Consider the following 72,089-nt stretch of genomic DNA (forward strand, 5'->3'; position numbering starts at 1 on the left):
AGTGTATGAAGTTAATAGTTAAAGCTAGGGTTGGTAGTCTCGGAAAACCAGCATGAATTTGAATGTAGCTTTTCCTCATGACTCCGTCTAACCCCTCCCCTCCTCCCTCGGAGCTCCTCCAAAACGACGCCCCCCCCCCCCGCTCACATGCACGAGCGCCGCTGATTCTCGACCATATGATCGTGACTGATTCAAAACCGGTCCTCACCAAAACATTATCATAGTGAAAGTTAAAAACACAAACAAACATGGCTGCTGTTAGTACTCACAACTGTCATGCTAGCATTATCCAGTTGTACTGGTGACACGATATCAGGAGAAAAGTTATAACACATATATAATACTGTAACAGCTCTACTGTTTGTTAAACGTGTTCAGTGTAGATGTTCTTAATTCCTACAGTGTTGACAGTCAGTGAAGGCATCAGGAGAGGTATAGAGTGTGTGAGCTGGAGAGAGGAGAGACAAGAGGAGAAGTTCTTCATTCATTCAAACTTTGATTGTTGTTTTGTTGGTTGGTGTGATCACGGCCGACAGTGACCGGTTATTAAAACTCAACGTGTTCACGAATCGGCTCGTCATCACTACAGCGTCCGGACGGACGCTACAATAAATCTATATTTTCTGTAGGACTTACTGAACGTCATTAATTATTCTGCTTGTTGGTGAGAGCTTTTTAGACTCTGATCCGGACTACAGTCCTGAGCAAAGCACCTCATCAGGTCAGAGGGGACAGGCCCGAGGACGAGCGAGAGGGGCAGTCAGTAGAGTCATGGGAAGTAGAGGCAGGAGACGGGGACTCAGAGTGCACGCCGGGGAAATGTACGCGCAGGAGGAGGGCAGAACGGCTGGACAGGATTTGATTGGTTTAAAATTTGGGGAGCCAAAAAACGGTGATTGGTTGGTGTTTTCCCAGGTTTACTCCGGCTGTAGATAGCAGCTTTTTTTCACTCTTTTTTTAAGAACACATTATGTATTGATTACCATCAGGACATATAGATCATTTTAACCAGTATGACAAAAAGTGTATCTAAATCTAATTACCAACCCCAGCTTTAAAGCAGAGTCAACTCAGTGTCCCTCTCTCAGCTGTGTTTACATTCTGCTCCTAATGTCTTTAAGCCCTGCACCCCTCTCACCCCACAACATGATTGGCTGTTCAATGCCTCTTCTTCTTCTGTTAAATGTTGGGCGGCAACTAGAGTTTAAGGCTCATTAGTACCCCCTCCGTTTTAAGTGGCCGGGGGGTGTAATTACATGTTTATTTATATCATTTTTTTATCAAAAATGTTTTAAGATAAGATAAGATAAGAGATAAGAGGTTCCTTTACTCGTCCCACAACAATTATATTTATATCAAGAAAAATTATATTGCGTTAATTATCATTATCAAATTATCGCCCAGTCCTAGTCTAGAGATGCAGGTAAGTCCCTCTGTTGTGATGTACTTAAGGGAAAAAAACCTCTTGCATTCGGGTCATTACATTAAGAGTGGTGTGATGCTATCACTCAGGCTTGTCCAGGAAGTTTCTACAGGCTGGCTGTTTCTCAATGCGTTCAGTCTTTCTGACTGTTTGTCGGTCTGTTCCTCTCAGGTCTAAAGCCCTGTACTCAATGGACAGATTTGAGTCTGGTTATGATCTGTTGAGCTAACAATAGGCCATGATGTGAGTGCATGGTTTTATTTTCCCCCAAATGACCTCGTAGATCTTCACACGGTGCATAAAAACAACGGCGATAGCCATCAGTGCACAACTCGTGGTTTTAATAAAAGTACAAGCCACATCAAATGTTTCAGCACATATAAAGAAAACAGCTTTGCACACAAATGGGGGGTAATAAAGACATTAATGCCATATTTTATACATAAAAGAAGGTGATGGGTAAAATAATATAACATTACATCACACAGAAAAGAAAGAGAAAAAGGGATTTGCTCTCAGAAGTCTATATGTCATGTGAGAGTGTGCCCTGACACCTCAAGGAAGCTGGTGTTTCTTAGTATTTGATGATGAAGAAAGCTCTTCCATTGCCTATCTTCCTACATGACACATGGAAAGGCTTTTCAACCACAGCTACTACTGCTAACCTGCATCATTTTCCTGTTGACCTCTCAGAAGCATGACTCGCTTTCAAGCATTTCTATTAGCTCTGTGTGGTGTGTGTGTGTTTGTAAGCGTGTTCTCAGAAACGAAAGCAGCTTCACACAAAACATTTAAAGGAAGTGGGCATGAATAGAGAAATGTGTGGCATGAGAAGTACACGTGAGAATGGTCTGTAAAGCACAGCTTTGGGGTGAAGTGAACAGTTTCTAAATTATGTGAGGGAGGTTTTCTGAAATGTCTTTTGTACTTTTTGGAGTTTTGCACGGTGCTCTCTAACCTCTGGCAGGGTCACAGCTCATATTAGAATCTGCTCACTGAGTCTGAAAGCTGCACTGTCTCACAGAAATAACCTCCTTACACAGTGAACACATTTTGTGTGCAATGACAAACAGAATAACTGCTTTTTGTCACGTTTTATAGAAATTGTATCTGTCCTGTAAAAGAGACCCGGGGGTTTGATGCATGAATGTTTACTGTGTATATGGTATAACAGGAAATTGCATCACAAAAACAATGCTTGGAAACAACAACAGCATAAAACCCTTTTACACAACACCTCCCACAACACACACACTCTTTAGGCGTTTTGCTTGTACCAAAGAGTGTGTGTCATAAAGAGCTCGATGTTGAGCAGGATTAAGTTAGAGCTAAACATTTTCGGTCCATCATAAGGTGTTTTTTTGACCGCAGGATCTTTAACCCTGAACTACATGCGTTTCGACCAGTGGACCCAGGGTCTAAATTTAGTTCAGGGGTAGATAATCTCCCCCCTAAAAAGCCCCTGCTAGGGGGGTAGTACTTTTCAAAGGTCCCGGGACTTTCGGGGGGCGGGGCCCGCAATGCTGAACGTGTCTGATTGGTAGATTAACCTCAGTGTTTTTATTCCTCCCTCCGTCCACAATAACATCACACACATCTGTGATTCACTTGATTTCTCTTTCTTTCATTAGTTTTGATTTGTTCTATCTTTTTTGTATGTGTGTGTACTTTTCAAAAGAAGAAGCTGTGATTCTCTTGATTTAGCAGCTTGTAACAGTAGTCTTCTCTCAGCCCACCGTGAATGCGTCTCTCCCGGTGTTACGGTTTTAAAAGTGACCCTGTAAACTGGAGACCTTCAGCTGAACGTGTCAGTGTTTGTGGAGTTTACACAGCTGTTGAAACACAGAGGGAGTTCCTGGGAATGCAAACTAGTTTAGTTTTTATTAAGATTTCAAAATATCCTCATCAGATATTTAATGATCGTCTAAGGACGTTCCTGAGGGATGCATCCGGCTGAAAGTCCCCAGTTAACAGGGTCGCTGTTTAAACCAAAACACCGGTCGATCTCTGCCACAGTTTTTTGAGTTTAAAAGGATTTTAAAGCCGTGTTGAAACGTCTTTGCTACTCGCGCTCTCACGTGTTGATTCAGTGAATCCATCTGTGATGAAATATAGCACCATCTAAAACAGCGCCGGTTGAAACGCAGACAACAATGGGGACACAGGAACCTTTTAGTTCAGGGGAAAGTAGTTCTGGGGGCTAAAAGACCCTGGAACTCATGGAAGAAATGCACCTCTTGGTTATTATGACAGTCTAGCTTTTCAAAGCACACTCACACACTGAAAATAACTGTAATTTGTTGTTGAACCTTTCATTGTTTGAGAATTAACAGTGAAACGGTACCAGTCTGAATCAGTAAAGATGAGGCCAAGAGGGGAAGACTTGAGGAGAAGATGCTCAAGGTGTTGAATATTTCAATGCTCTAAGAAATTATATGTGTTTGCATGTCAGTGTAGAACTGTAATGCATCAGATATTTAATGATCGTCTAAGGACGTTCCTGAGGGATGCATCCGGCTGAAAGTCCCCAGTTAACAGGGTCGCTGTTTAAACCAAAACACCGGCCGATCTCTGCCACGGCTTTTTGAGTTCAAAAGGATTTTAAAGGCGTGTTGAAACGTCTTTGCTACTCGCGCTTATCTCCTCTCACATGTTGATTCAGTGAATCTAAAACAGCACCAGCTGAGTCTCTTCATGCTAACAGGCTAACTGTTGTGTTGCTCATAATGATACCTGCCTACTGGTCTGGTGGTATAGTGCATTTACTTTTTACCCCCTCCATACGTCACTGACCTGATTTGCACAATCTACCCAGGACTTCAGCCCACGGTGGAAACCCAGACAACAATGGAAGCACAGGAACCTTTTAGTTCAGGGTGAAGTAGTTCTAGGGGCCAAAAGACTCCAGAACTCTTGGTTCAAATGCACCTTAAATGACCACAGCGTCATCAAATTTTGCACGGTTTAAAATAAAACTAAACAGCAATGACGTGTGCAAACCACGACTCTTCTCTCACCTCAACCACATCATCAAATTAAGCCATCATGTTGAGTCTTTGAAAATACTAAAATTATAACAACAACATGTTTGAAGGTAAGTTTTGTGAGTACTTTCACGTCATGCAAGTCCTTTTTTTCCCATGTCATTCACATTTTCTTGATTCTGAATGTTCCTGCATCCTGAGGCTTTAAGATAATATTTCTACACATTTTTATTTCAGACTGGAAAAATACACCGCTCTGTTGAACATCTGAATAATTCGAATATTTCTCAATTGTTCTTTTGGCATGAGCGTCCTGGTTACAGACAGCACTAATATTCCTCATTCAGGTCTGGGAGAGACTGTTCATTAAATTTAGTCCATCATTAATACAGCCGTGTTCTCTGAGCATGGAGTGATCAATTTCATATTGAATAATACAACTGCACTCCCATTAAAAAATCATATTCAATATGATCAAGAAAGTTCCTCTTGACCACAAAGTTTAAGTTGCCCTTGGCCGCTGAGCCAGAGAATACAAAGTTTCATCTTCATTACTTTCTAATTGATTTAGCTTGGTTTTCCCTGCAGGTTGAGTTTTCTTGGGCAGTTGAGCAACAGAGTAAAGAGAGTCACTTTGTTGATCCGTGCCTCTGCTTTCAGAACAAGCCCCTCTTGAATTGACCCCGGAGCTGGTTGCTACATTTAAAAAAACGGTGTTGGAATAGTTGTCGTCACCCTGAGCTGTTAGCTCGGTGTGCTGGTGGACGGTACAATTAGCGTAGACACTGTCTGGATCTGCAGCGTGGTCATGGGCAGTGAACCTCTCAGGTTGGCTCACTGATTGCCCGTCTTCGTGTCTGATTGCATCGTATTGATCATCCTTGAAAAAGAAAACAGTGAGAAAAACACAGTTAGTTGAAAAAAGTAAGTTAAACAAGCCCAAACATGGTAGGAAGCTCATTAAAGGTTAAACAGTAAGTTAAAGCTCCTGTGAGGGTTTTTTAGCTGGTTATGAAACAGGTTCATCACTAGGTTTATTTTTCATGACTATTAATGCTGCAGCGTAAGTGTCATATAAGGAGATTAACCACACCCATCAAAACAGCCTTTTGAAATAGTTTCACAGCAAATATTAATGATGAGTGATATGTTTAGAAATAGCACTGACATCTGTACAGGACAAGAGCAGAACATAAACTACAGGTGCTGCTTTGTTCACAGGGGGCGCCAAAGCTGATTCAAATTAGGGATTTCAATTTCAAGTATTTTCCGTGATCGATCTTTGGAAATGTTAAAGCTGGGGTTGGTAGTCTCGGAAAACTAGCATGAATTTGAATGTAGCATGTCTTCAGGACTCTGTCTAACCCCTCCCCCCTCCCCTCAGAGCTCCTCCAAAACGACGCCCCGGCTCACATGCATGAGCGCAGCTGATTCATGACCATATGATGGTGACTGATTCAAAACCGGTCATTATCATAGTGAAAGTTAAAAACACAAACAAACATGGCTGCTGTTAGTACTCACAACTGTCATTCTAGCATTATCCAGTTGTACTGGTGACACGATATCAGGAGAAAAGTTATAACATATATAATACTGTAACAGCTCTACTGTTTGTTAAACGTGTTCAGTGTAGATGTTCTTAATTCCTACAGTGTTGATAGTCAGTGAAGGCATCAGGAGACTGAGGTGTAGAGTGTGCGAGTGGGATAGAGGAGAGACAAGAGGAGAAGTTCTTCATTCATTCAAACATTGATTGTCACTTTGTTGGTTGGTGTGGTCACGGCCGACAGTCCGGACTACAGTCCTGAGCAAAGCCCCTCATCGGGTCAGAGGGGACAGGCACGAGGCCGAGCGAGAGGGGCAGTCAGTAGAGTCAGGAGAAGCAGAGGCAGAGGACGGGGACTCGGAGTGCAGGCTGGGGAAATGTACGCGCAGGAGGCGGGCAGAATGGCGGGACGGGATTTGATTGGATTAATATTTTGGGACCCAAAAACGGTGATTGGTTGGTGTTTTCCCAGGTTTACTCCGGCTGTAGATAGCAGTTTTTTTTCACTCTTTTTAAAGAACACATTATGTATTGATCCCCATTGGGACATAAAGATCATTTTAACCAGTATGACAAAAAGTGGATCTAAATCTGACTACCAACCCCTCAAAATGATGCCAAATGCATCTTTTACCCTGAATCAATTTTTCCTTCACGACACAACATGCTGAATATCAACATGAGGAGCAGGCTCATAATCTCTGCGGACATACAGTCATAAAAGTGAAGGCTCAGACTTCAACAAGGGAACTGAACAGAAACATATTTCAGACTCAGTGTCCAGTTTTCTGTCTACTCCTTCTTATTGAGAAGAATAAGCATGTGAACGTGGTCAGGTGTCAGCCGGGAGCGCAACCGGGTCGTAATCAGCCTGGGGGCGGAGGGAAAAAGCGCTCGTGGAGGCCTGTCACTCAGCTGCAGCCCCCAGCTGAGCATCTCCACTGTGAGTAACACCTTCAGTCAGCTGATTCACATCCAAACATGATTTAAACTTAAAACACCTCCCTGATAGCTGAACCAAATATGAGACCACCTGATGTTTGTTCAAGTGATAGAAAATCCAACAAGAAAATGTGTTGGAATAAGTTCTTAACAATCAATTCATCGATACTTGACAGGAGCTTTAAAACTGAACTAACCCTAACCCTGCTAGCTCTAACATTCGAGCAGCTGTGATGATTTAGAGTCATTTAGTGCCGACAGTTGCATGGCACTTAGTGAAAGGTCAGCCAAATGTGTGAATGCTGCTGAAAATAAACAGTACATTGACTGAGAGTGAGAGTGAGGGTGAGAGGGTGGGGTGAGGTGATAACATTGTTCACTCTGAGTGGAGTGCCTCTGCTTTAGTGTCATGTTTTCTATGTTGTGTTCATATTGCAGAGACTTACTTCTGCATCTTGTGGTCACTTTAACTCAAAAACACTCATGTTAAACAAACAGAATATTTTGAGCTGTGCAAGTGTGTCCCACATGCTTGACCTCCTGCTGGGAGGTAAATCTGAGAAAGGTAATTCCTGAAATGTCAGATTCTGAATGTCCTGAAGTTCATGTGTGAATGGGGCTCCTGAAACAGAGGCCTAGCCCAGTACCACTTCTCTGATAGATATATCTGTCATTAAGTCTCGAGATGACTCCATAGCTTCAGAGAACTCACCTCCTGTACATCTTCTTGTGGCGTCTGAGCTCTCGCAGCAGCCTCTGAAGATAAAGTAGCGTTAGTCAACATATCTGCTTGTAGCTTTGCTGATGTTTTTACATTATGCGATGTGTGTGGACCTTACTCTTTTGTTTCTTTGTTTTCTTCCTGAGGAGTTTCAGCAGAACCATCAGCAATGTTATTATAAATATGGCACCGATGATCAGATATGGTACACTTCCTGCAGAGAAAAAGAAAGACGGATGTAGGAAACAGGCTTGTTCACAGTTCACCATTGTGACCACAGCTTCTCATTTCCTCCTCACTTGAACTTCTGTTTATGATTGTGTGACACTTGCTTTAAATGCTGTGTATTGACACTGATACTTTCTGACAGTTACTGGCTCAGAGTATTGATAACAAATGAATGAAACCAGACATCTGATTCAAAGAGGAGAGCCTTGTGATGTTTGAGCACCTATCAGAAAATGTGGTTATTTATTCTTGATTTAAAGCATAACTTTCCTTCTATCTCTGTTCATATATATTAATGTTTTAACTGTACATAGAAATAAAAGTTTCATCATTGTTGTAATTTATACCATATTATCTGTTCTTTTAGCACAGTGCAGCATATTAGAATAATATTATGTATATATTAAGGACATAAAAACAAAACAGTTCTGACATTAAAACCTGAATTTATAGAATTCAGATTTTATAGAATTCTAAGATCAAAATCAGAATTCACCAAAATCAGATTTCTGTAAAATCTGAATTCAATAAAATCTGAATACAATAAAATCAGAATTCACTAAAATCAGAATTCTGACCATATATAAATTGGACTTTAATGACAGAATTTTTATAATCTCAGAATTCAGATTTTAATGCCAGAATAGAATTTTAAAAATAGTCAGAATGTTCTTCTGTCCTAAGCTCATGTTTTTCCAGTTGCTCTAACTCTCTTCTCTAATATACGAACAAAACACTGTATAGAAAGCAATATTTCATTTATACTGATGCACTTCATACCAGCTCCTGTTGTAGGTGATGCATAAGGTGCTGCTGTAAGCAGGGATTGGTTTGTAGACATGTCAGTAAAAACAGTAGAGCCATTTGTAGATGTAGGCGGACTGGTTGTATCAGTAACAAAGACTGGGTTTGGAGTCTTCAGAGGACTAGAAGTTTCAGCTAGAAACAACAGACAGTATAAAATATGAGTTCATCTATCAGCTGTTTGGACACTTACAACATTTAGATACAAAAAGAGAGAATTAAAAAATAAAATAAACTTACCATCCTTGACTTCAACATTCACCTCTATGTATCCATCAGGGCCATATCTCCCCACTCCACAGTAATATTTCCCAGAGTCTGACTTTTGTAGATTAAAGAAGGTCACAAATAAACCTTGTTCACTGTTAGTTAACTCAATCCGATTTTTACGTTTGGTCTTTCCATATTCTGCTTTGACGATGACGTCTTTGTCGTTGCAGGGACTTCGACAGAAGTACTTCATATTGTCTTTCTCATAACCCCAAAGGTTCCAGTCTGAGCATGTGACGGTCAGATTTGACCCAACACGTCCATTTTTGTTGATAGGCTTCATCTCCACCAAAGTTAAGACTACAAGTGAAAAGAACAGGGACAATTATTTCATTATATTTGTCAAAGTGTCAACACATAAATAAACCTGAATACAACTTTTTAAATATCAACACATCCTGTAATATGTGAGACTAAATCCTCTTTAAAACATTAAAAAGTAAATGATGAAAATAATAACAAACAAAAATGACTTATTCAACAGCTGCTGCACTTGAGCTTGAGTTGTGTTCATCATAGCCACAGCATTTCCTCTCACACAGATTCAAACTTCAATTTTAAGACTTAAGTCCAGATTTTCTTATTTCTTCATGTGATTTATAGGATCGTTTTCTGATATGCCTTTTAAATGGATCCTTTAGCACGTTTATCATTTTATCATGCCTATTGATTTTACTATTTTTATTGTTGTATTAGTTTTAGCATATTTTAGTATGTCCAGCACATTAAGTAGTTTGTTCTGTCTTGTCATTCTGTAATGACCTAACATCTCACTGGCTGCAAAACAAGTTTACCTATGGGTACAAATAAAGTAACCTGAACCTGAACTATGACAAATACAAAATATAAGACTCACCAGAGAGAAGACAAGTGTACACATGTATTTTCATCATGCTGAAGACGACCAGCAGTTTGTCTGTCAGCAGGACTTCCTCTTCCTCTTACTTACCCTGTCCAAGGCAGAAGCTCCTCCCTTTCCTTTGAACACACACACACACACACACACACACACACACACACACACACACACACACACACACACACACACACACACACACACCTACACACACACACACACACACACACACACACACACACGCATCACATTTGGTGAAGTCTTATTTAAAGGTACAAAAAAGTGCACATGAAATAGTCAAATATTCCTTTATTGAGAGTTTAAACATGAAATAAATAAAGTAGAATACTTAAAGGACACGCTGTATGTGAATAACTGTGACAGTTCAGACCCTCATCACAGCACAGCACTCATTCTGCTTAACCACAGTGAGGCAGGTTAGTTACAGCAACCACAAAACAGCATCGCCTCTCCTCTGTGTACATTTTCCATGCAAGACGTCCATACACTCAAAATAAGACCCATATGTGTGTGTTCATTTAATTGATCAAGAGGTGCCTACACAATGATGCATGCACAGAGTCTACAACATGCATTTAAAAAGTAGAAACTACAGAAATATATGATTTACTAGTTTAATTTTTCACAAAGAAACAGTGAGTCAAGTTATCTTTATTTATTCATTTTAAATCTCATGTTTCATTTGCTCATTTTGAAGTGATAATAACAACTGGTTCTATAACTGTGGCTCATTATAATCACTGGACAGTTACTTTTAGAGTTGGCACAGTAACAAAAGTTGAACTTTGAAACAACACCAGTAAAAACAGAAGAATATGGATTCCTCTTTTAATGCCACAGCAATAAAACATGAACTCCTGGGCACCTGAACTGGTTTATTTGGTAACTTTTGATCTGTAACCTGACATACTGTTAACAGGAAATTGTGCTGACAGCAGACTGTTCACGTCTGTGATAGGTCATATGTACTCCCCCTCGTTCATGTGAACACTCAGGGTAAGTCTTGGTCAACTCTTCATCATGATAACCAGCTTCGTGGGACCTCTTAGCACGACCACCTTTGTCAAGTTCAGTTGTGGTAGTGTAGGCCTCAGATGACATCTCAGCTCTCTGCTTTGCTTCCTCTCTGCAACAGACAAAAACAAAATGTGTGCATCTTTCTGAGGTGTGAAAGGGACTTACAAGAACATCAGTAATTGCCCCCCTGTGAATGACGAGTGTTAGCAGTGTGGTCAATGTGACAGAGGGTAGAGCAGAGACACACAGCGGTCAGGAAGAAGTGCGACTTCGGCAGAAAACAAACAAAATCCAACACCTTCCTGCTCGTCTGTGCAGAGTTAAGAACATTTACAGAGAAGAAACATCTTAAAACAATAAGATAAAGTGTGATGTTTGTCCTTGACCGCTTTATATTCATCATTGCTGCTTTTTATTGTGTTACTTTATCCTTATGTTATTTATCTCTACTGCTGCTCTCTCTCTCTCTCTCTCTCTCTCTCTCTCTCTCTCTCTCTCTCTCTCTATTTCTGTAAAATAACATAAATTGTATTGTTTGAAAGCATGTGGTGTTGAAAAGTATTTTGACATCCTTAGTGTGGAGTGATTTGTGGGTGATATTCTCAGGGACTCTGTTCGTTTGGTGTCAGGCCACTATAATCTTTCTGTGTGTGTGTTTGTGTGTACATGTTTGCTTGTACCAAAGAGTGTGTGTCATAAAGAGCTCGATGTGGAGCAGGATTAAGTTAGAGCTAAACATTTTCGGTCCATCATAAGGTGTTTTTCGACCGCAGGAACTTTACCCCTGAACTACATGTGTTTCGACCGGTGGACCCAGGGTCTAAATTTAGTTCAGGAGTCCTTAATCTCCCCCCTAAAAAGCCCCTGCTAGGGGGGTAGTACTTTTCAAAGGTCCCAGGACTTTTTGGGGGCGGGGCCTGCAATGCTGAACGTGTCTGATTGGGAGATTAACCGCAGTGTTTTTATTCCACCCTCCGTCCACAATAACATTGCACACATCTGTGATTCACTTGACTTCTCTTTCTTTCATTAGTTTTGATTTGTTCTATCTTTTTTGTATGTGTGTGTACTTTTAAAAAGAAGAAGCTGTGATTCTCTTGATTTAGCAGCTTGTAACAGTAATCTTCTCTCAGCCCACCGTGAATGCATCTCTCCCGGTGTTATGGTTTTAAAAGTGACCCTGTAAACTGGAGACCTTCAGCTGAACGTGTCAGTGTTTGTGGAGTTTACACAGCTGTTGAAACACAGAGGGAGTTCCTGGGAATGCAAACTAGTTTAGTTTTTATTAAGATTTCAAAATATCCTCATCAGATATTTAATGATCGTCTAAAGACGTTTATGAGGGATGCATCCGGCTGAGAGTCTCCAGTTAACAGGGTCGCGGTTTAAACCAAAACACCGGTCGATCTCTGCCACGGCTTTTTGAGTTCAAAAGGATTTTAAAGGCGCGTTGAAACGTCTTTGCTACTCGCGCTTATCTCCTCTCACGTGTTGATTCAGTGAATCCATCTGTGATGAAATATAGCACCATCTAAAACAGACCAGCTGAGTCTCTTCATGCTAACAGGCTAACTGTTGTGTTGCTCATAATGATACCTGCCTGTCCGTCTGCTTCTATGGAGTCATCTGTGATGAATGGCATTCCTCTTTGTTTTACTGCCCTCTACTGGTCTGGTGGTGTAGTGCATTTACTTTTTATTTCCCTCCATACATCACTGGCCTGATTTACACAATCTACCCGGGACTTCAGCCACGGTCGAAACGCAGACAACAATGGGGAGACAGGAACCTTTTAGTTAAGGGGGAAGTAGTTCTGGGGCTAAAAGACCCCGTAACTCTTGGTCCAAATGCACCTATAGACACAGTGTGAGGTGCTTTACCAGTTAGTTGATCCAATAGTGCTGTAGACCTGGTCTGTATCTGCTGTCAATGGATTGAGGGATTGATAGACTCCATCAGGGTCTCCACTCTGTGAGAACATGTGATATATGTTATTACATTAGGACCAGATTACACAGGCTCAAAGGAAACATGACTTTTTGAAGGTTCTGTCAGAAGAGGAAATAAAATATGCTTTGGTTCAACATGTGCATGAAATGTGTACATCTTCATACATGTGTATGGCTTCAAAGGAACAGAAGAGGTTAGAAGCAACAAGCCATAATGTCATGAGTCAGAAAACTTTACTGCAGAGTGAAGTCATTTTACTTCAAAGTATTTATTCACATGAAAAAACAGGAGCTTTTAGACGTCACTGTGGGGATAGTTGTTGATGACAAATCTTGAATCAAGTCAGGAAGTCGGAACCACCAGAAGTCTTACAATAGTACAATTAGTCTTTATACGTGAATGAATGAAAGAAGCTCAGGTATTTGTTTCTCCACTTAAAGTCACTAAACATCATGAAAGATGAAATGAGAGAGTAAACCACAGAGACAGCTCTACACATGAGTTCAGACACAAAGAGATCAAACTCACCTTTCTAGCAGGTTCTTGTGGTGTGGTAACATCCTCTAAAAACACACACAGGGTTAGAGTGTGATTTTCTTACTGGCCAGTTTCATTATTGTATAGTGTTTAATATAGTTCACATGATGAAGAGGCAGCTCTCAGTGTTTTAGTGTCATACGCAGTTTAGGATCCAAATGATTAAACTGACACCAGTGAAGCGTTTGTATCACAAACAGACACTTTATTATGTGTGTGTGTGTGTGTGTGTGTGTGTGTGTGTGTGTGTTACCTTGTTGTTCGTCATCATCCTCTTGGTAAGGATCAGTACAGCTATCAGCAGGCTGATCACACCAATTGATCCCACGGTCCATAGAAGCACTCCCTGGGAAAAGTTAGAAAGTATAACAAGCAGATGAAACTATCTGCAGCTTGATTCTCTCCACATGTTAAAATAATACCTGAACACTAAAAATAAGTAATACTACTACTAATAATAATAATAGTAACAATAATACAAATAAAAATATAAAGAATAAATACTAGAAACATTAATACAAAATACTAAGGGCCTGATCTACTAAGATCTCAAGTAACGAGCGCTATATTGAGTGTGCAAACTAAAACATTGCACATGCTATCTCTGGGCGTGTTGCGGGTGATCTACTATGATTGCATGCGCAAATGATAACAAGTGCAAAAGTGGTGTAGACCGCCCTTAAATGAGGATTTTGCGTGTGCTGAAGTCGGCTGTCCCCATGGAGAGTTTTGGAGAGCAGAGTGGCCGTAAACGAAAAATGCAGTTTGAAGCCATGGAGTTGGAGGTTTTAGCGGAGGATGCAAGTAAACACATTGGTGAACTCCAGCAGAGACATCTCAGCGTTTTTGGAGGTCTGTGAAAAGGTCGATGCTGTGAGAAAAAACAGAAGATCTGCCGATGAAATAGACCCTCTGTAAGACGTAAGAAAAAGTAACATTGAAGACCTTAAGGCGACCAAAAAGGGCGTTGCTTTAAACTGATATAAATATGTCATATATGGATGGATTGTTCGAATTTTTTTTTTAATCTTTTAATTAACTTCAGTATAAATGTGACATACTGAATGTTCCACTAATATTATGATTAACCCTTTAGTTACCACGTGTTACAGTGCCAGAGAGAGGAATTTAGGAGATGAAAAAACACTAAAAATGGATTAGCTCCTGCATAATATAATGAATACTGGAAAAAAATGTTTTGAGTCAACACATTTTGACATATGTTGATGACTTACAACAACACTTTATTTATAACTGCATTATTTTTCATGCAATGTCATATGTTTAAATAAAGTCATGTTGAAGGCTTTAAAGTGATATTTCATTTTTTTTGAAGTGGGGGTCGTATGAGTTACAGTACACTAGTGCTCCTGTTAGCCACAATGAGTGCCGGTGAGCTCTTCCCCTTTTATTAGAAAATTCCCAGGGGACCGGCAGGTAAGCTAGGCTATTTTCTCTGCAGACGGGGCCTCCTTTTTGCATAATTTCGCTAAAGTTAAGAAAATATGGTCCAGGCACTCATCACGGTGCAAATGCATGCACCAGTAGAAAAAGATGGAGCTATTCAGTTTGCCGCAGAAACACCCCTCTGTTTTGGCACTATTTTCAGACGCACCTCTCAGACCGGTGTTCTTCCGCTGCATGAGCATGGATACACACCGACCAGCTGTTTGGGAAGAGCTCACCGGCACTCTTTGTGGCTAGCAGGAGCAATAGTTTACTGTAACTCATAAGACCCCACTTCAAAAAAGCTGAAATATCCCTTTAAGGTGACCAAAATGGGCATTGCTTTAAACTGATATAAATATGTCATATATGGTGGATCGTTCCAATTAATTTTTATTTTTAATTAACTTCAGTATTAATGATATATACTAAATATTCACTTATATTAGAATTAACCCTTTAGTAACCACGTGTTACAGTGCCAGAGAGAGGAATTTAGGGATGAAAAAACACTAAAAATGGATTAGCTCCTGCATAATATGAAAACTGGAATTATTTTTTTGAGTCAACACATTTTGACATATGTTGATGACTTACAACAACTCTTTTTTTTATGGCTACATTATTCTTTTTGCAAACTCATGTTTTTTTAATCAAAAAGTCACAATTTTGGCCTAAAATTGACTAAAAGTGGGCAGTCTAAACTGTTATAAATATGCCATACAATAATATGTATTTTCAAATTTTGAAAAAAAATCTTTCAATGAAAGTCATTCATCACCATGAATTGAAACAAATTATATTTTCCAAAGTTTAACCCTTTATATGCCAGTCTGTGACTGATGTCCTTTGTTATGAAAAAACCCATGAAAAGCGAATAAGCTTTCTCTATAGGTTTGGCTATAATTTAATCCCCCCTACACACACACACACATTACTGTCACCATGCAGATATACATACATCACTCTTGAGGATCAATATCAACACACAGAGACTTTTGTTGGTTGAACCTAACTTCAAAATTGCATGGAAGGCTCCAAAATGTGAAACTATAGCCAAATTCCCCAAAAGAGCCAAAAGTGGAGCGACGCCTGCGAGCTAGTTCAGGCAGACAACTTGAGCTGCAATGCCGTACACACACATCCCACTCTCATAACCATCATCCAATCCTGCCCTCTGCCTCTCAAATTGGCGGTCTATTTAAACTGGGAAAATCTCCCAGCTCTCCCTGCCTGTCAACGCCTCTGCTGCTGCATGCCTATTGCTGATATTTTCTTCTTCCCGCCGCCTCCCCAGCATCCACCTGCAGGGTCCGGGGGGGTGTTTAGTATGTTTTGCTCATCACTCCTCAATGTCTCCATGTAAACTTATCTGCAGGGAGTGATGAGGCCTGAGCCTGGGCGCCAAACATGAATATGTATATGCTGCTACAATAAACAATTTAAACGTGAATTGTCTGACTGAACAATGATTATCAAAACCTACATGAAGTTTGGCCCACAGTGGAAACATGAAAAGTGGTTCATTCAGCTGAAAACCCTGAACATCATAGATTTTGAAGGCAAACCTACAATGTCAAAGCTGTTTTGAAAATAAAATATGATTTTTTTTGTGCAGAATAATGACATTCAAACTTTGAGTGTTTTATGTTTTTGATGGGGATTTAATCAGGGCATTTTTCCCATAAGGAATCATTACTCCAATTGTGGCCACGATATTCCCAACACACAAAATAATTTCCCTAAACACACACATACACCACTTCCAGACATTCAAGGTACGCAGTGAACCCAAAAAGGCTGACCCATTTGCCCTTTGGTACTCTAGAGCAGGATTTGTGCCCTAGTGAACAAAGGGAGAGTAGCATGAATTTGGCAAAGGGATGAAAACTAAGAAAATGGCGCTATCTGGTGTTCAATGGTAAAAATCAAAATTTTTGGTCCCTATGGTTTGGTTCACAACAATGAGTAACTCAGAACTTTTTTTCTGATGTAGTAATTCAGGATCAAAAAACGTGCTTTGAATGGGTTTCAATGGCTGCCATTTTTGGCTTAAGAGCACAACGTGAGTATAATGAGTACACTGGAAGACATTAGACTTGCCAAAACATTATGTCAAAAATTTGTAAATTGACCCAAAAAACTCCACTGTCTTTGCTATCATACCCAAGGTTAGAAAAAACACCAAAATACAACAGGCGGATATTGCGAATGACCAAAAATGGGCAAAGGCTTACAGAAGGTAAAAAGAAGATGAAGAACATTTAATAGTTCAAAAGTCTGCCACTCTTGCTCCAGCTATTTAATTGGGAAGTCAATCGCAGTTTTGAAACAACCAAGGCCAGAAAAGTTAGGCGTCACTTTGATGAAGACAGTCACCTCACTGATGCAGAGAGCAACTTTCAGGTGAACGTTTTAAATGCCTGTCTTGACATCATCATCCAGCAACTGTCCCAAAGATTCACAGACAAAGCAAAAGTCTGTTAGGGATCTGGCAAAAATGTTCATTGTCAACCACCCAGTGAGGTTTGCGCCCTCCTGTTATTTTTTACTCTTCTCGTCACTTCTGCACAACTCTGAGCGCTCATTCTCCAAGTTAAAACTAATTAAAAACCCCTGGAGAAGCAAGGTGGGACAGGAGAGACTGAGTGGACTTGACAGAGCAAAGAAAATGGACATACAGCGCATCGTGGACAAGTCCGTGAGCTTAAGGCTCCTTCAAACAGTGGTGAGTAGGCCTAGTTCATATTGATTTTTTGTTTGTATGCGAGGATGTGGGCCGCTTTGCCAATTTGACTAACTTTATATCTATTTATTTTAGTGACCTACTGTGCTCTCATTAGTTGAAACATTTAAAGTGGGTGTCAGAATGATGCGGTCGCTATCCATGGTGCTGAACTGCTTTGAATTTGTGTTGTTTTATTATTTTTTGATTACAAGAAAATGCATTGTTGCAAGATTTACAGTCTACTGTATGGTTGCAAGGAGTTTCTCCATAGGTGATATGGCATGACTCCTTTTTGTGACTGCCATGTGTGCGTAACGCTGTGCCAGTTTGCACCTGCCTTTCAAACGTGCTAAATATAGATGCAAAAACAGCGCTCGCTATCTGCTTCAGGTTTGATAGATCACATTGCGTGTGCTAAATGATTACATTTGCATCTCCTCCTCCCAGTATTTTGCGCGTTCCGATGATCAAACACGCTAAATGGATAGCGAGTGCTATTTTGCTCATTTGACAGACGCAATCCTCGGTGCTCCCCGTTAGTACATCTGCTTTGCGCGCTCTATCAAATTTGCACATGTTTTTATACACGCAAACTTTTAGTAGATCAGGCCCTATGTGCTTTATTTTTATATTATTATTATTATTATTATTAGTATTATTATTATTATTATTTATGAAAATAATGAATATTATTAATAATAAAATCAACATTAATAACAATAATAACAATATTATTGTTACTAATTATATTAATACTAGTTATAATAACACTAATTATTATGATGATAATAATAAGAATACTATCATTTATATTATTCACGGTTATGATAATAATATTAATTATTATTATTGTAATAATTATACATGTAATAAGAATAAGAATAAAATATATCTCATCATCTTCACCATCATTGAATGTTAAATGGCCTCTGTACATCTCAGTTTTAAACATTGAAAGTGTGTGCAGTAAGCTCAGACGTGTGAACTTCATACCAGCTCCTTGTGTTGTGGATGCAGATGATGTCGTCAGATAAGACCCTGAATATTGACCATATAGAAGTTTTACTTTAATGACAGAATTTTTATAATACAGAATACAGAGAGATACAAATAGTCAGATGTTCTTCTGTCCTAAGCTCATGTTTTTCCAGTTGCCCTAACTCTCTTCTCTAATATACGAACAAAACACTGTATAGAAAGCAATATGTCATTTATACTGATGCACTTCATACCAGCTCCTGTTGTAGGTGCATAAGGTGTTGCTGTAAGCAGGGATTGGTTTGTAGACATGTCAGTAAAAACAGTAGGGACATTTGAAGATGTAGGCGGACTGGTTGTATCAGTAACAAAGACTGGGTTTGGAGTCTTCAGAGGACTAGAAGTTCAGCTAGAAACAACAGACAGTATAAAATATGAGTTCATCTATCAGCTGTTTGGACACTTACAACATTTAGATACAAAAAGAGAGAGTTTAAAAAATAAAATAAACTTACCATCCTTGACTTCAACATTCACCTCTATGAATCCATCAGGGCCATTTCTATCCACTCCACAGTAATATTTCCCAGAGTCTGACTTTTGGAGATTAAAGAAGGTCACAAATAAATAGTTTCCACTGTTGGTTAACTCAGTCCGATTTTTACGTTTGGTCTTTTCATATTCTGCTTTTACGATGACATCACTGTTTGAGCAGGGACTTCGACAGAAGTACTTCTTATTGTTTCACTGACATTAAACGGTTCCAGTCTGAGCATTGATGGTCAGATTTGACCCAACATGTCCATCTTCATCTCCACCAAAGTTAAGACTACAAGTGAAAAGAACAGGGACAATTATTCATTATATTTGTCAAAGTGTCAACACATAAATAAACCTGAATACAACTTTTAAATATCAACACATCCTGTAATATGTGAGACTAAATCCTCTTTAAAAAAAAAATTAAAAAAAACAAACAAAAAAAAGATTATTCACAGCTGCTGCATTGCTCTCAGTTGTGTTCACCATAGCCACAGCATTTCCTTTCTCACACAGATTCAACTTCAATTTTAAGACTTAAGTCCAGATTTTCTTATTTTCATGTGATTTATAGGATCGTTTTCTGATATGCCTTTTAAATGGAACCTTTGAGCACTTTTATCATTTTATCATGCCTATTGATTTTACTATTTTTATTGTTGTATTAGTTTTAGCATATTTTAGTATGTCCAGCACATTAAGTAGTTTGTTCTGTCTTGTTATTCTGTAATGAGCTAACATCTCACTGGCTGCAAAACAAGTTTACCTATGGTACAAATAAAGCAACCTGAACCTGAACTATAACACAAATACAAAATATAAGACTCACCAGAGAGAAGACAAGTGTACACATGTATTTTCATCATGCTGAAGACGACCAGCAGTTTGTCTGTCTGCAGGACTTCCTCTTCCTCTTACTTACCCTGTCCAAGACAGAAGCCCCTCCCTTTCCTTTGAACACACACACACACACCACACCAGACACACCACATCACACACACACACCACACCCCCACCACACACACCACACACACATGACCACCAGCAAACCCACAAACACACACAGACCCACACCACACACACAAAACACACACACACACACACACACACACACACACATACCACCACACAAACCCACAAACACACACAGACACACACACACACACACACACACACACACACCCCACCCACCAACACAAACCCACACGTACATTTGGTGAGTCTTGTTTAAATGTACAAAAATGCACATGAAATAGTCAAATATTCCTTTATTGAGAGTTTAAACATGAAATAAATAAAGTAGAATACTTAAAGGACACCTGTATGTGAATAACTGTGACAGTTCAGACCCTCATCACAGCACAGCACTCATTCTGCTTAACCACAGTGAGGCAGGTTAGTTACAGCAACCACAAAACAGCATCGCCTCTCCTCTGTGTACATTTTCCATGCAAGACGTCCATACACTCAAAATAAGACCCATATGTTGTGTTCATTTAATGATCAAGAGGTGCCTTTATAAAACCCAAATAACACCAGTGGGACCAAAAACACACACTGCATGCACAGAGTGTACAACATGCATTTGGAAACTACAGAAATATCTGATTTACCAGTTTAGTTTTCATTTGGCACGATAAAAAATAGAGTCAAGTTACATTTATTTATTCATTTTTAATCTTATGTTTCATTTGCTCATTTTAAAGTGATAATAACAACTGTTCTATAACTGTGGCTCATTACAATCACTGGACAGTTACTTTAAGAGTTGGCACAGCCACCAAGTTGAACTTTGAAACAACACCAGTAAAAACAGAATATGGATTCCTCTTTTAATGCCACAGCAATAAAACATGAACTCCTGGGCACCTGAACTGGTTTATTTGGTAACTTTTGATCTGTAACCTGACATACTGTTCACAGGAAATTGTGCTGACAGCAGACTGTTCACGCCTGTGATAGGTCATATTACTCCCCCTCGTTCATGTGAACACTCAGGGTAAGTCTTGGTCAACTCTTCATCACGATAACCAGCTTCGTGGGACCTCTTAGCACGACCCCCTTTGTCAAGTGCAGTTGTGGTAGTGTAGGCCTCAGATGACATCTCAGCTCTCTGCTTTGCTTCCTCTCTGCAACAGACAAAAAAAATGTGTGCATCTTTCTGAGGTGTGAAAGGGACTTACAAGAACATCAGTATTTTCCTACCTGTGAATGACGAGTGTTAGCAGTGTGGTCAATGTGACAGAGGGTAGAGCAGAGACACACAGCGGTCAGGAAGAAGTGCGACTTCGGCAGAAAACAAACAAAATCCAGCACCTTCCTGCTCGTCTGTGCAGAGTTAAAACATTTACAGAGAAGAAACATATTAAAACAATAGATAAAGTGTGATGTTTGTCCTTGACCGCTTTATATTCATCATTGCTGCTTTTTATTGTGTTACTTTATCCTTATGTTATTTTATCTCTACTGCTGCTCTCTCTCTCTCTCTCTCTCTCTCTCTCTCTCTCGTCTCTCATCTCTCTCTCTCTCTCTCTCTCTCTCTCAAATTCAAATTCAAATTCAATTTGCTTTATTGGCATGACAACGAGATATTATTGCCAAAGCACATAAATTCATACAGTACATTATATATTCACAACACATTACACTCACCATATATACATTAATCACACACCATATTCATTACATATTATATTCATCACATACATATCAACCATATATTACATATTTTATATGCATTAATGAACGATGGTGTCACCTATACAGCATATCTCAATGTCCTCACCCGATTCGGCGCGCTCACAAAACCTCCACCCAAATCAAACCCCATGGGATGGTGCGTCCCTCAGGCTGTGACAGGCAGACACATATTTAGACACATATACTCTCTCTCTCTCTGTCTCTCTCTCTCTTCAGCATGTGGTGTTGAAAAGTATTTTGACATCCTTAGTGAGAAGTGATATTTGTGGGTGATATTCTCAGTGACTCTGTTAGTTTGGTGTCAGGCCACTAGTAGTTGATGCAATAGTGCTGTAGACCTGGTCTGTATCTGCTGTCAATGGATTGGGGGATTGATAGACTCCATCAGGGTCTCCACTCTGTGAGAACATGTGATATATGTTATTACATTAGGACCAGATTACACAGGCTCAAAGGAAACATGACTTTTTGAGGGTTCTGTCAGAGGAGGAAATAAAACATGCTTTGGTCCAACATGTGCAAGAAATGTGCACATCTTCACAGGGGTGGAGCTTACGGGGGACTGGGAGGGCGGCACACCCCAGGCCAGGGATATTGGAGGGCCCAGGGAGCTGGGGGAGGTGGGCCCAGTCCGCTACCAGGTGAGCTCGGTTGATGGATGCAGTGAGCTCCATTCATAATTGACCATTGTCTTGACAAGCTTGGTGTAACGCCACGGATGTGTGTGTTTATATAGGTTGCCCTAGTGAGGATGAGTCCTGGCTGATAAAACCAAACTACATGACTGACTTGTGTCATGTAGTTGAGTGTAACATATTCAATACATTTTTGTGCTGCATGACTGGCTTCACTTTCACTCTCACTTTTAACTTTACAACGTGCAGATTTACAAGCGGATCGCAGATATTGTCTCCCAGTGTATTTTGGGTAAAATAGTCATCAACCCCAACGTCATCATCAGTCACTTGTCAACGAAGTGCAAGCTAGGTGGGGCATTTTTACCTGATAAACCAAACATGAGTAGCAGTTTATATAAACATAACAGTGGAGCGACAACGCGCAAAGAAAAGGAAAAAAAATAACAAGGGAAAGCCAAGTTACAAAAACTGGACACATGTTTTGTTCGTCCTCCTGGAGAAGAACATGGCGTTGTTGGCAGCAATTTAGACCCACCCGCGCCCATTCTCCAAGTTAAAACGAATTAAATCCCCTTGATGAGCACGATGGGACAGGAGAGACTGAGTGGACATGTCATGTTATCTATTGAGAATGACAGAGCAAAGAAAATGGACATACAGCGCATAATGGATGAGTCCGTGGAGCTTAAGGCTCCTTCAAACAGTGGTGAGTAGGCCAAGTACTTCATATTGATTTTTTGTTTGTATGTGAGGATGTGGGCCACTGTGCCAATTTTACTAAACTTTATATCTGTTGATACAGTGGCGTACTGTGCTCATATTAGCTGAAATAATTAAAGTGGGTGTCAGAATGATGCGGTCGCTATCCATGGTGCTGAAGTGCTTTGAATTGGTGTTGCTTTATTATTGGGCCAGGTAGGCAAATGTTTCTTGGTGTTCTCTTGGTTTGTTAGACTTCATGTCCATTTGATTGACCTCAAAATGACATAACCATGTGTAATAATGTTATGTTATAAGCCCTGCTGTTGTGAGCATGTGTATGTTGTAGGCATTTTAGAAGGGCCCGGTCATGTGCCCCGCCCCCGGCTCGGCACTGATTTGTTCTGCTAGTGCATCTTCACACACGTTTATGTCTTCACATAACGGTGCCTCTGGAGTGGCAGACGGGTGTGGTGGTCCCCCTTTTCAAGAAGGGGGATCAGAGGGTGTGTTCCAACTATAGGGGGATCACACTCCTCAGCCTCCTGGGAAAGTCTACTCTAGGGTGCTGGAGAGGAGAGTCCGGCTGTTGGTCGAACCTCGGATACAGGAGGAACAATGCGGTTTTCGTCCTGGCCGTGGAACACTGGACCAGCTCTACACCCTCGGGAGGGTGCTGGAGGGGGCATGGGAGTTTGCCCAACCAGTCCACATGTGCTTTGTGGACCTGGAGAAGGCTTACGACCGTGTCCCCCGAGGTATCCTTTGGGGGGTGCTCCGGGAATATGGGGTGGATGGCCTGTTGCTACGGGCCATTCAGTCTCTGTATTGTCGGAGCCAGAGTCTGGTTGGCATTGCCGGCAGTAAGTCGAATTCGTTCCCGGTGGGGGTTGGACTCCGCCAGGGCTGCCCTTTGTCACCGGTTCTGTTCATAACTTTTATGGACAGAATTTCTAGGCGCAGCCAAGTGGCGGGGGGTTTCCGGTTCGGTGGCCTTGGGATTCCGTCTCTGCTCTTTGCAGATGATGTCGTCCTATTGGCTCCATCGAGCGGTGACCTCCAGCTCGCGCTGGGACGGTTTGCAGCTGAGTGTGAAGCAGCGGGGATGGGATCAGCACCTCCAAATCTGAGGCCATGGTGCTCAGTCGGAAAAGGGTGGCCTGCCCTCTCCGGGTCGGAGGGGAGTCTTTGCCCCAGGCGGAGGAGTTCAAGTATCTCGGGGTCTTGTTCACGAGTGAGGGGAAAAGGGAGCGGGAGATTGACAGACGGATCGGGGCGGCGTCTGCAGTGATGCGGGCGCTGTACCGGTCTGTCGTGGTGAAGAGAGAGCTGAGCCAGAAGGCAAAGCTTTCAATTTACCGGTCAATCTACGTTCCGACCCTCACCTATGGTCACGAGCTGTGGGTAGTGACCGAAAGAACGAGATCGCGAATACAAGCGGCCGAAATGAGCTTTCTCAGCAGGGTGGCTGGGCTCAGCCTTAGAGATAGGGTCAGGAGCTCAGACATCCGGGAGAGGCTCAAAGTAGAGCCGCTGCTCCTCCGGATCGAGAGGAGCCAGATGAGGTGGTTCGGGCATCTGGTTAGGATGCCTCCCGGGCGTCTCCCTGGGGAGGTGTTTCGGGCATGTCCGACTGGGAGGAGGCCACGGGGAAGGCCCAGGACACGCTGGCGAGACTGTCTGTCAGCTGGCCTGGGAGCGCCTCGGTATCCTCCCAGAAGAGCTGGTGGAAGTGGCCGGGGAGAGGAGTGTCTGGGCTTCCCTGCTGAGACTGCTGCCCCCGCGACCCGGACCCGGATAAGCGGAAGAAGATGGATGGATGGATGGATAATAACATTAATAATAATTGATAGGATTTGTGTAGTGATTTTCTTGCTACTTAAAGTCGCTTTACAGAAAAAATGTATGAAAAATTAAATACAATTTTAAAAAAATGATTAAATAAAGGTATGAACAGAATACGACACACAGGTTAGAAGCAACAAGACAAACCTGAAATACCATTTAGGAGAGAAAATGAATCTGTACTGCAAACCTTACAGAAAACCACAAAACAACTCCTGAGTAGTTCACACACACATGCAGTATAGACTTAAGCTGTTTCTGTTTGCAATATGTTAGAGAAGTCATGCACCACACGAATCAAGAGCATGATATGTTCTTGAGAAGGAAGGGTAAAAAGAAATGAGAAGTAGTCAGAGATGTGTCACATTGTGACAATACACCCGGTCTTTTTCAGGACCTGGTTTAGCAACAAGACTTGGCTAACTGCATGTAGTGAGGCTAATGCTTTATTCTGCTTTCCCTGCCTCCTTTTTCAAACGTCAGGATCTGACCCAGCATGGATTAAGTATTCTGATTTGTAGCACTTTTCAGAAAAGACAAAGAAGCATGAACAACTGGGATCCACATGGAAATTAACTGTGACGAGCCATGTTTGGAAAAAAAAATCAACATTTCATGTCAGCTTGATAAAGGCTACAGGACAGGGATCTGTAAGCACAATGAGGAGGTTGACAAGAACAGGCACATCCTATCTAAAATAATAGACTGTGTCAAGTTTTATGGTGTGATACCTTAGTACATGTTTGCTTGCTATTTTGGAGTTATAGCCCCCCCTGGAGAAAACTCCATCAGCCTACACTGCACTTGAGGCTGGCTGCAGAAACACTGGAAACCAAATACACACCAATTCAAAGAAGACGATCTTTACAGCAGAAATAAACATGTTTACAGCCTGGTTCAAAAACGGCTTGGGTCTACGTAGCTAATTTCTCTATCAGCACACACTGTACGGGGGGTGAATTTTCCTTCACCCGCGACAGTTCAGAAGATATAAAGATTCCGAGTTTACGCCTAAATAAGGACATGACTGACAGGCAGGAACACATAGCTGTTGGCTAGGAGGCTCAACCCCGCCTCTTTACGTCACATTTTGACTGGTTGAGTTCTGCATTACCAATATGGTTTCGCCACTGCCTATGTCCAGTATTTATACAGTCTATGGTTCAGACACAAAGGATGAACTCACCTTTCTAGCAGGTTCTTGTGTGTGGTAACATCCTCTAAAACACACACAGGGTTAGAGTGTGATTTTCTTACTGGCCAGTTTCATAATTGTATAGTGTCTAATATAGTTCACATGATGAAGAGGCAGCACTCAGTCTGCCTGTCTGTCTGTATGTGTGTGTGTGTGTACGTGTGTTTGTGTGTGTGTGTGTTACCTTGTTGTTTCGTCATCATCCTCTTGGTAAGGATCAGTAGAACTATCAGCAGGCTGATCACACCAATTGATCCCACGGTCCAATAGAAAGCACTCCCTGGGGAAAGTTTAGAGAGTATAACAAAAAAGACGATCTTTGCAGCATTAATCAACATGTTTACAACCTGGTTCAAAAACAGCTTTGCCCTACATAGCTAATCTCTCTATCTGCCACACTGTACGGGGGTTAATTTTTTTCTAAAAAATTGAGGCTCAAACTCACACTATGACTATGACTGGTGGAGTTCTACATTTCCAATATGGCTGTCGCCGGCGATTGGCTTCAAAGCAGCGCTCAGGAACAGACGGGTGACGTCACGGATACTACGTCCATATTTTATATTTTATGGGCTGGACTCTCTTCTTTTCTGGAGTTGCGCCAGGTGAGAGGCGGAAGGCAAGTCTGGGCTTAATCATAGCTCCTCAGCTTTCTGCCTGTACGTTGGAGTTTCCCCCTTGGACGAAAGGGTTGTTTCCCTAAGGCCCTCAGGTCGGGGACCGGGTCCTGACTGTTGTTTGTGCTTATGCACCAGACAGCAGTTCTGAGTACCCACCCTTTTTGGAGTCCTTGGGCTGGGAGCTGGAAGTCCTACATGTTGTGGCTGGCTTGTGGGACTCCAGAAGCAGCTGTCAGGTACCGGCAGACCAAGCGATCTGCTGCCCGGGCGGTCGCAGAAGCAAAAACTTGGGTGTGGGAGAAGTTTGCTGAGGCCATGGAAGACTACTTTCAGTCGGCTTCGAAGAATTCTGGCAAACTGTCCGACGGCTTAGGAAGGGGAAGCCCTTTGTTTGCACTGTTTACGGTGTGGAATGGGAGCTGCTGACCTCGACTGAGAGGATCGATGATCTCCTCAATTCCACCAGCATGCATTCTGAGCAGGAAGTGAAGCCAGGGACTCGGGGGTGGGCTTGCTCATCACTGGGGCTGAGGTCGCTGAGGCAGTTAAACAACTCCAAAGCAGCAAGGCCTCAGAAGTTGAGGAGATCCCCCCGAGTTCCCCAAGGCTCTGCATGTTGTAGGGCTGTCCTGATTGACACGCCTCTGCAACATTGCATGGATATCGGGGACTGTGCCTCTGGAGTGGCAGACGAGGGTGGTTTTCCCCTTTTTAAGAAAGGGGACCAGAGGGTGTATTCCAACTATAAGGGGATTGCACTCCTCAGCCACCCTGGAAAAGTCTACTCCAGGGTGCTGGAGAGAAGAGTCCGGCTGTTTGTTGAACCTCAGATGCAGGAGGAACACTGGACCAACTCTACACCCTCGGAAGGGTGCTGGAGGGGGTTTGGGAGTTTGCCCAACCAGTTCACATTGCTTTGTGGACTTGGAGAAGGCTTACGACCGTGTCCCCCGAGGTATCCTGTGGGGGGTGCTCCGGAAATATGGAGTGGATGGCCTGTTGCTACGGGCCATTCAGTCTCTGTATTGCGGAGCCAGAGTTTGGTTCACATTGCCGGCAGTAAGTCGACGGCGCAGCCAAGTGGCAGAAGGTGTCCAGTTTGGTGACCTTAGCATTACATCTAATTATTACTTTTATTATTATATAGGAATAATGATAATAAGAAAATAATAAGAAAACTCAAGATGATGATGATTAATTTTATCATCCTCATCGTCAGTTCTATTATTATGATTACAATAATAGTATAAATAAAGAATAATTATTATTGCAATACAATATAATAATAATAATATATAATAATAATAATATAACTATATATAATAATAATAGTACTTAGAATTAATACTCATAATAAAAATAGCAACAACAATCTTCATCATCCTCATCGTCATCTTCACATCATTGTCTGTTAAATGGCCTCTGTACATACTCAGTTTTAAATACATTGAAAGTGTGCAGTAAACTCAGACGTGTGAACTTCATACCAGCTCCTTGTGTTGTGGATGCAGATGATGATAGACATGTCAGTAAAAACAGTAGGGACATTTGAAGATGTAGACGGACTGGTTGTATCAGTAACAAAGACTGGGTTTGGAGTCTTCAGAGGACTAGAAGGTTCAGCTAGAAACAACAGACAGTATAAAATATAAGTTCATCTATCAGCTGTTTGGACACTTACAACATTTAGATACAAAAAGAGAGAATTAAAAAACATACACTTACCATCCTTGACTTCAACATTCACCTCTATGAATCCATCAGGGCCATATCTCCCCACTCCACAGTAATATTTCCCAGAGTCTGACTTTTGGAGATTAAAGAAGGTCACAAATAAACCTTGTTCACTGTTGGTTATCTCAATCCGATTTTTACGTTTGGTTTTTCCATATTCTGCTTTTACATGATGTCTCGGTATGAGCAGGAACTTCGACAGATGTATTTCATATTGTCTTTCACAGAACCCCAAAGGTTCCAGTCTGAGCATAGGACGGTCAGATTTGACCCAACACGTCCATTTGTGTTGATAGTCTTCATCTCCACCAAAGTTAAGACTACAAGTGAAAAGAACAGGGACAATTATTTCATTATATTTGTCAAAGTGTCAACACATAAATAAACCTGAATACAACTTTTTAAATATCACACATCCGTAATATGTGAGACTAAATCCTCTTTAAAACATTAAAAAGGAACAAACTACAGCAACAAATACAAAAAATAACTCACCAGAGAGAAGACAAGTGTACACATGTATTTTCATCATGCTGAAGACGACCAGCAGTTTGTCTCACCACTGTGTTCAGGACTTCCTTTTCCTCTCACTTACCCGGTCCAAGGCAGAAGCTCCTCCCTTTCCCTTTAACACACGCACACACATAACCACCAACAAACACACAAAGACCCACTCACAAACACACACACGCAACATTTGGTGGAGTTTGTAAGACTTTTTAATATGAACAAAAAGTGCACATGAAATAGTCAATATTCCTTTATTGAGAGTTTAACATGAAATAAATAAAGTAGAATACTTAAAGGACACGCTGTATGTGAATAACTGTGACAGCACAGCACTCATTCTGCTTAACCACAGTGAGGCAGGTTAGTTACAGCAACCACAAAACAGCATCGCCTCTCCTCTGCATACATTTTCCATTCAAGACGTCCAGACACTCAAAATAAGACCCATATGTGTGTTCATTTAAATGATCAAGAGGTGCCTACACAATGATGCATGCACAGTCTACAACATGCATTTAAAAAGTAGAAACTACAGAAATATATTTACTAGTTTAATTTTTCACAAAGAAACAGTGAGTCAAGTTATCTTTATTTACTCATTTTTAATCTCATGTTTCATTTGCTCGTTTTGAAGTGATAATAAACTGGTTTGATAACTGTGACACAGAGGGAGTAACTAGTTTAGTTTTTATTAAGATTTCAAAATATCCTCATCAGATATTTAATGATGTCTAAAGACGTTTATGAGGGATGCATCCGGCTGAAGTCTCCAGTTAACAGGGTCGCGGTTTAAACCAAAACACCGGCCGATCTCTGCCACGGCTTTTTGAGTTCAAAGGATTTTAAAGCGTGTTGAAACGTCTTTGCTACTCGCGCTTATCTCCTCTCACGTGTTGATTCAGTGAATCCATCTGTGATGAAATATAGCACCATCTAAAACAGTGCCAACTGAGTCTCTTCATGCTAACAGGCTAACTGTTGTGTTACTCATGATACCTGCCTGTCCGTCTGGTTCTATGGTGTCATCTGTGATGAATGGCATTCCTCTTTGTTTTACTGCCCTCTACTGGTCTGGTGGTGTAGTGCATTTACTTTTTATTTCCTCCATACATCACTGGCCTGATTTACACAATCTACCCGGGACTTCAGCCTGCAGTCGAAACGCAGACAACAATGGGGGCACAGGAACCTTTTAGTTCAGGGAAAGTAGTTCTGGGGGCTAAAAACCCCGGAACTCTTGGTTCAAATGCACCTATAGACACAGTGTGAGGTGCTTTACCAGTTAGTTGATCCAATAGTGCTGTAGATCTGGTCTGTATCTGCTGTCAATGGATTGAGGGATTGATAGACTCCATCAGGGTCTCCACTCTGTGAGAACATGTGATATATATTACATTAGGACCAGATTACACAGGCTCAAAGGAAACATGACTTTTTGAAGGTTCTGTCAGAAGGAAATAAAACATGCTTTGGTCCAACATGTGCATGAAATGTGACATCTTCATACATGTGTATGTCTTCAAAGAAACAGAAGACGACACAGAGGTTAGAAGCAACAAGCCAAAATGTCATGAGTCAGAAAACTTTACTGCAGAGTGAAGTCATTTTACTTCAAAGTATTTATTCACATGACAAACAGGAGCATTTAGACGTCACTGTGGGGATAGTTGTTGATGACAAATCTAAAACAAGTCAAAGTCTAAATAAAATGGGTTCAGGAAGAGAAGTCTTGTTGCATCAAACCTGATCAATCTAACTGAAGACTGAAGTGATGTTCTTAACTAGGGAGGCTAAGGCGCTAAACAATCCCAACATACAGCTGACCTCTGGTGAAGCCTTCTGTCAAGCCAGTGTGACGTAAAGAGGCGGGTTTGAGCCTCCTAGCCAACAGCTGCAGCGTTCCTGCAGGCAGCTGTGCTCTCATTGGAAGACTCCTAATCTCAATATCTTCGAAATTGCCGTGTTAGGAAAAAATTCACCCCCCTCACAGTGAGAGGATATCGAGAAATGAGCTATCCAGACTACACTCGTCTTTTGTACCGACTCGATGAACTGCAGCTTTTAACACTTCCGCATTGGACTCATATTTTTAGACCGAGGTTGCCGCTTGCTCTACACACGAGTTCAGACACAAAGAGATCAAACTCACCTTTCTAGCAGGTTCTTGAGGCGTGGTAACATCCTCTAAAAAACACACAGGGTTAGAGTGTGATTTTCTTACTGGCCAGTTTCATAATTGTATAGTGTTATAGTGTTGTATAGTAATATAGTTCACATGATGAAGAGGCAGCTCTCAGTGTTTTAGTGTCATATGCAGGTTTAGGGTCAAATGATTAAACTGACACCAGTGAAGCAGTGTGTACCACAAACAGACACTTTTTTTGTGTGTGTGTGTGTGTGTGTGTGTGTGGTGTGTGTGTGTGTGTGTGTGTTGTTTGTGTGTGTGTTACATACCTTGTTGTTTTTGTCATCATCCTCTTGGTAAGGATCAGTACAGCTATCAGCAGGCTGATCACACCAATTGATCCCACGGTCCAATAGAAAGCACTCCCTGGGAAAAGTTTAGAAAGTATAACAAGCAGATGAAACTACCTGCAGCTTAATTCTCCCACATGTTAAACCTAAAACCTGAATAATGCAATAATAAATAATAATAATAATATATAATAATAATAATATAATATAAATATAATTAATAAATACTAGAAACATTAATAATAAAATATTAACTGCTTTATTATTATTTATCAAAATATGATTATTTATAATAACATCAACATTAATAACAATAATAAAATCAGTATTATTGTTAATAATTATATTAACACTACTTATAATAATACTTATTATACTGATGCTAATAATAATAATTGTAATAATAAGAATAATACTATCATTTATATTATTTTATCACAGTTATGATAATAATAATTCTAATTATAACTATAATAATTAAAATTGTAATAATAATAATAAATAATCTTCATCTTCATCTTCACCATCATTGTCATGTTAAATGGCCTCTGTACATCTCAGTTTTAAATACATTGAAAGTGTGTGCATTAAGCTCAGACGTGTGAACTTCATACCAGCTCCTTGTGTGTGGATGCAGACGATGTCGTCAGATAAGACCCTGAATATTGACCATACAGAAGTTTTACTTTAATGACAGAATTTTATAATATCAGAATTCAGATTTTAAGTCCAGAATAGAATTTTAAAAATAGTCAGCATGTTCTTCTGTCCTAAGCTCATGTTTTTCCAGTTGCCCTAACTTCTTCTCTAATATACGAACAAAACACTGTATAGAAAGCAATATGTCATTTATACTGATGCACTTCATACCAGCTCCTGTTGTAGGTGATGCATAAGGTGCTGCTGTAAGCAGGGATTGGTTTGTAGACATGTCAGTAAAAACAGTAGGGACATTTGTAGATGTAGGCGGACTGGTTGTATCAGTAACAAAGACTGGGTTTGGAGTCTTCAGAGGACTAGAAGGTTCAGCTAGAAACAACAGACAGTATAAAATATGAGTTCATCTATCAGCTGTTTGGACACTCTACAACATTTAGATACAAAAAGAGAGAGTTTAAAAAATTTAATAAACTTACCATTCTTGACTTCAACATTCACCTCTATCAATGGATCACGGCCAAATCTCTCCAGCCCACAGTAATATTTCCCAGAGTCTGACTTTTGAGATTTAAGAAGGTCACAAATAAATAGTTTCCACTGTTTTCTAACTCAATCTGATTTTTACGTTTGGTCTTTCTATATTCTGCTTTTACATGACGTCTTTGTCGTTGCAGGGACTTCGACAGAAGTACTTCACATTTTCTTTCTCGTGACCCCAAAGGTTCCAGTGTGAGCATTTGATGATCAGATTTGACCCAACACGTCCATTTGTGTTGATAGTCTTCATCTCCACCAAAGTTAAGACTACAAGTGAAAAGAACAGGGACAATTATTTCAATATATTTGTCAAAGTGTCAACACATAAAAAACCTGAATACAACTTTTTAAATATCTACACATCCTGTAATATGTGAGACTAAATCCTCTTTAAAACAATAAAAGTAAATGATGAAAATAATAACAAACAAAAATGACTTATTCAACAGCTGCTGAATTTGAGCTTGAGTTGTTTCACCATAGCCACAGCATTTCCTCTCACACAGATTCAAACTTCAATTTTAAGACTTAAGTCTAGATTTTCTTATTTCTTCATGTGATTTATAGGATCATTTTCTGATATGCCTTTTGGAACCTTTAGAACTTTTATCATTTTTATAATCTATTGATTTTTACCATTTTTATTGTGACAGTATTTCACAAAAGTGAGCACACCCCTCGCATTTCTGCAAATTTAATTAGATCTTTTCGTGGGACAACTGCAGAAATGACACTTTGATACAACGTAAAGTAGTCAGTGTACAGTTGTATAACAGTGTAAATATACTGTCCCCTCAAAATAACTCAACACACAGCCATTAATGTCTAAACCACCGCAACAAAAGTGAGTACACCCCTAAGTGAAAATGTCCAAATTGGGTCCAAAGTGTCAATATTTTGTGTGGCCAACATTATTTTCCAGCACTGCCTTAACCCTCTTGGGCATGGAGTTCATGGAGCTTCACAGGTTGCCTCTGGAATCCTCTTCCACTCCTCCATGACGACATCACACAGCTGGTGGATGCTAGAGACCTTGCGCTCCTCCACCTTCTGTTTGAGGATGCCCCACAGATGCTCAATAGGGTTTAGGTCTGGAGACATGCTTGGCCCTCCATCACCTTCACCCTCAGCTTCTTTGTAGTAGTTGTAGTTGTTGTTGTTAGTCTTACATGTTGCAGCACTCATGCAGACCCAGACCATGACACTCCCTCCACCATGCTTGACTGTAGGCAAGACACACTTGTCTTTGTACTCCTCACACTGGTTGCCACCACACACGCCTAACACCATCTGAAACAAATAAGTTTCTCTTGGTCTCATCAGACCACAAGTCATGGTTCCAGTAATCCATGTCCTTAGTCTGCTTGTCTTTAGCAAATTGTTTGCAGACTTTCTTGTGCATCATCTTTAGAAATGTGAGGTGTACTCACTTTTGTGGGATACTGTATATATTAGTTTTAGCATATTTAGTATGTCCAGCACATTAAGTAGTTTGTTCTGTCTTGTCATTCTGTAATGACCTAACATCTCACTGGCTGCAAAACAGTTTACCTATGGGTACAAATAAAGCAACCTGAACCTGAACCTGAACTATAACAACAAATACAAAAAGAAGACTCACCAGAGAGAAGACAAGTGTACACATGTATTTTCATCATGCTGAAGACGACCAGCAGTTTGTCTGTCTGCAGGACTTCCTCTGCCTTTTACTTACCCTGTCCAAAGGCAGAGCTCCTCCCTTCCTTGAAACACACACACACACACACACTCACACACCACACACACACACACACACCAACGCATTACATTTGGTGGAGTCTTATTTAAATGTACAAACAAGTGCACATGAATAGTCAAATATTCCTTTATTGAGAGTTTAAACATGAAATAAATAAAGTAGAATACTTAAAGGACACGCTGTTATGTGAATAACTGTGACAGCACAGCACTCATTCTGCTTAACCACGTGAGGCAGGTTAGTTACAGCAACCACAAAACAGCATCACCTCTCCTCTACATACATTTTCCATGCAAGACGTCCAGACACTCAAAAGAAGACCCATATGTGTGTGTTCATTTAAATGATCAAGAGGTGCCTACACAATGATGCATGCACAGAGTCTACAACATGCATTTAAAAAGTGGAGACTACAGAAATATCTGATTTACTAGTTTAATTTTTCACAAAGAAACAGTGAGTCAGTTATCTTATTTACTCATTTTAATCTCAGTTTCATTGCTCATTTTGAAGTGATAATTTGGGGTCTAACAGGCTCATTATAATCAACGGACAGTTACTTTGAGAGTTGGGACAGTAAACAAAAGTAGAACTTTGAAACAACACCAGTAAAAACAGAGAATATGGATTCCTCTTTTCATGCCACAGCAATAAAACATGAACTCCGTGGGCACCTGAACTGGTTTATTTTGGTAACTTTTGATCATAACCTGACATACTGTTCACAGGAAATTGTGCTGACAGCAGACTGTTCACGTCTGTGATAGGTCATATGTACTCCCCCTCGTTCATGTGAACACTCAGGGTAAGTCTTGGTCAACTCTTCATCACGATAACCAGCTTCGTGGGACCTCTTAGCACGACCACCTTTGTCAAGTGCAGTTGTGGTAGTGTAGGCCTCAGGTGACATCTCAGCTCTCTGCTTTGCTTCCTCTCTGCAACAGACAAAAACACAATACGTGCATCTTCTGAGGTGTGAAAGGGACTTACCAGACATCAGTATTTTCCTACCATGTGAATGACAAGTGTTAGCAGCAGTGGTGGACAGGAAGAGAGTAAATTCACTTGAGTACTGTACTAAAGTATTTTTTTGAGTATCTGTACTTTACTTGAGTATTATTTTTGGGGAACTAATGACTTTTGACTCCACTATATTTCTATCAGTGCTTTATTTACTCTAATTTATCTTTGAAGTAACTTCATGAGTTTCCTTCTCCTCTCTGAGATCTGATCCTCAGACAGTAAACTGTGTTTGTGTAGTTCTGTTTGTCTCAGTGGTTTAGTCGTACCTGTTTTATTGTGTGTCTCCATGGTTGAACATGGAGCAAACACAGAGCATCACTGAGATCAGGCAGTTCATGTAGAGGTGGTAATGTTGGCTATAATTCTCCACCTGAGCACCCATGTCCATATCCTCAGCCCGTGTTAGAGGTTTTTGAAATGAAGAATGATACGTATGGTTTGAAATGTTCTCCCTGTGTCCCACTCTGCCCAAACACACAACATTCACTGTCCAACCTGAGAAAGCGTGTTGAGCTACGTAACGTTGTTTGATTCCAGATGAACATTTCAAACTAAGGTGTCCTGTGCTTGGAATAACTTTGCGTCTGTTGTTATTCCATAGTTTTTAGTGATTTAAAATAATGGTTTCTATATAAACATAATTAACAGAATGTGCTCCCATGTGTGCTTGACTGCACTTATGTATTGTGAAAATACAACATTTGAGATTTTTTTAAGAAGTACTTTGAATACTTCAGTATTTTTAAAAGGAAGTACTTCAGGACTTTACCTCAAGTCATAATTGACAGAACAACTTTCACTTGTATTGGAGTAATATTTGACATGAAGTATCTATACTTTGACTGAAGTAATGAAGCTGTGTACTTTGTCCACCACTGGTTAGCAGTGTGGTAATTTAAATTTGAAAATTTAATTCTTCATCCTCCTGAATATTTTACCTCTAGAAGTCAGTTCTCAATACGTTTCAGGATTCAGCAAATTCTGGAATATTTATTCCAATGTAATGAAAAACTGTTTATCTTTAAAATATTATAAAGGATGCTTGAAAAAACTTTTAACTACTGTTAATTAATTATACTCATCATGCTCAGCCACATACTCATAGAGTAGGTGTCCATGCACATCATATTCCGATTTTGTACTTTTGAATTCTGTTGATGTAATAACTGTAATCATTAATTGTTGATTTTGTGTATTCTTATGTTATTTTATTTTTAGTATCAACTATTGTCCTTGTATGTGTCAATCTAGTAGTTTTTTAATTCATTTTTGATATTAGAACATTATTTGGCTGGAGGCTTCAAATAAGCTCTCTGAGTTTTCTGCCTCTTCCTGCACTGTATATTATTTATCTTTGCTATTTTTTTTATATGTATTTTCTTTTAATTGTCTTTTCATCTATCTCTGCTGCTCTCTCTCTGTCTCTCTCTGTCTCTGTCTCTGTCTTTCTCTTTCTCTTTCATTGCTCGCTCCTGTGTGTGACATTTTTGTGGTGTTGAAAAGTATTTTGACATCCTTAGTGAGGAGTGATATTTGTGGGTGATATTCTCAGCGACTCTGTTAGTTTGGTGTCAGGCCACTACAATCTTTCTGTGTGTGTGTGTGTTTGTGTGTACATGTTTGCTTGTACCAAAGAGTGTGTGTCATAAAGAGCTTGATGTTGCAGGATTAAAGAGATATTTCAGTCTTTTTGAAGTGGGGTTGTATGTGTTTTATATCACTAGTAATTGTAATAGCTGCTCAGCTCGTCCCCTGTAATGAGAAACTGCAGGGAGAAATGGAATGCATGCTATGCTACCATTTCTGCAGACGGTGTCATTTCCACGTAATTTCCAACCCGAGCACTCACTTCTGTTTAGGTGTTCGCTCCACTTGGATTTTTTTCAGCACTTTACTTGCCCCCAGAAAGCCTGTTTGTTTTTGCATTATTTACAGACACAACACAGACGTGCTCTTCTGCCTGCAGGGCATTGATCAGCCAATCCGATCTATAATGTACATCCCTGATAGAGTGTCAATCTTTGCATCTCAGTTTTGCATCATGTGAAGCAGGAAATGCCTCAGGTCACCTGACGGACACAGTGACGTGTTTAGAGTTTGTTATATCAGCTCAGTCCTCACTTCAGCTGCTAACACAGTTTATTTTGATCACGTAAACATGTCATGCAAATCATGGGTTGTGTCACAGTGCAATACAGAAACAGTGATAGCCAAACACTTACTTTGAAGACTAACTTGCATTCGGCTTTTCTGGTTTTCTGATTTAACTCCTGAACATTGAAGAAAGTCAGTAACAAACTTCAGGGTTCAGTACGGCAGTGGACTCTGGTTGGTGAGCATCGCAGCCCTGTTTCATCTGCTGGTTTATCTTAATTCACAAAGGTCCTGAGGGACTGTTGCTACCAAGTCTTACTCGTGACAAGTATTTTTTTCATTTAGTCGGCATGAGCTCGCAGTTTACACACCTGCGCCATTACATTCTCTACAAGGGACGAGCTGAGCAGCATCCTTTGTGTCTAGTACAATTACTAGTGATATAAAACACATACAACCCCACTTCAAAAAGACTGAAATATCCCTTTAAGTTAGAGCTAAAGTTTTCAGTCCATCATAGGTGCAGTGTTTGGTGCTTTACCAGTTAGTTGATCCAATAGTGCTGTAGACCTGGTCTGTATCTGCTGTGAATGGATTGAGGGATTGATAGACTCCATCAGGGTCTCCACTCTGTGAGAACATGTGATATATGTTATTACATTAGGACCAGATTACACAGGCTCAAAGGAAACATGACCTTTTTGAAGGTTCTGTCAGAGGAGGAAATAAAACGTGCTTTGGTTCAACATGTGCATGGAATGTGCACATCTTCAAATGAACAGAGGACGACACAGAGGTTAGAAGCAATAAGCCAAACTGGAAATACTATTTGTCCATTTAGGAGAGAAAGTGAATCTGTACTGAAAAGTGGGGCGGCAGTAGCTCAGTCCATAGGGTCTTGGCTTGGGAACCGAAGGGTCGCCGGTTCGAGTCCCAGCATGGACGAAGTTTGGCAAGTGGACTAGTGACTGGAGAGGTGCTGGTTCACCTGCCTGGGCACTGCCGAGTTGCCCTTGAGCAAGGCACCGAACCCCCAACTGCTCGGGGTGCGCTGGTTGATGGCAGTATCCTCACTCTGACATCTCTCCCTAAGCATGTTCACTGCATGTGTGTGCATTGTATGTATATACCAAAAAAAACTGTACAGTATGTGTAGCCTGTCCAATATAGCACGAGTGAAAAAATTGAATTGCCCCCCTGGGGATCAATAAAGTACCTTTCTATCTAAAACATTACAGAAAACAACAAAACATCGAGTAGTTCACACACACATGCAGTAAGTAGACTTAAGCAGTTTCCGTTTGCAATATGTTAGAGAAGTAATGCAACACAAGAATCAAGAGCATGATATGTTCTTGAGAAGGAAGGGTGAACAAGAAATGACAAGTAAGTCAGAGATATGTTTTCTTATGAAGCCCTCTCCTTTAAACTTTAGCACAAAAATGTCAGGAGTCAGAAAACTTTACTGCAGAGTGAAGTCATTTTACTTCAAAGTATTTATTCACATGACAAACAGGAGCATTTAGACATCACTGTGGGGATAGTTGTTGATGACAAATCTAAAAACAAGTCAGGAAGTCTGACCACCAGAAGTCTTAAAATAAGTACAGGAAGAGAAGTCTTGTTGCATCAAACCTGATCAATGTAACTGAAGACTGAAGTGATGTGCTTATCTAGGGAGGCTCAGGTGCTAAACAATCCTCCAACATACAGCTGACGTCTGGTGAAGCCTCTAAAGTTCTATCAGTCTCTATACGTGAATGAATGAAAGAAGCTCAGGTATTTGTTTCTCCACTTAAAGTCACTAAACATCATGAAAGATGAAATGAGAGAGTAAACCACAGAGACAGCTCTACACATGAGTTCAGACACAAAGAGATCAAACTCACCTTTCTAGCAGGTTCTTGTGGCGTGGTAACATCCTCTAAAAACACACACAGGGTTAGAGTGTGATTTTCTTACTGGCCAGTTTCATTATTGTATAGTGTTTAATATAGTTCACATGATGAAGAGGCAGCACTCAGTGTTTTAGTGTCAGACGCAGGTTTAGGATCCAAATGATTAAACTGACACCAGTGAAGCAGTGTGTACCACAAACAGACACTTTATTATGTTTGTGGTACACACTGCTTCACTGGTGTCAGTGTGTGTGTGTGTCTCACCTTGTTGTTTCATCATCATCCTCTTGGTAAGGATCAGTACAACTATCAGCAGGCTGATCACACCAATTGATCCCACGGTCCAATAGAAAGCACTCCCTGGGGAAAGTTTAGAAAGTATAACAAGCAGATGAAACTATCTGCAGCTTGATTCTCTCCACATGTTAAACCTAAAACCTGAATAATGGCAATAATAGTAATTATATCAAAAAAGTAATACTAGAAACATTAATGAAAAAATGCTAACTGCTTCATTATTATTATTATTATTAGTAGTAGTAGTAGTAGTAGTAGTAGTAGTAGTAGTAGTAGTAGTGTTAGTATTATTAATTATAATAATGCTATTATTAATAATAATATCAACATTATTTTCAGTAATTTAATATTATTTTATCACAATAATAATAATAATAATAATAATAATTGTTATTATTTTATCATCATCTTCATTGTCAGTTCTACTATTAAAATAACAATAATAATAATAATAATAATAATAATAATAATAATAATAATAATAATAATAATAATGATGATGATGATGATGATGATGTTGATGAGGATGAGGATGATGATGACAATAACCTTCATCGTCATCCTCATCGTCATCTTCACCATCATTGTCATGTTAAATGGCCTCTGTACATACTCAGTTTTAAATACATTGAAAGTGTGTGCAGTAAGCTCAGACGTTTGAACTTTATACCAGCTCCTTGTGTTGCGGATGCAGATGATGTGGTCAGATAAGACATGTCAGTAAAAACAGTAGGGACATTTGTAGATGTAGACGGACTGGTTGTATCAGTAACAAAGACTGGGTTTGGAGTCTTCAGAGGACTAGAAGGTTCAGCTAGAAAACACAGACAGTATAAAATATGAGTTCATCTATCAGCTGTTTGGACACTTACAACATTTAGATACAAAAAGAGAGAGTTTAAAAAATTAAATAAACTTACCATCCTTGACTTCAACATTCACCTCTATCAATGGATCACGGCCAAATCTCTCCAGCCCACAGTAATATTTCCCAGAGTCTGACTTTTGGAGATTTAAGAAGGTCACAAATAAATAGTTTCCACTGTTGGTTAACTCAATCTGATTTTTACGTCTGGTCTTTCTATATTCTGCTTTTACAATGACGTCTTTGTCGTTGCAGGGACTTCCACAGAAGTACTTAACATTTTCTTTCTCGTAACCCCAAAGGTTCCAGTGTGAGCATTTGATGATCAGATTTGACCCAACACGTCCGTTTGTGTTGATAGTCTTCATCTCCACCAAAGTTAAGACTACAAGTGAAAAGAACAGGGACAATTATTTCATTATATTTGTCAAAGTGTCAACACATAAATAAACCTGAATACAACTTTTTAAATATCTACACATCCTGTAATATGTGAGACTAAATCCTCTTTAAAACATTAAAAAGTAAATGATGAAAATAATAACAAACAAAAATGACTTATTCAACAGCTGCTGAATTTGTGTTCAATTTGCATTCACTACAACAACAAATACAAAATATTAAACTCACCAGAGAGAAGACAAGTGTACACATGTATTTTCATCATGCTGAAGATGACCAGCAGTTTGTCTCACCACTGTGTTCAGGACTTCCCCTTCCTCTCACTAATCCTGTCCAAGGCAGAAGCTCCTCCCTTTCCCTTTAACACACACACACACACACACACACACACACACACACACACACACACACACACACACACACACACACACACACACACACACACACACATGGTGGGAAGTTTAAGATATTTTGAAAGTGGACAAAAAAAGACATAAGCAAGTCTAACATTTCTTTAACTTAACTTTGAAACCATTTTAATTTACATGAGTAGTTTTTTGTTATCATTTTATTTTGAAGTTCGTTCTCTCTCTCTCTCTCTCTCTCTCTCTCTCTCTCTCTCTCTCTCTCTCTCTCTCTCTCTTTCTCTCATTGATTGGTTGACTGTCCAAAACGAACATCAGCCGTCTATTAGCTCCGTGAACTGTAGGAATAATCAAATTTCAATCAGATGTATTCATAAATCATGGATTACATTTAGTTTTGGACAGATGGGATCCGGGTAGTCTCTGAAAATACACTGATCTTCTCAGAGGCACAGAAAACCCTCTGAATGTTGCAGAAACAAACTGAGATTACCACCTGAAAGCTAAGTTACCCACAGAGTGTCTGTTTTTCACAGTAAGTCTCTCGGTGATATGGTTCTGATTTTAGAAGAACTGTTATAAAAGATTGATTTTTTGTCTGGTCCCAGCACCGACCTCAGAACGCACATTACTGAGATTTATAAAGGGTATGATATTACCGAAATTGTATTAGTAATGCGTTATATTACTGTCTTACAGCAAAAATTAATACATTACTGTAACTGCGTTACTTTTGTAGCGTGTTACTCCCAACACATGCATTTGTTACCTCCAGGTTAGATTACTGTAACTCCCTCTTATCAGGCTGCCCCAATAAGTCTCTAAAGATTCTTCAGCTAGTTCAAAACGCCGCAGCTCGAGTACTGACTAGAACTAGGAAGAGGGAGCACATTTCTCCAGTGTTAGCTTCTCTACACTGACTCCCCATAAAATATAGAATTTAAAATCCTTCTTTTGACCTACAAAGCCCTTAAAAATCAGGCACCCTCGTATCTTAAAGAGCTCATAGTGCCCTATTACCCCTCTAGAACTCTAAGCTCCCAACATGCAGGCTTGCTAGTTATACCTAAAATCTCTAAAAGTAGTGTAACCGGCTGATTAGCGCTCATGCCCCACAGCTGGGTGGGAACCAATCACCTGCGGTTACCTGGTTGTTTGCGGGGATAAAATTGAGTGACGGAGCTCCCTTCAGTCTCTGCAGAGCTCCGGGTTGAGAGCAGGTACGAGTCGCGTGTGTTAAGTGTTTTCAACGTCCGTACATGTGAGTAACTTTCACTTTTATTCCAGGACGGTGTTCCTTTCGGGTTGGCTTGATCGTTGCGTGCTGGAAGCTCATATAGTACGCGGTACGAGCGTGAGGTAGTGACGTGATCGGACGGCCGAGGTAAACCTCAACTGGTTTTTGTTTGTCTTAATATGCCGTGTGGTGGTTGTTGTATGTAAGTGGTTAACGTTCATGTATCTTGTTGCAGATTGCCACTTTTGCCTTGTCTTTTTGTCTCTTTTTGCTTGTCTTTTTGGTCTTGATTTAAAGACTCTGCTCAGTAACAGTGTTAAAGTAATTGTTGTGTTTTTAAAAACTATTTTGTCTAATTAAATAAAGCTTGTGTGTGTATATATATTTTTCCTAAACCATGCCTTTGTATTCATTTGTGAACGCACCTGTGTCTTGTTAAAGGGGAAACCCTCTGTTAAAGGGTCGGTAACTAAAAATAAGGATATTGTTAAAACTCTTTGGGTGAAAGTCCCAAGGTGGCGTTGTTATTTTATCTAAATCCAGAAATCCCTTTCCAGCCCTAGCTTGGTTACAGTAGTATGGGAGGTAGAACCTTCAGTTATCAGGCCCCTCTCCTTTGGAATCATTTACCAGTCAGGGTCCGGGAGGCAGACACCCTCTCTACTTTTAAGAGTAGACTTAAAACTTTCCTTTGATAAAGCTTATAGTTAGAGCTGGATCAGGCTTGGACCAGCTTTTGTCATGCTGCTATAGGCCTAGACTGCCGGGGGAACTGGCACACTGACACACTGGGATCCTAGCTCACCCCCTTCCCCCCAACCCCCTCATCACTTACTTTAACTCTGCCTGTCCCATTAAAGTTACTAACCATAGACCTTTCTGGAGTCCCTGAGCTCCCTTGTCTCGTAGGTTCCTCTGAGCTGCTGTAGACGTCCTCCTGCTGTGGACGATCTGGACTCCAGCTGATACGGACATGCTGGACTCCAGCGGGAACAGCTTCTACGACTCGTCTCATCACTATCACCTCTCTCTCTTACTCCCCTCTATCTGTCTTTCCAGACCCAACTCGGTTGAGGCATGATGGCTGTCTAACATGAGTCTGGTTCTGCCTGAGGTTTCTGCCTGTTAAAAAGAAGTTTTTCCTCACCACTGTAACTAGCTAAATACTGCAATGTGCAATGCTCATGATGGATTAAGGTGGGGTCAGACTGAGTCTTACCCTGTCTTGAAGTTGGGTCTCTGTTCATAATTTGACATAGTGTGGTCTAGACCTCCTACATTTATAAAAGCGTCTTGAGATAACGTTTGTTGTGATTTGGCGCTATACAAATAAAGATTGATTGATGGATTGATTGACACTGTTCATTTCTGCATTTTGCTGATGTACATATCTTCTGCAACATTGCATTTTTTATGTCTTCAATACTTAATGTTTATCCTCACAAATGGAGCTGTACCAACATTCCAGGTGACAATAACACTTCTTCAATCTGGAATTATAGCTGAAGCAGTCTTTGTAGTTCTGTTGCCACTACGATTACGGTAAAGGGTCTTTCAGTGATCCACATGAACTATACTTCATGTGTGTGTAGCCGAGTAAATATTGTATTTTTAAATGTTATGTAATTTTGTTTTTAATGAACATCCTCAAAACCCTAATGTAAAATTTTCTGCATTAATATTCAGTGAGACCAAGTGTTTTTGTGCACTTTCAGCCCTATATTGAATGGAAATATGTTTATTGAGTTCCACTTACCTGTTGTAGCAGGGGGGTCTGTAATTAATGAAACACTCGCAGGCACAGATGTGACTTAGCTGCACCTGCGGGCAAATGTCATGCAGCGCCTGTCATGGTGAGACCATAGTGATGCTTTCTCCTTTGGTTTGAGCTAGCTTGTTTAAAAAGTTCTTAAACCTGTTTTAAACTGTATAAAATGAATGTTGTATCTTTTGTTAATATGTTAATGAGTTTTACCGTTGATATTTGTCAGTAAAACTGACTTTAAACGGTGTTAAATCAGTGTTTAATACTTCAGAGATTTTCCAAATTGCATATTCTGTGACTCGCTGCAGGAGAGAGACCGAGCCACTGCCTGTGTGTGTGTGTGTGTGTGTGTGTGACTTTCAATCTATCTTTATTTGTATAGCGCCAAATCACAACAACACTTTTACAAACATAGGAGGTCTAGACCACTCTATGTCAAATTATGAACAGAGACCCAACTTCAAGACGGGGTAAGACTCAGTCTGACCCCACCTTAATCCATCATGAGCATTGCACATCGCAGTATTTAGCTAGTTACAGTGGTGAGGAAAAACTTCCTTTAACAGGCAGAAACCTCGAGCAGAACCAGACTCATGTTAGACAGCCATCATGCCTCGACCGAGTTGGGTCTGGAAAGACAGATAGAGGAGAGTAAGAGAGAGAAGTGATAGTGATGAGATGAGTAGTAGAAGCTGTTGCCGCTGGAGTCCAGAGTGTCCGTATCAGCTGGAGTCCAGATCGTCCACAGCAGGAGGACGTCTACGGCAGCTCAGAGGAATCTACGAGACAAGGGAGCTCAGGGACTCCAGAAAGGTCTATGGTTAGTAACTTTAATGGGACAGGCAGAGTTAAAGTAAGTGATGAAGGAGGTTGGGGGGAAGGGGGTGAGCTAGGATCCCAGTGTGTCAGTGCGCCAGTTCCCCCGGCAGTCTAGGCCTATAGCAGCATAACAAAAGCTGGTCCAAGCCTGATCCAGCTCTAATTATAAGCTTTGTCAAAAAGGAAAGTTTGAAGCCTACTCTTAAAAGTAGAGAGGGTGTCTGCCTCCCGGACCCTGACTGGTAGATGATTCCAAAGGAGAGGGGCCTGATAACTGAAGGTTCTACCTCCCATACTACTTTTAGAGATTTTAGGTACAACTAGCAGGCCTGCATGTTGGGAGCGTAGAGTTCTAGAGGGGTAATAGGGCACTATGAGAGGGTGCCTGATAATTAAGGGCTTTGTAGGTTAAAAGAAGGATTTTAAACTCTATTCTACATTTTGCCCTGTACCCCTCTCTTTAGAGAATAAAAGCAAAGATCAGGACTTCTGACAAGCAACTATCTTGAGTCTGCTACATATGCACAATGTCTCTCTGGATAACTCAGCTTTCAGTCTTATGCAAAGCATCTTCTGAGAATAACCACCATTACATAATCACCCATAAAATACTTTACAGGTAAATGTGTAAACTCTTGTTATTCTGCTGCACATTGTTTGCGCTCTCCTCACTATGAAGCTTCCTGCCACTCCAGTAGTCTATGTTTCAGTAGAGCGCATGTTATCACATATGAATTCATCATCATAGCCTCATCGTCCACCTGGCTAACTAAGGAATTAGCATGCATGTTTTGTAACCCACGAGGGAGGTTGAGTCTCGTTTGTTTTAGCTGATGTGATGGATGAGCTCCCTGTGGGTTTCACAGCACAAACCTTTAAGACATAATAAATGGATGCTGTGTTTCTTATCCAATTTGCCAAATCATTGGTTTCAAAATTTGCAAGATTGAAAGAGCAAATTAGGGTGTCCTGAGCTACAATTAGTATTCTCAGTTTTCTCCACAGTTGCAAGAATTCTATGAGTTTTATTTTATGGCCTGTCAGTAGACGCCATCGACTCTTGGTTATTGGTTGGACGACACTAATAAGGCAAAGAGAGGCGACATCGCAGTAACACAGCTGCAAAAATGCCTCAGATCCACTGCTTGTTAATGATCAATCAAGTGTCCAGTACCTGTGATTGAAGGAATACCTTTACCTCTGTAGCTTCATTCAGTTTTATAGAGTGAGGATATCAGGAAAGGCAAACAAGGCAATTTTATTTGTACAGCACATTTCTGCAACAAGGCGACTTCAAAGTGCTTCACACACAACTTAAAAGAATTAAGACAAAAAAGTGAGCAAAAAGTCTAGAAGACACCACAACTGTAACGGGTTGAGTTAGGACCCACAAGCAGTATCGGAAGCCAAGAGATCAGTTGGTAATGACCTTTATTGAACAGTTCAATAGACACGAGCAACAGGTGAATAGTCTCTCTACCTCGAACACAGGTAGGGAATCGAGTCTCTCGGGGCTCGATGACAGCCTGACGAATCAAGCACCGGTGACAGACAGGTCCCGGAGGGAGTTGAAGAACAGACTCACTCGTACTCTGCAGGTGGACAGAACCCCGGAAGGGCGAAAGGCAGAACTCGTAGTCAGGGACAGAAGGCGTAGGTGTTTTCCTGGGAAGCGGCGAGGAGGGATGGTCACGGGCAGGCAGGGTCGGCAACGGGAGATCAGTCCGGAGAAGAACGCTGGAAAGTCTTGCATGAGGTCAAAGAACAATCTGGCAAGGAGTGGAGAGTGGCTGCTGCTTATATACCGGCTTGATTGCAGATGAGGAGCAGGTGAGTGTGCAGGTGAACCGGGTTGTCTGATGATGGGGCGTGGCTGGCCAGCAGAGTGGAGCAGAGGCAAGGGCTGTTTCCGAAACCGCCTACTATACTAGCAGTACGTACTGATATGTCCAAAATTCAGTATGTAGTAAGTAGTATGTGAACAAGAGCAAAATCTGCAGTATGCCAAAACTCCCCGGATGTCTACTGATTCAGGAAAATATCTCAGTATGCATCGGACCAGTCTGCCTCACGTACTGTTTCCCATAATGCATAGCGCTCGTTCTGCTTTTTCTTTTTCCTTATTTTTTGACAGGGGGGAATCCATTTTTGGGTGCTGTGAAAGTTATCAAATTACATATAAACCACTTCCTAACTTTTTAAATCATAAATAGATGCTAAATAAGCATTTCATTTATCGGCTTCGCCGTTGTTTACTTCCGCTTTCCGAAACCGGAAATCCAGCGACGTCTGGCTCAGCATGCTGCATGACAGATCGGACAGAACAGTCATACTACATACTAAATTCAAACGCAGTATGTAGTAGGCAATACCTACTGCCTACTACATTAGTAAGTAGTATGTAGCAGGTCGTTTCGGAAACAGCCATAGAGAGTGGAAAATTACTGACAGAGGGGAGGAGGTGAGCAGACTGTGACAAAAACAAGCCAAACGTCAACAAGGCAGTTTTAAATACAAGCTCAAAAGTTACTGTGCAGAAATATTCTAATAAAAGCAGCTTCAAAAGAGGAGTCCTCAGCCTGGATTTGAAAGAAAGAGAGTTTCAGAAGACCTGATGTTGTCTTAGAGTGTGTTCAGATATTTGCAGAATAAAAACTGAACGCAGTGTCTCCATGTTTGGTTCTGACTCTGGGGACAGAAAGCAGTCCTGTCCCAGACCACCTAATTGGTCTGGATGGTTCGTACTGTATCAGAAGATCACTGATGTATTTTCTCCTCCTCCTTTCAGCTCTCATGTCTCTCCTGATCAGACGTCTCCTCAGGCGGGGGCAGACATGGTTCTTCCTGAAGGTGTATGTCGCCCTTTGTTGTGTCTTCTCTCTCTGTGCTGATATCTGCAGAGTCTCATCCTTCCTTGGTAGAAGAGACTGATGGTCAGTGGGGGATGAAGTACCTGAAAGCCATACTTGAGTAAAGTACGGATATCAAAGTGCAAAGCAAAAGAAGGCGGTTCTATAGAGACTTGATTAAAAACTTTAATGATCTGATCCTTTCTATCCTTTAGTATAAAAACTTTTCTCATTGTACTTGAACTTAAGTACTAAAAGTAAAATCATATTAATGTAGAATAGATCTTTATTGTCCTTGTTGTGAAACAATGAAAGGCGGCCACAGGCGGGTGTTTCTCTCTGCCAAGTCAGAGACCTTCTCCTTGAGCAAACAGTACCTTGGTGTTTTTAATGCACATCCTTTACATCAGCAGCCTCCACATTCAGAGTCGGAGGCCCATGTTTTACCTTCCTGCAGCCTTTTCCAGTTTGACATACCCTGTACCCTGCTGTCAGAGGAGGGAGGGTTGTCCTGGCGAGATGCAGATCACGGGTCCTGGGCCGTCCTGCAGCAGTGGAGCAAATCGTTCCTGCAGTTTCACAGTCGGTTGCTTGGGAGGATTGTTGCTAACCCTCAATTTCGCAGCTCTCCACAGCTGTGTCCTACCCAATTCTGGGGTTGTAGAGGCGCTCTGCCTGGGAGGCAGTCCAGGCCAGGAGGTCTCATCACATATCTCGGCACGCTGTGCTCTGCCTGTTATTCTCCCTCACTTTCCCCTGGGACATGATTTGCTTTTCAGCTCTGCTCTGAGATAGTTCCAGGGAGGACTAACACCAGCAGATTTATTACACCATGCAGAGCCCACCTGTTTCTTGATAGTGTTTCTGTGCTCCTTGGCCCTTTGTTGTCTTGCTTCTGCTCACTGTTTAGAGTGAATGGTAAAGTTGTGTCTTTCCCACACAGGCCTTTAACTTCAGCATTCACATGCAGACAGTTGTTGGTTTTCCGGCGCTGCAGTCTTCTGAGGAAGTTTGTCGTAGTGGTCTGTGGACAGAGGTTGCTGCATGTTGCTGCTGATAAGCTTGTCTTTGTTTTCCAAACAAAATAGACCAGGGCCCGAACGCATGCCCAGCCATTACACAAACGGGACCATTAGTGTTAACGTACCGTTATGGAACGGCCCATTTGGCCGTAGCGTTAGCCGCATGCACGACTGCAAATAATTGGCCAATTAACTAATAGCGCCATGAAACAGGGCTGGTACAAAATGTCATATGTCCAGGGAACCTCCTGGAAAACCCTGATCAAACAAATTTGAATTGCGCATGCCTACCAGGCATAAACAACAATAAACATGGCGAGCGGTACCGATGTGAATGAGATCCGACAATAAAAACCAAATTTTAAATGGAAGAAGAAATGGACATTTTATTAGAATAATATAGAATGAACAAACAGCTGTTATCAGCAAGTCAATCCTCAAAGATAGATAGATAGATAGATAGATAGATAGATAGATAGATAGAAAGATTGATAGATAGATAGATCTTTATTTGTCCTTAATAAGGAGATTTGTTGCCACTGTCTGTACAGGAATACATGTATGAACACAATAACCATAAACATCCACCCAGCCTCACAGCAATGGTGCACCTCATCCCACACATATACACACCAGACACATATGCACACACTGGGCACATATAAAACACACCGAACACATATGAACACACTGGACACATATATGCACACCGGACACATATAAACACACCGGACACATTACAGTGGCATTCTGTTTAGCAGTGCTATGGCCGATGGGACGAAGCTTCTGCCAAACCGGGCTCGCCTACAGTAAGGGGATCTGTACCTGCGACCGGAGGGGAGTAGTGTGAAGACCGAGTAGAGGGGGTACTGGGGGTCCAGTGTTATAGTCCGTGCTCTGCGTATGATGGCTCTGTTGTTGAGGTCAGACAGGTTGGGTGTGGGGAGGCGGATGATTTTGGTGGCAGTGTTTGTGGTGCGTGTGAGTTTGTTTTTGTTGGAGACAGTTAGCATGTTGTAGTAGCAGGGGGAACAGTAGAGGAGAATGGGTTGGATGATGCTTTGGTACAGTAACAGTAGAAGGTGGGGGGCGACAGAAAGTGCTTTGAGTTTGCGGATGGCAGAGAGTCTTTGTTGGCAGCGTTTGTGAATGTCAGTGGTGTGTTGATCAAAGTTGAGTTTATTGTCCAGGGTGAGTCCGAGATATTTGAAGTGATCCACTATTTCGACTGCTTGATTGTTGATCTGGATGGGGTTGTGAGCCGGGCTGTGAGTGCTGGAGGCGAAGAGAACAAACAAGGAGAAAGGGAAAGTTTGGCTTCAGATCTTGAACCGGGTAAATGCGTGTGGTGTTTCTGAGCGCGCTCAGTAGAAGACCTACAAAATAAAATAAGCAACATGAAAGCAGCTTTGTGCGACAAGCACCGCCACCAACGTGGTCCAGCTGGAGGACCACCTGTCCCCCCCCAGTGAAGGATGAGGACTTGTTAACGGAGTCTTCGGGTAGGATTCCCTTCACAGTGTTGCTGGTAGGTTACCTAAGAATTATGTTGCGTCTCCTAAATCTAAATTAGCTGTATATTTCGACATCGTCATACTTTTCCAAAGGATTCGTTTGATCCCTAAATATCTGTTGTCTTCACATATTTCTTTTTAAAGCATGAGCACGATGTCCTCCATCCTTTAAACAGCCTAACAGGTGCAGTAATCCTGCCTTTAGCACCTGTAATGGTGGGGTCTACCTCCATTAAATGTAATGCTTTGTTGGGGCGTTAACCTGGCTCATGCATACCGCTAATCCATTGTTTTTTCACCATTAGTACAAACCGGCTGTTTTCATTGCTAATGGCTGGACGTGCATACGGGCCCAGGTGGTTTGTAGATGTCCAAGATCCACTGTGCATTACTTTTAGTCAAGAGAAATAGAGTAAGCATCAAAGCTCTGAGCAGGAAGCTAACAGACCGGTATCACTGATTATTTCAAATATCACTTTGTTTCATTTGATAATAAACACTTACATACCTTTGCTTTTCCTTTGTGAGACGTCAAAATGTCTTTACTGCTCGAGGACTTTAAAAGTGCAGAGGTTTGCAGGAACCAGCAGCTCATACAGATCAAAGTGTGGCTTACCAATAAGGAAGGGTATATAAAGGTTGATTAATACTGGTGCAGGATAAATAACTGTTTATATGGATACCTCAAAATCATTTTATGTTTTGAGACTAAATCATTTTCTTCCTTATCCTTTTATATCTTCAAATAATTTCCCAGAGTGCAGCTGTGGTGTGACTTAAAGCTCCTGTGAGGAACTTTATGTTTGTGTTGATTTTTGCACCCCTGGTGGACAAAGTGGTACCTCTCACATTAGCTGGTTTTGTCCTGGACATGTGTAAGTTTTGTTTTCTGACCAAAACAAAACAAAAAGCCCAGAATGCATCCTGATTTCTTTTTACTCACTGGGAAATCTGCAAAAATTTGAAAAGCACGCTGCAAACGGTCTCGACTCTGATGCACTTTATGGGTCATAAAGAGAAATCCCTGTTCATATTAATCTATTCCATGACGAGTTCTTTTTAAGTGTATAAGTGAGCCTTATGTGGCAGAGTTTATCCCGGGCAAATTGTCCGGTCTGTCCATATGAGGTCATTGTGTTTCCACTATTATTGGTTCTTTTTCCCAATTGCTGGGAAATTTAAGTTATCAGACAAGCATGGACACCATAATGGATGAACAAAATCTGATCCATGATCTATGACCTTACCTTCTTTGGACTCTTACTCCAGAATGCATGATGTTATGTTTTTTCTGGACTTTTTCTGTTGTATCTACCTGTCCATTCCAAATAAAGATACAATAAAAAAAAATAAAAAATCTATTCAATAACAAATCAAATATTCCTCACAGGGCTTTAAAACTTCAAGACGGTTAATCACAAGTCACAAGTAAAAATGCCCAGTACATAGAGAAATTAGTTTGATTACTATTTAGTAAAATGTTAAAATTAAAAGCTGGGGAGTTCCAGAAAAGAGGAAAACATGGTGTACACTCAATTTTATTAATCCAATGACCGTCCCAAGTAGGGATGGGTACCGAATTCGGTACTTTTATAGCTACCAACCGAATTGCGTCGGTACTACCGAGTACTGACTCACGTAACATCAAACGGTACCATGTTTCGGTACCTGAACGCATCCCTGTGACTGTGAGGGAGTAGAAGAGTAGGATATTTTCCATACTTTCGCCCTGCAATAAAGTTTGGAACTGACCGGGTGAACGTCTCTCCTCTCTGATCTCTGCATCTGCGCAGGAGCGCGCCAAACGGAACCTGTACCTGACAGGCGCGCGCACTCACCGTGAGGCAGAGCAGCAAGAGGATTACGTTTATTTTATACAGTCTATGGTTAATCTGACCCTCTCGATCCGACTACCTGCCCTGTTTATAACCGTTCCTGTGTGTGTGAATGCCCAACAAGTAAGCTGTGTGTCCTGTTCTTATACAGAGACGGAGAACTGACTTTTTCCCGTCCGCAGGCATTCACGTGTGTTCATTGATAAACTCCCGACAGAGCAATTAGACGCCACGAGCACGTGTCAGCTAATATATCTAATCACCTATATGATCCTGTTTCTGTTCATTTCATGTTGAATGAAATAAATATGTTAAATTACACAAATTTGAGAATTTTTTTTTTTTAAATTAACATTTATTACCACATAAACACACAAAAGTACCGAAAATTGGTACCGTTGAGTACCGGTACCGATTCCCAGGTACCGGGTATCGGTACCGTATCGGTTCAAATGTGAAAGGTACCCATCCCTAGTCCCAAGGCTTGGGGGTCAAAGGACACATTTGAAATGACAGTAAGATAAAGTGCTGGCGTCTGAGCGCTCTGCATCAGCTGTGCGTTAGCTCAAACATAGCCTAGCTTTAACATCATTTCAAATTTAGGACGGAGTTTAGTCTCAGTAGTTTACACCTTGTTTGCTAATCACGTACTGCCTGTAATCTGTCTGTATACCTATCATTCTGCTCTTTGCACCACTGTGATCGTGTGTGCCATCACTGGTTACACATCCACCGGTTTTGGTGAGTCATGGTCGAGTCGCGGTCACTCCTCAACGAGAGACCGTTTGAAATGAATCATTTTCAGATGCTGGAGCTTCTTCGTCCTCTGGTTGACTCTGACTGTTGTCATGGTTTAGTTCAACATACACTACCAGTCAAAAGTTTGGAAACACCTTCTCATTCAAGTGTTTGTATTTATTGTAATGATTGTAAACACTGTAGATTAATACTGAAGACATCAAAACTATGAAAGAACATGTATGGAATTATTGAATGAACTAAAAGTGTTAAACAAAGCAGAATCTGTTTTATATTTTAGATTCTGTAAAGAGGGCTGCACGGTGGTGCAGTGCTGTTGCCTCACAGCTAGAAGGTTCCTGGTTCGAATCCCCGGCCGGGCGGGTGCCTTTCTGTGTGGAGTCTGCATGTTCTCCCTATGCATGCATGGGTTCTCTCCGGGTACTCCGGCTTCCTCCCACAATCCAAAAATATGCTCAGGTTGATTGATCACTCTATATTGCCCGTAGGTGTGAGTGTGTGCATGAATGGTTGTCTGTCTCTCTGTGTTAGCCCTGTGATAGGTTGGCGACCTGTCCAGGGTGTACCCTGCCTTCCGCCCGAAGCCAGCTGGGATAGGCTCCAGCCCCCCGTGACCCTTAAAGGGATAAGCGGTCAAGATGATGGATGGATGGATTCTGTAAAGTAGCGCCCTTTTTCCTTCATGACAGCTTTGCACACTCTTGTTTTTTTCTCAGTCTGCTTCATGAAGTGGTCTCCTGGAATTGTTTCTAATTAACATGAGCCTTGTCAAGAGTTTATTTGTAGAATGACTTGCCTTCTTAATGTGTTTGAGACCATCAGTTGTGTTGTTCAGAGGTAGGGTTAGTACACAATGGATAGCCCTATTTGACTACTAGTGTAATCCAGATTTGGCAAAACCTGATTATTTCATATTTTGATGTCTTCAGTATTAATCTACAATGTTGAAAATAATTAAAATAAATAAAAACCATTGAATGAGAAGGTGTGTCCAAACTTTAGACTGGTAGTTAATGTCAATCCATTAAATTTTAGCTTCCATGCGCACTCAGTCCTGAGAAATGGTCCTGACAATGCTTAATGACACATTGGATTTTCATATTCTGCATGAATGTTAAAAATGCCATCATGTTACCAGAAGCTTTAATCTTCTGTGGTACCAACAAGCCTTGCTGGAAGTATAACAGTCTCTTCATAAAGACAGGTGTGTGTTTCTCAGGTGACTTCTTTGTTCTTGGCAGCTGCTTGGCAGCTATACCTGCACATACTGCATCACAGCAGAATCATATAAAAGTGCCAGCAGATCAGCTTTGATCTAGTTTTCGATTCACTCAGAAGTTCTATTCATTTTCAAACTTGATGGCGTGTAAAGGAGGGAGACATGGAGGGAAGCATTCAGCAGCAGCAGCTAAAGGATTTGATGAGAATGATTGGTATCATAATGACTGACGACATGAAAGACATGATTCCAAGTTCACCACACCACAGACTCCAGAGTTTCTCTTTAAAAACAATATTATTTTATTTTGTATTTTATAGGTATTGTTATGTACATGGCATAATTTGTGCTTTTTTATTATCAAGAATAAAACCATAAGGGAACACATCAGAAAATTAAACTTGAAACCAGGATTGAATTGTTCTTTTTCAGCTGGATATACTGAGAGTTCTACAAAACCAGGAAAGGAGGAAGAGGAGGAGGAGGAGGGAGGGAGGGGAAAAGACAGAAAACTAAATAGATAGATAGGTAGATTGATAAATAGATTTTTCCAGAGACACTTGCAGATGGTCCACTGAGGGTAGTGTGAACGTTCAGACTGTGATGTGCTTTTACCAACAGCAGCAAAGGCACCTGTGTTACACTTTGTTCTAAAAAAGAAAGTACGCCTCAGGGCCTTAATCCAGTTGAGTCCAAACACATAAAACCAAATCCATCAGTAATTTCCTCTGGGGGGATTTCTGTCACAAAAATTTGCTGATTTCCTTTGATTTCCAGCCATCGCAGAGGTTGGGCGCCAGGTTAGCCAGCTTGAGGCCGTTCAGTCGATCCCCGAATGGAGACTGATTGAATATAGAAAAAGTAACCTCGAGAACTGTATTTTCAACCCTCTTGACTTTACTCGGCTGCAGATCCTTTGAAAGGGGGCAAAGTGTGAGGTCAAAGGGACATTTTACCTGATATTTGACCTGGCATGGCAAAACTAAAGACAACGTGAAGAAAAAACTAAAAGGTGTGAAGACGGCGTGAAACTAGAAACACTCTAATCCAGATTCTGATGCCTGGATTTGAGTATTGGACCATTGGAGTACTCTTTTAAACAAGCATGGTCCGAAAGTGTCCACGATATCTGTGGAAACATTGATTTTCAAGCGTCCACTAATCTCTGCTAGCACTGCCTTTGTGTTGTTTTTATCTCATCATTACATGACCATGTATCAAACACGTTGAATTTAGTTGGGGCAAATTAGTGTGTTGACTGGGGATACCGCATTTCAGGAAGTATGGCAAAGCCGATCCTAATACTGCTTTCTATATCAGAACACCTCTATAGTTTATTGGTGAGCAATGAGTGACGGGATAATGAATGCTAAAGTCTGGCACACATTACAGGATTCTTCAAACCTTCACACATTTAGAGAGCACACACTTGATGACAACAAAAGACAGATCGCACACCATCTCTCTCTTCTGATCTTATAGTGTGTGGTGTGCACTACGGAGCACAACACACACTAACCCATTCTTCAGCAGAGTATCAGGTTCTTCACGCTCAATATTCTAAATCTGGCGTAGTAAAATGTGACTGCGGTGTAAACAAACATGGCGGACAAACAGGAAGAAGCAGTGATGATTGTTTTCGGCCTCTTACTTTCCTGAAAACACACAAAAAAGGAAGATGATTATGTTAAAAGTCATGGAGACGGCGGGAATGTGGGCTGTATGCATTACAGCGTGAGTTGTATTCATCACAGCGGTGAGTTTTCACCGGCGCCATGTTTTTGTTTGTTTTTACTTCCTCTTACGTCAGTCAGCTGAGTCAGCTCGCGTCTTGACTGGCTCAGCTCCCCTCGGAGCATCCCACACACTACAGGAGTTCTAGTCGCAAATATTAAACCTGTTTATTATTTACGATCTCTCCTTCTAAGGCCTTCCGAGCGGCTCTGACCGGACAGAGTCACTCTTAACACACCCCACACCACAGACCAGTGTTGTAGTCGAGTCTCCAAATCTGAGTTCGAGTCGAGTCCTCAGTCCTCTGTGTTCGAGTCTGAGTCCGAGTCCAAGTCACCAGAGAAAAATGCGAGTCCGAGTCCGAGTCGAGTCCTCATGACTTGAGTCCGAGTCCAAGTCGAGTCCTCACCGATAATATTATATATTACAAGAAGGGCAGCCGTTTGAATCCAAACTATTGACTGTTAGACTGGCTGTGTGGACCTGGTCTGGCTGTGTGGACCTGGTCTGGCTGTGTGGGACCTTTTGGATGTGTAGGAAACACATTTATTTACTTAAAGCTGCTGTGAGGAACTTTTGTTTTGTGTCGATTCTGGCGCCCCCTTGTGGACAAAGTGATACATCTTATCTCTTGTCCTAAACATGCAAAAGTAGTGTTTTCAACAAAAACCTCATCCTGTTGTCTTTTAACAGTCAACTTTATCAGGCAATGTGATTCTTTTCCATGAAAACAGTCAAATAAAGTCTGTTTCTGAAGCAAGATGTCCATCCTCTGGTCTGACACCTACCCCCCTCAGGGCGGATTCAAGCATTAAAAATGACAACAGAGAAGGTGTCAGTGTTGCTGCTGATGGTCTTGTTTGCTATTGAAGGTCATAAAGAGGCATCAGGATCATTTTCAGTGTGTTTCTCAGACAGTTCAAAACTCCTCACAGGGCCTTTAACATTAGTGTTGGAGCTATTTCCATCATTTTATGCCATAAATATAAATTATTCTAATATATTCATAATCATTTTACTTTATGTCATTTATATGTTGTTGTTTGTATTAAGGGCAATGTCATGTGCATTATTATTATTTTATTTTAGTAAGCATTTTGATAGTTTGATTGTTTTCACCTGGATGGGCAGGTAAGATAGGAGGGGCGGACACAGGGAGAGGTGAATGTTGTTGTTTGTTTTTTTACCAGAAGATGTTAGAGCACGGGGACGCTACAGACTGTTTAATGAGAATCTATGTTGTTCAATAAGACTTCAGACAATCTGAAGTTTTTACTGGACATTTAAAATGTGTCTGATCCTGTACGATCCGCTCTCCCCCAGCGCTGTGACCGGTTTGATTTTCAGTTTCGATTTTAGTAAATTGACGAGGTCTGATTGCCACTGCAGTGAGATTCTGCTGTGCTTCAGTTGATGAGAGGACGTGCTCAGAGATTCTGCTGCACTGGGATCACTGCCGGTGTCCAATAAACTAACACTAAATCAAACAACTTAATAACTTTGGTTTAGTTATTTTAGTCACTAATATCACCGTTACACTAACACAGTAAAGTGATGAACGGTCTCAAAAAACATCTCTCTCACTTTTGGGTTCATCCTGTACAGATGTCTGTTAAAGTTTGAGCTGGTCTCTTTCCTTGATAGGTCTCTTAAATCTCCAACATGTTGCTCTGCTCTCATTTACTGTGAAATCTTTGAGAGAAAAATGCACGGCTGGTAGCGTCTTTTAATCCTGGCAGACGTCACGTGCAGGCGATCACTCGTGCCAGCCCTCGCTCTGAACGGAATACATTTTATGAAACATACAAAATCAAACATGAACATTAAAACAGTCTGTATCAATATATAAGCCCGAGTCCTCCTCTCTATCATCCGGGTGTTTTTGCAGTCAATGCTCGAGTCCGACCCCAAGTCCGAGTCATCAGCGCTCGAGTCCAAGTCCAAGTCACGAGTCCTGCAAAACTTGACTCGACTCGGACTCGAGTCCGAGTCCTGGACTCGAGTACTACAACACTGCCACAGACACCATGTCGTTTGCTAACATCTGACAATCGGGCCTTTACTGGCTTTGATCGTAAGGGGGAGATCGGGACAAAGATCAACCCCGATTATCCTGTAGTGTGTACCCGCCTTTAGATACTGCTGGGAAGAAAATAGAGAGTGTTGAGGAAGCTGAGCAAGACGTAATTAAAGTTAAATTACTGCGGTAAAGGGAGTGTGACGAAGGAACAAAAAAGAGAGCATGAACACGGAGCGTAGATGTCTCAGCTGAACGTTAGAAACAGACAAGACGAAGAAGAAGAGCAACACATTATGAAGATGTGAAATACTCCATAACAAGAACACAATCGGTTTGGTCGTCTCCTGACTGCCTTGCAGAGGTTTTGCCCACATACCAAAAGAGGCTGGTCTGCTACTGCTCCCGTCTGAGCCATAATTTAAAAGCCTGCAGGGTATAATTTCAGTAAGGTATGATTACATAAGAATTACCTACCTCTCCTCTTTTCTTTCCTATTCAGTAGCTTTTATTCCCTTATCAAAAACTGCTTGATGTCTAAATAGAGCGAGCACTGAGAGGTGCAAACCAAAGGGCGATGTTGGAACAGACTATGAGGGATGTTTTTTTTCAAACCAGTTGAGTGAAAAGAAAAGCAATTAATCTCACTGTTTCCTGTTCTTTTTTTAGCCACACCAGTGAGAGACAGAGGGAAGTCCAAATAAAACTCATTTCCTCACCAGTCTAGTGCTTACAGCTGCAGAGACAGACCAAAATAACTGGAGCACAGCAACCAAATATGGAAAGGGAAAAAGATGAGAGGGATGTTGAAGTGGAAATGACCAGGATGCCAAGGGGTAACCAGTAAAGGATCTGATCAAAGTGGGTAAAAGATATGTAAAATCTGAAAGCATAAGGTGGGAAAACCCAACAAAAGCAAAGTTGAAGCGTCATCACTTGCATTTGTCATCCTACGAATGGTGGGGTTGGAGAATGTGTTTGTACCAGGTGCAGATTCATGTGGAGGGGTTGCACATCAGCATCAGGGTTGAAAGACTAGAGGGGGAGGTGGGGAAAGGCCTTTCTGGTATAGATTGGTCCGTTAGCTAGCCTTAGCTTCCCACTAGACTAAACCATGATTTGCTTGTTAGCTACCCATTGGGCTAAACCAAGGTCCATAATGATCTCTGTTTGCCAACCTCTTAATGTCCTTGTCCTTGCTGGCGTGTTTGCTGCCCGTCATCATTTCTCTTCATTCCAACGTAAGCAGTCGCACGTTTTGTAGACATTTTGGTCAAACGGTGATCAAACATCTCACTGTTATTGTGTGAGACTTTGATTTTTCCAGGAAACCCTTGAAGGTATTTCCTTGTGGCTTTCAGAAACCGACATGGCAGCAATTCAACAATGGCAAAGACAGTCGACAAGAGCCCCAGAATGAAACTGTCCATTCACGTCCATGAGAGGTCGTAGCGTAAAAACATTGAGCCAATTCTGCTGAGTCATCCATCTCTTTGACTAGCATTCACATTAGCTACTGACCAATCCATCTTAATTTGGTCGGTGATCTGGCAACAGCTCCAGTCCATATTGAATCAGTCTTTTAGCATTAGCCTCACACCTAGCCAGTCCATGTTAACTTGATCTGTTAGCAAGCATTAGCTGCCGGCTAACCGCTAATCCATTTTATTTGATTGGTCAGCCGACATGAACTTCTCCTCATGCTGGAATCTGTGTTGATTGGGTCTGTTAGCTTGGGTTAGCATCCTACCAGGCCATAATCCACGTTGGTTCAGTCTGTTGGCTAGCATTAGCTTCAAACTCTAATAGTCCATGTTTCCCAGGTGTCTGTCAACGTCCTGCTTTCAGCTCCAGAGACAAAAGTTACTGGTTGTTTGGCAGGTAGATCCTTTCTCAGCCGGCGACAGGTACAGTTTGCCGTTAGCGCAGGAGCAGAGCTCGTACACAGTCTGTTTGGTGTAGGTGGTACCCGCTGGCGCCCCCTCCAGGGGATCCACAGCACTGCCGAGGGGAATGTTGCCCAGTCTGATGGTGTTGGCATCTAGAAAGATCTGTGGGCATAAAAGGAGAGTTGAGTTATAAAGGGGTGGAAGAATGAAGAACAATATACAGAAAACAACAAAGATATTAAAACAATAAATAATGTATGAAAAACGACAAGAGATACACAGAAAGTGATGTTACAGCTGTAGGGGACTAGACTCATGTGGATTCTCTAGGTTCCCAAAATAACACAGAGGGGGGAGAAAGTGATGGGTGAAAAAAAGGAAAAGAAACTGGGGTTGTGGATACAAAGGAAGAGAGAGCACACTGCCGTAGGGGATGATGCTTTCTGTGGTCGACTGGGGTTGTCATCAAGAAAGATCTACGGAGACAGAGACTGAATTTCTATTTAGAAGGGGTCTCCTTTGATGTGGAGACAGAGTGGGAGTGAACGAGGCAGAGGGCAAGACAGGTGGAGAGAAAAACAAGTGAATCAGTGGGAGAGGAGGGAGGGGGAGAGGAGGAGAGCGAATAGAAGCCACGAGGGAGAGTGAGCAGAAAGATAAAATACACACTGCACAGAGAGACAACTTTTACTCCAGTTAATTTCCACAAGAACAAATATCTGCCAAACGGATGAGTTCACTCCACAAATAATGACTAAAGCACTTAAGTTTGGTGTATTTGTTGAGACACAAGTTGCCTCAGCAAATAGAATTAGGCTCTTTCTCCAGATCAAATTATGCAGCTCCATATCAAGGCAAAAAGAAAACCCCAGCATGAAATAGAAAAGCTACTCTTTGGTGTACACGCTCTGATAGTGAAGTTATCCCTTCGGTCATTTCTGCCGCCTTCAGACTCCAGCGTGTGAGCGCAGCGTTCACAGACTGGATGTCAATATGTTGGAGGAAACTTGCAAAGAGGTTTTCTTAAATGATTCCCGATGCACTCTCAAAACACTCCTCGGAGGAGCGTCGATGAGTTTCTCACTGAAGGGCTGATCGAAAGCCTGTTTTTGAGTAGAACGGATCACACGCCCAGCAGAGCTTATCTTTAGTGATTGTGAGAAAACACCTGCCGTGCACAAACAATGGCAGAAGGCCTCACTCTGAAGATGATACCAAAAGCTTAACTCAGCATATTTAGCATCAGTAGAGAAAGCATGCAGGATGTAAGGCTATAAGAGGAGGCAATGCATGAAACTATTCAGGGGTTGCAGAAAGGCCTCAGGTTTATTATGGTGACCTGACAGGACCTGCTTCCGGTCCCGCTACGATCTCTGTTTACTTTTCCACAGCGATTCAGAGCGTGTTATGTTAATCTACAGCTGATACATGTTGCTGTTTATCATACAGACATGATTACATGAAGAATAGAGAGGAGGAGATGAAATACACGGACGATGTGCGGCCGATGTCCGGGTCCCGGAAGTGTTGTAAATGCGGGAAAGACAAAGCCGCCGAGCGGACCAATCACAGAGCTTGCGGTCCGCGTCGGCTCTACGGGGAGTTACATTTTGGAGGAGTTGCACATCAGCTACGTGCGTAGGCCTCGGCGTAGGTACGGGAGCTACGCGGACCCCCGGCGTAGGGTACGCAGTTGATTCAACGCAGAAGTATAAATCAGCCTTAAGAGCCGGCTCTTTGAAGTCTTTTTCTGTTAAAGCCTCATGTGATTGGTCAAGACATGGTGGCGTCTTGACCAATCACGTGTCTACATTGAGCAGAATGGGGAGGGGAGGGGTTCCAGACACACACAGCACCGTGAGCACACGAACAGGAGGGAGACGAAAGGGAGAACGTGCGCGACATAGAGAACGCACAGGAAAGGTGAGAAAGCGAGTGACTGCAGGAAACAGTAAATTTTAGACACAGTTCAATGGCATAGACTGTTTAAAGGCAGAGTGTAGACTGTGCAAGATTAAAATATGTCATCAATGAGGGTCCACAAAAAACCTGCAAAGGCACATTAGACTGTCTGTGAAGGATCTCAGTCATCCAGGTCATGGACATTAGAACTGTTTATCCATCAGTACAATAAGTGAAGAATAAAGACAGTGAAGGGAACCTGCTGTTAATGAAGGTGTTTCAAAGTTTATGAATAATATACAATCAGAGATTGGACCTTTTTGTCTAGTTGAGATGAGTCTTGTTTTCTGTACTTAAAATGTAATTTCTGTAACACTCTGCTCCATGTTGAGTATATAAATAAAGCCTTTTAAATGATAAACATTTGATATAATGTATGTTTTTTATATTAGTAATTCATTTGACATATAATTTTACATTATTTTAGGTAATACAGTCATTCAAACAAGAAATCTGAGGAGCCACTTGGGAGCTGAAAGAGCCTGCTCTTTGTAGTGAGCGGATCCAAAAGAACCGGCTCTCTAAAAAGAGCCAGAATTCCCATCACTACAAATAACACAAACCAATGGGGCGATCAAAAGCAGTTTACACAGTAAAGTAATTATCACTAGATTGTATAGACTGCAGTAAACACCACCATGTTGTCTTATACTTCCTGATTACAAGTCATGTGACTTCAGTACCTGAGACATGGCTCTTAAAGGGAACACAACCAAGATAACAGGAATATACTTTAAACATATCAACTGGGCATAGTACAGTCATGGCCAAAAGTTTTGAGAATGACACAAATATTACATTTTCACAAAGTCTGCTGCTTCAGGGTTTTTAGGTGTTTTTGTCAGATGTTTCTATGGTATAATGAAATACAATTAGAAGCATTTCATAAGTATCAAAAGCTTTTATTGAGAATTACACAGAATTCATGCAATAAGTCAATATTTGCAGTGTTGACCCTTCAAGACCTCTGCAATTCTCCCTGGCATGCTGTCAATCAACTTCTGGACCAAATCCTGACTGATGGCTGTCCATTCTTGCATAATCAATGCTTGGAGTTTGTCAGAATTTGTGGGTTTTTGATTGTCCACCCGCCTCTTGAGGATTGACCACAAGTTCTCAATGGGATTAAGATCTGGGGAGTTTCCTGGCCAAGGGCCCAAAATCTTAATGTTTTGTTCCTCGAGCCATTTTGTTATGACTTTTGCTTTATGGCAAGGTGCTCCATCATGCTGGAAAAGGCATTCTTCATCACCAAACTGCCCTTGGATGGTTGGGAGAAGTTGCTCTCGGAGGACGTTCTGGTACCATTCTTTATTCATGGCTGTGTTTTTAGGCAAGATTGTGAGAGAGCCCACTCCCTTGACCAAAAAGCAACCCCACACATGAATGGTCTCAGGATGCTTCACTGTTGGCAAGAGACAGGACTGATGGTAGCGCTCACCTCGTCTTCTCCGAACAAGCCTTCTTCCAGATGCCCCAAACAATGGGAAAGGGGATTCATCAGAGAAAATGACTTTACCCCAGTCCTCAGCAGTCCAGTCCCTGTACCTTCTGCAGAATATCAGTCTGTCCCTGATGTTTTTACTGGAGAGAAGTGGCTTCTTTGCTGCCCTCCTTGACACCAGGCCTTCCTCCAAAAGTCTTCGCCTCACTGTGCGTGCAGATGCACTCACACCTGCCTGCTGCCATTCCTGAGCAAGCTCTGCACTGGTGGCGGCCCGATCCCGCAGCTGTAACACCTTCAGGAGACGGTCCTGGCGCTTGCTGGACTTTCTTGGGCGCCCTGGAGCCTGTTTGGCAACAATTGAACCTCTCTCCTTGAAGTTCTTGATAATTCGATAGACGGTTGACTGAGGTGCAATCTTACTCGCTGCTATAAACTTCCCTGTTAGGCCCTTTTTGTGCAATGCAATGATGGCTGCACGTGTTTCCTTGCAGGTAACCATGGCTAACAGATGAGGAACAATGGTGTCATGCACCATCTTCCTTTTAAAGTGTCCAGTCACTCAATCATGACAGATTGATCGCCAGTCTTGTCCTCATCAACACCCACACCTGTGTTAATGTGTGTGACACCTGTGTGTCATTGAAATGATGTTAGCTGGTCCTTTTGTGGCAGGGCTGAAATGCAGTGGAAATGTGTTTTTGGTGATAAAGTTCATTTTCAAGACAAAGAGGGACTTTGCAATTAATTGCAGTTGAGTTGATCACTCCTCATAACATTCTGGAGTATATGCAAATTGCCATTATAAAAACTGAAACAGCAGACTTTGTGCAAATTAATAGTTGTGTCATTCTCAAAACTTTTGGCCATGACTGTACATGAATGAAAGAGGTGGTCCTTAATCCAAGTTGAGAAAAGAAAACACATGATACAGTATATTCTATTTATTTGACTTCAAGTAAAATTGCTATGATTACACATGTTGGTTCATAAAAACTGTATTGCATTTTTAAGATGGTTCCAAAATGTATTTTAGGGACAGCAGGTGCCTTCTTCCCCAGCAGTCACCATCCCTCCTGACCCTCAACTCCCCCTGTACTCCTTCTGTCCTCTCTTCCTCAATCAGATTCACAAAAACTGAGTTTCTAATAAGAACCTAAATAAAATCTAACTTTCTGCCATCTGCTTCATCTCCTTATTTATTTACTCTTCAATATTTACTTTCCAAGCTCTCTCACAGTCCCTCTTCCTCGCACACGCAAACCCCCGAGGCTGACACTAATCTCAGCAAACATCTGTATCCAGGTTGTTCATGTTCTGCACTTTAGAAACAAGTAGATGAACATTTTAAGAAGTCTGCGGAAGTGAAACTTGAGTGCAGGAAGACGGGAATGAGAGAGGTAAAGAGAGACAGAGAGAAAGGGTGCTGAGAGGGAGAGAGATGAAAAGGATGAGAGACGCATGACAGAGAGAAAATGTCAGCTCAGAAGTGGCTGCAAGAGGATAAAGAGTGGGAGATAAGATGAAGGGAGGAAGAAAGTGGAGGAGAGGGATGAGGGATTCACATACCCCAACAGCAAGGACCCAATTAGTATAACTAATGATTTCACATTGGCTGACGGGGCACATCTCGATCGGTATAAACAACATCCACACTCTCTTTCTGCGTGATGGAGCAGAGCAGAGGTATGCTCATGTTTCCTTTAAATATCTGCAGGGCTAAAAGCTCCACATCTATTAGCCATTAACCTGAAGATAGATGGGCTGAAAGCAGAGCAGAATAGACTGAAGTAAGTATAAAGATGGTGTCGTTCCTTGAAGCCCAGAGCCCAGAGGTCTCCTGAATTATTCCTTTAAATTCTCAGCGCTAAAGGCCTTTTTGTCTTTTAATATACTGCCGTCTGCGACAGGTCGATCACTGAAGTTACTTGAGACTAACTGATGTAGAGTTTTACAGATTATTTAGTCTACATTTTGTAAGTACTAGATGAGAAGAGAAACAGGACATGTGGGGTAATGAGCGTGGGATAAATGTGCATCAAAGGGCAGAGGTCAGGGGTTGAAGCCTCTGAATGTGTGGCGTCTGCCTTTCAGACTGAGCCAAACTGGAGCCATAAGAGACGACTGACATAAGATTGATCGTTTAGTCCCAATGAATACATGGCTGGAATGTCGATTGATATGTATGAAGCAAGCAGCAACATCCAGTCTAAAAATATGAGTCCAATGCAGAAGTGTTAAAAGCTGCAGTTCATCGAGGATCCACTTGAGGCTGGCTCAGGAAGTACCGGAAGCCACATACACATGAATGGGAAAAAGCTGATCTTCACAGCAGAAATAAACACGTTTACAGCCTGGTACAAAAGACCAGTGTAGTCTGGATGGCTCATTTCTCCATCAGCACACACTGTAGGGGGGGTGAATTTTTTTCTAACACAGCAATTTGGAAGATATTGAGATCATGAGTCGTCCAATGAGAGGCACAGCGGACCTGATTGACAGGCGGGAACACTGTAGCTGTTAGCTAGGAGGCTCTAACTCCGCCTCTTTACGTCACACTGACTCGAGAGAAGCAATATGGCTGCCGCCGCCGATCGGCCTCAAACAGCTCTTCAGAAACAGATGGGTGACGTCACAGATACTACCTCCATATTATATACAGTCTATGGTATGAAGGCCACTAAGGTTAGTTCCTTTGGCAGTGCCATGGTGTCTCGCCATCAGGTGACCGCATTGACCATTTCGTGCATCAATGACTTAATGTCATCTCCAAACCTCAGTATGAGTGCAAGTTTCTGAGCTGTGACTTGCATTTACACAACAGAAAAGCTGTTTGCACCATGAGACACAGTAATCAGTGTTTGGTTTCAAAGTCAATGCATGGTTTGCACACTGTTTAAAAAACTGCACTTTGTCAGTATCTCTTATCTCTGCTCCTGCTTCAAATATTTCTGCACTTTGAGCTTCTTTTCAAACATGATTTGTATTCTTTACAGCTTGGATTGCTCTGGTACAAAAAAGAAAAAACAGACATCATTGTCTATTACAATGTTTTCCTTTTCGGCAGTTTGGAAATTGCCCAACACTTCACGCCAAAGAAATAGATATAAAAGCTGCATTACTTTCATAAAGGTCCAATTTCCACCCAAGATTTGTTTTTGTAGGTCCTCGGTTATTAAAAATGAATAAAAACAAAGAAAGAGGTAGCTCAGTGAGCTTCTTTGAAGCCGCCGGGTACAGCTATCTCATTAGCCTGCCGTGCCCGTTAGTCTTAATAAGACACAGTAACACTGACAACAGGGCACTTAAAGAGGCGGTAAAAACGAATATGTGCACATCTCTCATTCTGTGCTGGTCAAAGGAAAGTACCACACTACGTCTCTAAATGTCAAGGTATGCCTTTAACAGGTCCCTGGTGCACACCTGTCATCTTCCCTTTGGCTGCCCAGTTAAAGCTGCCGGGTCTCAGTTATAGCCTCACACAGGAAAGGACTCAGTCACGCTTGGCAACATAACCCAAATCTAATTTCAACAGCCTCCTTGCCATAGCAGCGGAAACCTTAAATTCAGTGGAGCATAGCGACGGGATGGGAGTACGAAGAGAGTTTGCTTGTGTATTTATGCGAGGAAACGCCAAAAACATTAGCGGTTTCTCTCCCACAGCACAAAACATCGCGGCTACACAGTGAGAGGAGAAAGAGGACGGGGGAGGGGAGGGAGGATAACATTTAAACAGGGAGCTAGAGGAGGTAGGATGTGGGGATGGATGGAGAGATAAAGAGGGAGAGAGGTGGTGGATGAATGGATAGATTGGCAGATGGAAATAAGGAGGAGAGGGAGAGGAAGGGGAGTCATTTGTTGTAGCTTAAGGTTGGATTAGCTCTGACATTCATCCCAAATGAAAGTGTCTGTAAGTATTAGGTCAGCATGTTGTAAGCTGTATGTGTGTCCATGTCAGAGTGTGTGTGGGAGTGTGAATATGGATGAGTGTGAGGGAATGAATGAGTGATTTGGGAGTGTATGTATGCAGGGACACGCTTGCACTATGTGTGCTTTTTGAACGCACTTTAAACATATTTATCAATGAGACATTTCCCCACTTTTTGCAGTGTGTGCATGTGCAATTATCACATTGCAGGATGTGGGATGTCAGTCATATGACCTGATGCACATCATGCTGTCAGATGCCCAATAAAGCTAACATGATTTTGATGATATGTATTCCTTCTCGTCTCAGTGCCTGTTCATGTTGTCAGCACACAAACTCCACCAACAGGACTACAGAGTATATACTTTCAGTACCATATCACAGGTAAAGTGCCGGTCTGTGCAAAGACTGAGTTATGGACAGTTGCTAGTTACAATCAAGGAGCTGGGGATGCAGATTATACATAACTTTAAACATCTTTAGGATGGTTGAGGCTGCTGCCAGTGGCGGCTGGTGGAGATTTCTCCAGGTTGGGGTATCACTCCAAAATAGGCATATAAGCCTTGTTGCTGAACCAGGTCCTGAAAAAGACCAGGTGTATTGTCTCCCTCTGTCTTTGGACTGCTGATTAATGAGTTCTTTCACGTGGAGCTTCTCCTGGTATGTTCTCCTCTCAAAAGGTGATGTCTGAAGTGATTTCACTGAATGATTGAATTTCTCTTTCTTCATTCTGCATCTCTGTCCGATCGTCTCCAACTCCCACGGCTCGACCGGGCTCGACCTGTCGATCAGCCGCACTTTATGACAGACGGCTGTGACGTGGTTGGCCCCATGGCTGAAGGGTGATGGTATGTAAATCCAGCTGCATTCAGCCCTGTGTGCAGGGAAGGTGTGCCCAGACATGGTCCTATCTCTTGTATTGAAGAGGAGAACTTTTAACGAGTCTATGGACAAAGATTTCTGCACCCAGGGCGAAAACACGTCGCCAATCAGACAGCACAGATGAACAAAACAACTTTACTCATCATTAACTATAACATTTATCTTGCTCATACAAAAATATATATACATATAGTTCAGAGTATAATTTTATTATTTCATTTTAATTACATTTTTTAATGTCTTATTGAAAGTCATGTGATGGTGCAGTGCCCTAGCGACCTCTATTAGCCAGCCGCCACTGACTGCTGCATTGCTCCCTGCAGGTGTCAGAGCCGCTGTGAGGGCCGGACACAGCGTGGTTAAAGCTGGGGTTGGTAATCAGATTTAGATACACTTTTTGTTATACTGGTTAAAATGATCTTTATGTCCTGATGGTAATCAATACATAATGTGTTCTTAAAAAAGAGTGAAGAAAAGCTGCTATCTACAGCCGGAGTAAACCTGGTAAACAACAACCAATCACTGTTTTTTGTCTCCCCAAATTTTAAACCATTCATATCCCGTCCTGCCGTTCTGCCCTCCTCCTGCGTGTACATTTCCCCGGCGTGCACTCCTCCGAGTCCCCGTCTCCTGCCTCTGCTTCCCCTGACTCTATTTCCTGCCCCTCTCGCTCGTCCTCGGGCCTGTCCCCTCTGACCTGATGAGGTGCTTTGCTCAGGACTGTAGTCCGGATCAGAGTCTAAAAAGCTCTCACCAACAAGCAGAATAATTAATGACGTTCAGTAAGTCCTACAGAAAATATATATTTATTGTAGCGTCCGTCCGGATGCTGTAGTGATGACGAGCCGATTCGTGAACACGTTGATCTTTAATAACCGGTCACTGTCGGCCGTGATCACGCCAACCAACAAAACAACAATCAATGTTTGAATGAATGAAGAACTTCTCCTCTTGTCTCTCCTCTCTCCCGCTCACACACTCTACACCTCTCCTGATGCCTTCACTGACCGTCAACACTGTAGGAATTAAGAACATCTACACTGAACAGGTTAACAAACAGTAGAGCTGTTACAGTATTATATATGTGTTATAACTTTTCTCCTGATATCGTGTCACCAGTACAACTGGATAATGCTAGCATGATAGTTGTGAGTACTAACAGCAGCCATGTTTGTTTGTGTTTTTAACTTTCACTATGAGAATGTTTTGGTGAGGACCGGTTTTGAATCAGTCACCATCATATGGTCGAGAGTCAGCGGCGCTCGTGCATGTGAGCGGGGGGGCGTCGTTTTGGAGGAGCTCCGAGGGAGGAGGGGAGGGGTTAGACGGAGTCATGAGGAAAAGCTACATTCAAATTCATGCTGGTTTTCCGAGACTACCAACCCTAGCTTTAAGGAGGAGGGAGGTTTGATTTGGAGGCAGGAAATAGACCAGAAGATCTAAATAATAATAAGTATAATAGAGCTATTCAAATTTTCAGTTGTTTATAAGAACGTAAAAAACACTTCCTGCATTTTTTCCACAGTAAGGAAATATATGGTGTTATGGCAAATTTGAATTTTATTTCATCACTTCAGCATTTTTATTTCTTAGAAATGTCATTTTATTCCCAAATTTTGACTTTTTACCTCATAATTTGGACTTTTTCACACATATTTTTAGTCTTTTTATTCCAGAGTTTATATTGTCTATCTCTTGATTATGACTTTTATTTCATAATATGCATTTTTCTTCATAATTACAACTTTTTCGCTTGTTAAAGGACCCTTTAAATACGTAATTTACCCTATTAAATTGCATATTATGACTTTATTTCTCATTATAACTTAAAGGTGACATATCATGCAAAATTGACTTTTTAATGGTTCTCTACCTGAAATATGTTTCCCTGGCATGTCTACAAACCCCCCGAGAATGAAAAAAATCCATTCTGCCCCTGTTCTGATTTCTACACCTTTCTGTAAATGTGTGTGAAACCAGCCGTTTCAGACTTCTGTGTTTTTGTTACGTAACAACAATATCCGGTCTGTCACGGAGTCAGAGCTCGGAGCTTGTTCAGCCCATAGACTGTATAAAATAATACTGAATCCCTCCTCCGTTTTTCATTACCTGCACACATGTGTGCTAACAAGGAGCTTAGGAGGGAGGCATGCTAGTTGTAGGCTGTCTTAATAAACACAAAGGTCGGTTTTACTCCCCACGTCTGCAGATTTGAAGATCTAGTGGAGGATTTTTATTTGTCATGGACAAGTGCTAGCGCTAGTTAGCATAGCCACATAGCTACATGTTCATAGCTGTAGCTGTGTACCAAGACACACGTCTACATACTGACAAATAAAACAACAAGAAACACTAAATCTGTGACCAATCCTTCAGAAAGGTCCTGCTGCCTTTCTGGCAAAGGTCGGTTTTACTCCCCACGTCTGCAGATTTGAAGATCTAGTGGATGATTTTTATTTATCATAGATAAGTGCTAGCGCTAGTTAGCATAGCCACATAGCTACATGTTCGTAGCTGTGTACCAAGACACACGTCTACATACTGATAAATAAAACAACAAGAAACACTAAATCTGTGACCAAACCTTCAGAAAGGTCCTGCTGCAGGCGCCTCTCTGTCAGGATCAGATTCTGGATCAGATTCAGAGGGTTGAAGTAACGTGATCTCTGCATAGCCGTGTATATTCAGTCAACATGTAAACATTAGATCAACGTGCTGGAGAGCCGAGGCACATCCACTTCATGAGGGGGCGTGGTCAGAGAGAAAACAGGGTGTTCTGAGGAGGACTGAAGAAGAGGGTTTTTCAGGCAGACCAAAATCTGATTTCAAAGTGTTTTTTTGAGCATAAACTTTAAAGACATGTTTTGGGGACCTCTTAGACCAATATATATTGATGAAAAAAGCGTGATATGTCACCTTTAACATTTGTTTCTTAGTCAGCTTTGCCTAGCTTTATTTATTTATTTTCAATTAGCAGATATTAGCTTTCATATTCGAGTAAATATCTTTAATTTTCTTTCCAAGCCTGCACATCCTCAGTCCCCTGTGATTCAGCTAAGTGTTCTATGGCGACATGTTTTCTTCCAATATCATGCAGCACTTATTAGCAGTACTCTTGCATGTGGATCTCCTTGGCTCTGCTTTCCTCAGCGCATTAAAATAAATGCTCGTCTCTAAACCACAAGCTTTAAAAACAAAGACAAATGTTTATCAGTTAAATTAATAAAAACACTTAAATCAGTAAAAGTCAAAAAATGTATTAGTATTAGAACATTCACACTCTAGGATTAAAGAGCTGATATATCACCGTGTGGAGCGGGCTGTAGATAGTAATTCTTGGAGATTAATATCATCTTTCTGTTTTAAGGTTGTTTTTATTTTCAGCCTGAAATGTTAACACAGATTATCTGAAGATATCTTCAAGGGTTTTAAAAATCAGAAACGTCGATGAATTATTCATAACACACAAAAAAGTAGTTTCATTTCAAACTGAACCCTAAAATTTATATTCTGAGATGATATTGGAGTGACATGCACGTACAGTGGGGCAAAAAATTATAAGTCAGCCACTGATTTTGCAAGTTCTACCACTTAGAAAGATGAGAGAGGTCTGTAATTTTAAGACCTCACACATAAATTCTTTAAAAATCCTACAATTTGATTTCCTGGATTTTTTTTTCTCATTTTGTCTCTCATAGTTGAAGTGTACCTCTGATGAAAATTACAGACCCCTCTCATATTTCTAAGTAGGAGAACTTGCAAAATCAGTGGCTGACTAAATACTTTTTTGCCCCACTGTATAAGCCAACTAATCTATTGTATCTGTAAATGTTGATATGCATATATTTACATTTTCCAAATTGGAGGCAGTGGACAAAATTCAAAGACACACCTTCAAATACTCAGTCTTCCAGCTCTGTCCTCA

General features: G+C 41.3%; 3 protein-coding genes and 3 long non-coding RNA genes across 8 annotated transcripts in view; all 6 read right to left on the minus strand.

Annotated features, from left to right (window-relative positions):
* Positions 1-4,617: 4,617 nt before the first annotated feature.
* LOC117815497 (CMRF35-like molecule 5) lies at positions 4,618-9,204 on the minus strand. Its single transcript, XM_034687250.1, has 5 exons — positions 8,892-9,204; positions 8,628-8,786; positions 7,738-7,833; positions 7,611-7,654; positions 4,618-5,287 (listed from the first exon to the last, which is right to left on the minus strand). The coding sequence occupies exons 1-5, from the start codon at positions 9,202-9,204 to the stop codon at positions 4,910-4,912; spliced, it is 990 nt and encodes a 329-aa protein (XP_034543141.1). The 3' UTR covers positions 4,618-4,909.
* An 865-nt stretch (positions 9,205-10,069) lies between these two features.
* LOC117815397 lies at positions 10,070-13,633 on the minus strand. Its single transcript, XR_004631803.1, has 4 exons — positions 13,556-13,633; positions 13,294-13,328; positions 12,696-12,784; positions 10,070-10,924 (listed from the first exon to the last, which is right to left on the minus strand). It is a non-coding gene; the product is annotated as an uncharacterized LOC117815397 (long non-coding RNA).
* A 7,317-nt stretch (positions 13,634-20,950) lies between these two features.
* LOC117815396 (CMRF35-like molecule 5) lies at positions 20,951-41,242 on the minus strand. 3 transcript variants are annotated; one of them, XR_004631802.1, is made up of 8 exons: positions 41,153-41,242; positions 40,578-40,907; positions 40,328-40,471; positions 39,625-39,720; positions 31,085-31,119; positions 30,215-30,303; positions 21,200-21,322; positions 20,951-21,123 (listed from the first exon to the last, which is right to left on the minus strand). XR_004631802.1 is itself a non-coding variant. In XM_034687079.1 (7 exons), coding segments are annotated over exons 1-7 (732 nt in total). In that variant the 5' UTR covers positions 41,190-41,242; the 3' UTR covers positions 20,951-21,122. The 3 variants fall into 3 exon arrangements, 2 of the variants coding, with proteins under 2 accessions (XP_034542970.1, XP_034542972.1); XM_034687079.1 differs by lacking the exon at positions 21,200-21,322; XM_034687081.1 differs by lacking the exons at positions 20,951-21,123; positions 21,200-21,322; positions 30,215-30,303; positions 31,085-31,119 and adding exons at positions 35,058-35,280; positions 38,004-38,092; positions 39,352-39,386.
* On the minus strand, positions 28,211-29,099 carry LOC117815398. The gene is made up of 3 exons (XR_004631804.1): positions 28,921-29,099; positions 28,417-28,745; positions 28,211-28,314 (listed from the first exon to the last, which is right to left on the minus strand). It is a non-coding gene; the product is annotated as an uncharacterized LOC117815398 (long non-coding RNA).
* Positions 32,245-34,311, minus strand: LOC117815399. Its single transcript, XR_004631805.1, has 3 exons — positions 34,229-34,311; positions 32,547-32,874; positions 32,245-32,439 (listed from the first exon to the last, which is right to left on the minus strand). It is a non-coding gene; the product is annotated as an uncharacterized LOC117815399 (long non-coding RNA).
* An 18,661-nt stretch (positions 41,243-59,903) lies between the features above and the next one.
* Positions 59,904-72,089, minus strand: part of LOC117815294 (zeta-sarcoglycan) — a 365,700-nt gene continuing 353,514 nt past the window's right edge. The window contains exon 7 of the mRNA XM_034686927.1: positions 59,904-60,110. Within this exon, the coding sequence (XP_034542818.1) occupies positions 59,904-60,110 (207 nt within the window). The remainder of the gene's footprint in view (positions 60,111-72,089) is intronic.

This window comes from Notolabrus celidotus, chromosome 7, assembly GCF_009762535.1.
Source record: "Notolabrus celidotus isolate fNotCel1 chromosome 7, fNotCel1.pri, whole genome shotgun sequence".
Taxonomy (NCBI): domain Eukaryota; kingdom Metazoa; phylum Chordata; class Actinopteri; order Labriformes; family Labridae; genus Notolabrus; species Notolabrus celidotus.

Bases quoted from the DNA above. Each gene is read 5' to 3' on its own strand.
- LOC117815497 (XM_034687250.1), bottom strand. From the start codon at position 9,204: ATGAAGCCTATCAACAAAAATGGACGTGTTGGGTCAAATCTGACCGTC. The intron at 7,834-8,627 runs GTATGAAGTGCA...TTTTCTCTGCAG, and splicing joins ATCACCTACAACAGGAGCTG to GAAGTGTACCATATCTGATC. The intron at 7,655-7,737 runs GTAAGGTCCACA...CTTTATCTTCAG, and splicing joins GAAAACAAAGAAACAAAAGA to AGGCTGCTGCGAGAGCTCAG.
- LOC117815396 (XM_034687079.1), bottom strand. From the start codon at position 41,189: ATGATGAAAATACATGTGTACACTTGTCTTCTCTCTG. The intron at 40,908-41,152 runs GTGAGTTTAATA...TTTCACTTGTAG, and splicing joins GTACACTTGTCTTCTCTCTG to TCTTAACTTTGGTGGAGATG. The intron at 31,120-39,624 runs GTGAGACACACA...TGTGTTTTTTAG, and splicing joins GATGATGATGAAACAACAAG to AGGATGTTACCACGCCTCAA.